This window comes from Ursus maritimus, unplaced genomic scaffold (genome assembly GCF_017311325.1).
Source record: "Ursus maritimus isolate PB19 unplaced genomic scaffold, ASM1731132v1 scaffold_6, whole genome shotgun sequence".
NCBI lineage: Eukaryota > Metazoa > Chordata > Mammalia > Carnivora > Ursidae > Ursus > Ursus maritimus.
This window is the reverse complement of record NW_024426774.1, coordinates 68,192,281-68,264,369: the sequence shown is the minus strand read 5'-3', so window position 1 is coordinate 68,264,369 and position 72,089 is coordinate 68,192,281. Positions and strand designations below refer to the sequence as shown.

General features: G+C 36.7%; 1 non-coding gene across 1 annotated transcript; it reads left to right on the top strand.

The window, feature by feature from the left end:
* Positions 1-46,503: 46,503 nt before the first annotated feature.
* Positions 46,504-46,606, top strand: LOC121101143. The gene has a single exon (XR_005833086.1). It is a non-coding gene; the product is annotated as a U6 spliceosomal RNA (small nuclear RNA).
* The last annotated feature ends 25,483 nt before the right edge of the window (positions 46,607-72,089 follow it).

Here is a 72,089-nt window from a genome sequence, read left to right as displayed (position 1 = left end):
TTATAAAAAAGAAAATAAAACTAGCATGGAATCCCACTACTAGGACTACAGTCTTTTGAAAATATAGAACATACAGAAAAACAGTATCAATTACAGGTCAATCATGTACAGGTAAGTAGTGACCAGGAACTAATGACCAGTGTATCCCTGAGTACAGAATACATGTACCTGTACTTCTGGTTTACCTGATCCAAAATATAAATAAATATAAATATACATATAGAATATGGGGTGATGAGAGAAAGTATGCTCAATAGTATCAGGTGGCTTTGCTTAAAATACCTAAATCTAGGGATGTACTGTATGGTGACTAACATAATATAATAAAAAAATATTATTAAAAAAATACCTAAATCTGAGGTACAGATTTTATGTGCTTTTGCCAATGTTTTATGAGAAAGTCATGAAAGAGGTTATATACTTATCGGTGGTACTCAGGTATGACAGTCAGTGTGGACAACCACCTCTTGAACTAACTGAAAATACGCCAGGAAGGTCTGTTCTGCCCCAAACTTTCACCTAAGAACGTTCAACCCAGTAATTCTACATAGTTATCTGGAGTATCACCAGTTTAGCTTCATTCCCTGTGATTAAAAATAATTATTTTTGCTAAAGCTCAAATAGCAATGTGTCAAGCTGTTATCTGTCATTGAGACCACAAGGTAGATTTGTTTATAAATTCTTTTCCAAAGGAGCATTGAAGAGAGGTTAATATAGACATGGAAGATTTTTGGTTCACTTTTGGTGATGGTATTTCTACTTCTAGCCATTATTACAGAAAGCATTTGATTTCTTTCTGACAAATGAATTCACTTTATTGTAATTATGACTAATCCTTATTGGCATATACTTTTTCATTTTCTCACTTTTATAAATGTTCCTTTGTCTTCAGTAAGTAGGAGAACAATGCAAATTTTATTTTAAGCCCTACACTGTACTGACAGTGAATTCATTGAGCCTGTTGCTTTGCCAAATAAAAACAATGGTTAAGAGAAATATACTGCATTAGGATTGGTGGGAGTGTAGCCAGGCCCGCCTACTGGGTAATCGTGACCGCCACCTGAAATCCAGAGAATTCTGATGAATAAAGGTAATTATGAATAATACTGCACACCTTGTCTGGTTTGGAGCATATGGCAGTGGTTCTGCATTGCCAAGAAAATAATGTTTCTGTCTGCATACATTCTGATTTTTCACTCAGAAACTTTACCTACATGTGACATAGAAACATAAGAAGGAGTTAGCTGCACCATGCTGACAGAATCCACGTCAGAGGTCGGTATTCTCAACAAAATCATCAAGAGTTGCATGGAATTAAAATGTATTCTGATGCTAGAATTGCAAAAGCAGTTCACATACATACGGGATTTCTAAAGACCAGGCTTTTGTGTTCTCATAAATAGGAAACGCCGATGACCAGCATGAAACAATTAGTTGACTTTCTTCCATAAAATGATTGGAGATTTTTTACAGAAGTGTATGTTTTTCTGATTTATTATTATTACCCATGAATAATTTTTATTTCGAAGTACAGGTTTCTCCCTGCTGTTAGGGAATACTCACTTTGGGGCAGATAAAATAACTCTTTCATTTTACCTATTTAAAACAATGACGTGAAATATACATTCACTTCCTCCCCTTGTTTTCTTTTGTTCAAACTCTTTCTCAAAGTAGCTCCTCCCTCTGTGCACCTACTGCTCTCAGACCACTCGATCCTCTACTAGCCTCAGCTAGCAACGTATCACGCTGGCTCTGCCTCATGAACCCCAACTTTTCCCATCACTTGTGCCTTATCAAAACATGACTACTTTCTTTCTCAATTCCTCAAGACTCCCCCTCATTAAAGACAAAGGGCTCATTCCATCCAGTAATGACAAAATTGTGAGTGAAAGATTTAATCTGTCATTCCGCTTTGTTGGGCTGTTATTGTTGTAGTAATGCTGCCTACACACTACTCCCTGAACCCCTTGGCTTGCAACAGTGAGCGTGCTATGGGGCTCAGACTAAAGGGATAGTAGCTCATGCACTTCTCATGACAATGGGAGGAACACAAGAGAGGAAGCCAAATTGTGCAAATGCACTTAAGGCCTCTGCTCACATCATGTCCACAAGTATTTCTTTAGCAAAAGCAAGCTGCATGACCAGTATGGATGGGGTAGTGAAATATGCCCCACCCACTAGAGTGCATTGTTAGGTCACAGGGGAAAAAACAGTGAAGAGTTGACAATCTGCATAGCTTCTAAGGAGATATATTTTTTTCTTTAGTGGGAATTTACCTGAGATAATACTGTACACCTTAAGTGAAAGTAGAACTTGTATTGGTGCAAAATGGTATTATTAAAACTTAAGAGGCAGTTGAATAAATGGAATATCCTATGAATTACATCCAAGAGATGTTCTTCTATTCTATTGATTATATACTAGAATAAAATCCAATACTTTGTGCTAGGCATTGTTTTAAGGGCTCTACATATGTTAACTCATTTAATTATTAAAATAACTGCATATATTAATAACTATTCTTATTCCATGTGGCAGGTTAAATAACTAAAGCAGAGAGAAATTTACCAGTTTGCCTAAGGTCACGTGTTAGTAAGGTATGTACTCTAGCTCCAGACTCTACACTTCCGAGAGACTGAATATGTAAATGGATGATGAGACAATATGTAAAAATACAAATCTGACCCATAACTTACAGCAAGCTGTCCACGAAACCAACCTGTTATCTACAATAACCAGACTAAGAAGCCAGCTTGCTATCAATGAGGTTTGTAGGAAGTCACACTACTATCTTTAGGAGCAATCCAGGAAGTCAAACAGTAACCCCTGCAACAATCAGCCCCGAAGGGCTAGGACTTGACAAATCTTTGTTCCAACTTCAAGTTGAGAACTATCCAGAGGAAGCCAAGTATGTACACTCACTACTCACCTAGGAAAGCCCTGCTTTTCAGTAGTGTACTTACAGCTTCCCCACTCCAGCAGCCTCCCAACAGGGCACGGTGAAGCCTTCCTGTTTGTCACTATAAAGCTTTCCCATTTCTCTGCCTGCCTCTGAGTTTCTGCCAAAACACAAGCAGTGGTGGCTGACTCCCTTGCTGTAGCAAACCCTGAACGAACAGCTTTGGCTTTTCTCATTTGTTTAGTCTTTATTTATTTCCACATAACCAGCATAGTATCTGTTATATCTAATGTAATTGTATTTGTGCATATCTAACATAGATACAAAGACTATAGTTATAACTGCTGAAAGGCCAATAATCAGCTCTTTTCAGTACTTAATTTTGGTCATATGGCCCCACTAATACTTGGTATTTAGAGAAGTTTATGGCTAGATCTACAAAAAACCCAAGTTAATGATAATCATAATGGTAATAACAAAGTACAAGTCAATGATAAGAACAATAAACACAACACGCATTACTAAAAATATTATTTTAGATGAATTTGTGGCATGCTCAAATTAATCATAGGAGCAGATTACTGGGATATTTCCATTTTACAGGGAAACTGAGACTTAAAAAGTTCGGAAACTTACTAATACCCACATTGTTTAGATATTATACAAACACAATTTAATTTTAGCAGCTTAACTCCAAAATTTAATTGCATTTATATTTAGCTCGATAGCTGCACACAGTGGAAATTCAACTTAACAGAAAATAAAAAGAGTGGGTTAATTACCAAGATTCAGTAAAACCTGCACTAACCCTAAAAACCTATTCATCAAGCTTCTCAGAGCTTACCTGTCTTCCTCAGCGGCTTTTTCTCTGCTTATATATATATATATAAATATATATACACACACACATTCATACATAATTATAATATATAATAGATTATATAATATATAAAATATATATAACTGCATATATTATCTATTATATAATTATGATAATATATTATATAATTACATAATAGATAATATATAACTGCATATATTATATAATATATATACCTGCATATATATATAACTGCATTTCCCATTTAGATAAGTACATCTTAAAAGCATACTATCATTTTGTTTTTTCTCAAGGTTTTAATTTAACTGTGTGCCTGTTATGAACACTGTCAACGCTGGGGAGAAGCAGACCCAGGATTCTGTACTACCAGCTTACCTATGTGCCTGGTGAATCAACAGCAACTCTTGGTAGCAGTAGCTCTGGTCCCTAACTTCACCAAGTCCACAGATCTACAATTCCCCTATAAGCAACCCTCAAATCTTGGCTGAGTACTACATATGTGAAAAATTATGGTTAGGAAGTGACTTCCTGACAATCGGGTCTCATGAGAATACTCTTAGCAAAGAAATGTTGGAAATAATCTGTTTTTCAATTCTGTATCAGGACAGTGAAGGGGATTATAACCTTGATGTGCATATGTCAGCAGAAAGCAATCCATTTCCCTCAAAACGCTTGAGATCCATTGTAAAACAGCAAAGAAATTACTATACAATGAAATACAATACAGTGAGTTACAACTCACAATAAATTTCACTGATAAATACCAAAGCAATGATACGAAGAATGTATTCAAGTAAACAAATGTTTAAAGATTATATATAGATATATAGATATACACCTATATATATCTATATATTTATCTGCAAGTAGATAATATTTGCAATAATGAAAAATTGGCTCTAGGTTTAGGTAAAGGCAAGGAAGAAGAGAACATTCCAGTTGTGGGGGGGATAGTGTGACAGAGTAGTAGGAAAAAGACAGACATGTAGAGGTACATTAGATTAGTCCGGTAGAAAAGAAAAGTGTTTATGCAAGGGGATGGTGGCCCTCATTTCTGGTATTCCTTCAATGTACATGAAGAATGTCTGACCTTTAGTGGAACATCAGAGAGTAACGGGAAATAACACAAGTGCTTATTTTGCAACCGTAACTTCCAAATGGCAATTCTGCAATTTACATTTTTAGAGGATGAGTTATCATGACTAAATGCCATTTTTCTTCATATGTGATGATGTCTGTTCATGTGACAACACGACATTTTATAAATAACACGTTGTACCCTCCTGCACTCTTCTGAAGGAAATTTGCCTGCTGTCCACCCCACTTCTTCCTTGGTATCTCACTGTTTTACCCTCAATAAATTTCTACTATGCTTAGGAATTGTGCTCACAACTTTTTGTCTTTTCCCCCCAAAAAGGCCATGAATAAATGAAATCTGTCCAGTAGACCACTGAACCCCAGTCCTCTTTCTAAGGACTCACAGCTAAGTTCATAGCCCATATTATCATAGAACTGGGAAGATTTTTTCCCACCTTTCTGCCATTTGTTAACACACTGAGATTATCCCTTTATTAGCCTCTTTCCCCCCCTTTTTTTCTATGTGGGTTATGATCTTTCTCACATCAAGCAGTTTTGTTATCTGGATTTATTTTCTGTTGCTGGTACTTACGCATCCCAGGCATGTGAATATCTATGAGATATTTCCACAGACCTGGCAGTGGACTCTTCAAGTGCTTCCCTCAGGGAACAAACACTGGAGAACCAAAGAGAGAAGTGGCCTCCTCCGTTCACGCAGATTGTATGGCAGAATGGCCTGAGAGATAATTTGGGGCCAAGGGTCAATTATGCTTTCCGAAAAAAAATTGCAAGGATTCATTTCTGTCCTAGCAGTTAGACAGGCATCATATTACAATAAGCCTCCACACCTAGGCACTTAGAGCTATAGAGAATTGGTCAGTATCATCTGTCACAATCAAACCTTATTTCTCCTTCCTAGAAGCAGTCCTGTTTATGTTCACTGTACCTGATTCCAAGAAGCTCAAGCAAATACATATCAGCAATATAAAATAGCCTGCGTGATTAAGTTAATTTCAAGGTTTCATTTCTGCTCATCTTGCCTACAACCATTTTATTCATTGTGATAAGTGCATAAAAATAACCTAAAAAATAGTCGAGTAAGTAATAGTGCCAAAAGTTCCTTTCCACTACCACATTCTCATTCTCTCATTTCATCATAAATCTTAAATTTGCCGTCAGACTCTAACAGCACTTTAGTGAGCATGAAATGTGATTATAATTGTGAAAGTAACTGGAAAAGAAAACATCAGCTTGCTAGATATGTTATTCTAAAATAGAAATACTTAGGGATCGGGGAATCTCCAACATGGAAATGCAAAGATTCTGAGGCTATGAAATTCATCATCTAGCTGCTGACACTTCTTTTTTCTTTTCTTTTGTTACTTCTCTGTTGCATTAAACTGTATGTCTCTATTATGAAGTAACCTGTACTTTTCCATTGCAAATTTTTTAATACACGGAAGGTAATTAACCTTATAATAGCTCTAATATTAGATGTCCAAACTGCCCTTTTTCATATTAGTTATTTTAATTTGTTCAACATGTATTGGGATACTGACAATAAGAGTTCAAATTATAATTTAAAACTGCCCTTTTTCATATTAGTTATTTTAATTTGTTCAACATGTATTGGGATACTGACAATAAGAGTTCAAATTATAATTTAAAACTGCCCTTTTTCATATTAGTTATTTTAATTTGTTCAACATGTATTGGGATACTGACAATAAGAGTTCAAATTATAATTTAAATAGACCATGATTTGCTTGGAAGAGAGAACTGTCTCTATCTGCAACAAAACACTATAATTTTTAAATATATGTATATACACACACACACACATTTAAAAAATTGCTGAGTGGTAGAATACCTGTGGTTCACCTATCATGATCATTTCATGCATTATAAAAAATATCACCTAATATACAAAATTTAATTTTTTTCTTTCTTTCTAGCATTACTGAGACATAACATTGCGTAAGTTTAAGGTTTACAGTGTGTTGATTTGTTACCCTTATACATTGCAAAATGATTACAACCATAGCGTTAGCTAACGCCTGCATCATGTTACATAATTTGCATTTCTTTTTTGCAGTGAGAACATTTAAAATCTACTTTTAGCCACTTTCAAGTATTTAATACAGTATTATTAACTATAATCAGTATGCTGTACGTTAGATCCCCAGAACTTACTCATATAACTGGAAATGCGTACTCTTTGACTACTGTGTCCTCTTCCTCCCCATCTGCCAGCTCCTGGTAACCACTATTCTAGTCTCTGTTTCTCTGAGTTTCACTTTTTTAGATTCCACATAAAAGTAATATTATATGTATTTGTCTTTTTCTGACTTATTTCACTTATTTCACTTAGTATAATAACCTCAAGATCCATCCGTGTTGTCCACAGCTTCCTCATGGCTGAATAATATTCTGTTTATATATGGGAGCTCAGATATCTCATCAAGAATCTGTTTTTATTTCTTTTGAATATATGCCTTGAAGTGGGACTGATGGATCATATGGTAATTCTATTTTTAATATTATGAGGAACCTCCATACCATTTTCCATAGTGGCTGTACCAACTTGTATTCCCACCAACGGTGCTATCTAAATGTGCTCTTTCCTCATCCAACCTTTAGTAAGTAATTTTAGCATCCATTGATGGTTCTTGCCTGAATCATCAGTTTTTTGTATTTTTACTATGATAGTGGCTCAGTGGTGAGTTTCTTCTCATCAATTGGCATTTTATATTTAAAAAAAGAGTTTTTCTTCATTCATCTATTTATAAAATTCTACCAGTATGGATTCATGGACTCATTTTAATTCAGTGAATTCTATTTTGTGGGATCATGGAAATGCACCATTCAGATATTTAACAAGAATCTGTTCTGAGGACGTGGATGTCTGACAGCCTCCTGTTGCTGCACCTTCAGATCCCCTGCACGTTATCTCCATGCTCTCCTGGGAGGGCTGCTCGTGGTCAGTGCTGAGCATGGCAGAGCTGCTAGAGTTGGGCCATTTATGCCCAATACTAGCTTCCTGTAAATATGCAGTCTTCTCTTGGGTTGGACATCAGTCTAGACAAGACTTTCTCAGAGCTGCACTGTAATCCGAGACCTTCCCTTCTCCTTCCTTCCTTCTCCCCTTCACAGGAGTCAGTTTTCCATTGCATACGAGGCTCTCCCTGCCTATTTCTGTTCTCTCTCTCCTTTATCCTTCATAGGCACTTCCCCCAGTAAACTACTGCACTTCTCATTCTGTCTTACTGTTTGTTGGAAGACATATTCTGATATTATCATGGTTTATTCTGATGTTTGAATTATCCCAGAGTTGGCCAGTAGGAGATGTGTCAAGCTGGCTCCTATGTCCTCTTCTATGTTTTTGTTTAGAAAAAATTTCAGATTCACATAGTTCAAAAAATAATATAGAGTTCCTTCTGTGGGGCCTTCACTCAGCTTCCTTCAATGATAACGTAGTCCATAACCTTAGACCAGTTATCAAGATTGGAATACTGGGAGTGCTATACTAAATATACTGCATACCTTCTTCAGATGTTATTTGTTTTCCATGCATTAACTTGTGTGTGTGTGTGGGGGGAGTTCTATGAAATATAGATTTGTTTAATCACTACCACAATAAGGATAGAGAACTGTTTGATCAGCCCAAAGAAACTCCCTTGGACTATGCCTTAGCAGTTATAATCTCTCTCCAACCACCCTGACCCCTGGAAACCAATGATATTTTCTCCATCACTGTAATGTTGCCATTTTGAGAATGTTACAAAAATTGAATCACATAGTATGCAACCTTTTGAGATTTGATTTTTTTTCATTTATATAATGCCCATGAGCTGCATCTAAGTAGCTTCATGTTTCAACAATTCTTTCCTCCTAATTGTTGAGTAGTATTCCACTGGATGGATATGCCATGTTTTGTTTATCTATTCACCCACTGGAGGGCATTCATGTTGCTTCTGGTTTGGGGCTATTTCAAATCAAGCTGCTGTGAACATTGACTTGCAGGTTTTTGGTATGCGATCTTAAGTTTTCATTTTTATTGAATTAATACCAAGGAATCATATGGTAATATGATAAGCATATGTTTAACTTTATAAGAAAAAGTAAATCTATTTTCCTCATCTTTTTTTTTTAATCCTTTTCTCATTGATCTGGAGGAACACTTCATATATACTGTATTCCAGTCATTTGGTAATTAGGTTTTGCAAATATCTTCTAACTGGTGACCTTTTCTTTTCACTTGTTAAATGGTGTATTTTGATGGACTAAGATAATTAATACACTTACACTCCCCACTTTATGTTTTATGTTTTTTGTGTCTTATTTAAGAAATTCTTCTCAACCCTCATATCACAAAGATATTTCCTTAAATTATATTCTAAGATTCACGTTTAGGTTATGGATTTACTTTAATTTTTCTAAGATTTTATGTATGTATGTATGTATGTCTTTGAGAGAGAGAGAGAGAGCGAGCACAAGAGAGAGCAAGGGGAGGAGGAAAGGGAGGGGGACAAGCAGACTCCATACCAAACACAGAGCCCAATGCAGAGCTCAATCCCATGACCCTGAGATCAAGGCCTTGAGCTGAATTCAAGAGTCGGATGCTTAACTGACTGGGCCAACCAGGCGCCCCTATGCAATCACTTTAAATTGATTCTGGGTATTACATAAAATAGGGATCAAATTTTATATTACCTCTATGTATTATTTTGTTCTACAACAATTTCCAAAATCCTTTCTCCATTCAACTAATGCCACTTATTTCATAGGTCAAGTTTCCACATATGTGAGAGCATGCTTTTGGGCCTTCTATCAATACTCCCTCTATTCATTAAAATAGGTTTATAATAAGATTTATTATAAAACAAGTCCTCTTACTCTATTCTTCTTCAGGAATGTCTTGTTATTCTTTATTTTTTCCATATTAATTTCAGAATCAGCTTGTCCAATTTCATTAAAATCCCTCTCAGGATTTCTTTGGATTCTTATTGAACATATAGATTAATGAGAATAGCTACTTCTATGATATTGAAACTATTAATGAACATGATATTTCTTTTTTATGTAGGTCATCTTTAATGTCTTTCAATAAATTTTTATAATTCTCTCCATAAAAATCATGAGCATCTTTATTTACACTTATCCTTATAATTTTTTATTTGATGCTGCTAACAATCATAGATATGCTTCTAATGTTTCATTATTATGATTTTGCTGTAGGGTTTGTAAATACCCTTTACTAGGAAAAGAAAATTTCTCTTGGTGGCTTTTTATTTTTTCTTTTTTACTCATGAATCAATGTTAAATTCTATTGGATGGGTTTTGTTTTTGGTTTTTTGGGGTTTTTTAGCAAATATTGCAATGATCATGTCAATTTTTTCTTTTAATCTGTTTATATGGTAAATTAGATTAATAGATACTTAAATCTAAATTCAAATCTTTGGGGCACCTGGGTGGCTCAGTTGGTTAAACATCTGCCTTCAGCTCCGGTCATGATCCCAGGGCCCTGGGATCGAGCCCCACGTCAGGCTCCCTGTTCAGCTTCTCCCTCTCCTGCTGCTGCTTCCCCTGCTTGTGCTCTCTCACTCTAATAAAATAAATATAATTTTTAAAAAAATAAAAACAAATTCAACTCTTCATTTCCAGTATAAAACCCACATAGTTTTAAAATGTATTCCTTGATATAGCAGCTAATATTTTGTTTGGGAGTTTTGTTTCAATAATCATGAATGATATTGGCCTGAATTTTCCTTTTTAGTAAGTTCTTTCCTGTTTTGGTTTCAATGTTATATTAGCCTCAGATAAAATTAAATTCTCCCTCTTTCTATTCTCAGTCTCATCTAACTACACTTTACAAAGGTTTATTATTGAGTATTGGCCCCTGTCCTTCCTTTTCTTAGAGCAGTTACTTTAGAAAGGTGCAATCATAAATTCTCTCCCTGACCCTTTGAGCTGTAAATTCTCTACAACCCCACAATGTCTTTTTCAAGAACCTGAGACCTATCTCTTTGAAATGAAATAAATAATAAGCTTATGTTAATATTTCTTTAGTCATCAATTTTCAACATTTAGAGATAACCTATACGAACTCCCCGTACCATATACTCATATCACCTTTCAGGTCTTCTCAAAAACGTTGTATCAATTTTGGAGAGGTAAAACTTTTGAAACTATTGTTAATATGGTCAAACATCAAGTAATTTCTAATTTCTGCTACTTCTCTTTTTTCCTTTCGGATCATAACTTCTGGAGTCTTCTATCCCACTGTTCCATCTTGTCTGGTTTCTTTATAGGTCCAGTGCCCAACTGGTATCCTGGGTCTTCTCTTTACCTTCATCCTGGGAATTCCTCTCCCCAATCCTCTGCATTGGGGACCCTGATTCTTGGAACCTGTACCTTTCTCTTCCTGGACTTGCAATATCTCTGCCAAAGGTGTAGCCACAGCAACTTCAATTGGGAAAATTTTATCTTCCGTAATTTCNNNNAGATTTCTTGAAACAAAAAAGAAACTAATTCTAATATTCCCTACTGACCTATGAAATAAGCTCAGGAGGCATCTCACTTGCACATCTTACTGAGGGGCTGCCATCATGTCTTAGCTCATTAGCCATCCGTTGTTTCCCTCTGTTCTGGAGATAGGTATGTCAGACCGGGTTTCAAAATGATCATTTCCTCCTTTAACTCACCCCAATTCACACATTAATCACAACTAGAAGATGAGATTGTGCAAATATAAAAATAAAGGTGAGGGGCGCTTGGTTGGCCCAGTTAAGCATCTGACTCTTGATTTTGGCTCAGGTTGTGACCTCAAGGTCATGGGATTGAGCCCTGCATTGGGCTCTGTGCTCAGTGCGGAGTCTGCTTGAAATTCTTTCTCTCCCTCCCGTTCTACCCCTAGCCCCCAAAATAAATCAAATATTTTAAAATATTAAAAAATCAATAAAAAATAAAAGCAGGGGCACCTGGGTGTCTCAGTTGGTTAAGCATCTGCCTTTGGCTCAGGTCATGATCCCAGGGTCTTGGGATCCAGCCCCAAGTCCAGCTCTCTGCTCAGAGGAGAGCCTGCTTCTCCCTCTCCCTCTGCCTGCTGCTCCACTTGCTTGTGCTCTCTCTCTCTCTCCCTCTCTGTCAAATAAATAAACAACATCTTAAGAAAAAAAATTCCAGTGAGTTAGAGGAGCCAAAAAAAGAAAAATCCTAAAAGTATTAGTGTTGTCCATAAACATTGTTAGGTTAATATATACTAATGCTGATTTTCTTGAGGCCTTCACTGATAAATACATTAAAATGTACATACACATATTATTTATTAGCAAAAATGACTATTTCTATAGCCTAAAAGATCTTATTGGTGAATTTACTCCTCAGTCCCTGGAAAGGCCAAGAAACACGTTATTATTAAATAAGCATTCTCTTTTCATTCGAATCTCTCCCCTAATGCCCTGTACTTCTTTGGCAATGACATTGGTAGTATTTTTGGAAGCTTGAACAGGTCTAATAAAAGACAATTTACTGGGCCCACTTCCCCCACTATACACACACACACACACACACACACACCATATATATATATATATATATATATATTGGTGGAGGAATAAGAAATACCTAAATAGCCTTTTGATCTGCCTCCCCTTCATTTAGATGATAAATTCAAACCATCTACATGATGATGTGTCACCTAAAAAATGTATATTAAGTTCTCTTTAACTATGAAGGAGAGGAAAACAAACACACACACACAAATGCACAAATGTGCAGACACAAACACACCCAGGATTTAAGTTTGTCAAAACTTGTAAAGTCAAAAATGAAGAATATAATTTAAAGAATTTTTTATCAAATGGAAGTTATAGTTACAAGAGCTGCAGGCGTTCACTCAATTTAGTAAGAACAATCATTTATAGTAATTTTTCTACTACTCTCCTAAAATTTCATAATTTTTAAACATTCTGTTAATGTCCCTGTATTTAATAATCTATTCTCAATTTTACAAAGAAAATGTTCTTTTACTCAAAAGTGAAATCAAGTTCAGAAGTAAATAGAAATATATACACCTCACATTCAATTTATCTTTATGAAAAGATAGCAATTTCCAAGATATTACTATGACTTTGGCCACTAAGAAATGTTACATTTATGTCCCGCTTTAAATCTGCAGTCAGTCTCTCCCATCTGTCAAAATTTTATAGCTACTGAAAGATAAAGGCTCTGTTGCTATGGTAATTATTCCATTACCTAGGTGATAGTGTTCAAGTGATGTCATTCTTAGTGATCTAACTCATAAAACATTTTTTTTGGTTTTAGTATAGTTGGTGGGGGGAAATTACTAGTGATACAAAATCAAGAGGCCAGAAGGATGCTGCTCTTTTTAATAAACAGGGTACTCACAAACGAGAATTAGAAGGTGAATGCGCAAATGAATTTCTCCAATTATCTCTGCTTTTAGTTGGGTCAATACCCTCATCAGCATTTTACAAAGTTGAATGAAAAAGAAGAAAGATTTCGTATGTAGAGAAACATAAAAAGAAAGCAAGGTGTTCTAGGGGAAGAATGGTGGAAATGGCATCCCACCAATATGTTTCCTTAACTCTCTTCAGTTGAGCCTCAGGCTTTATCATTCCCAAGGGGAAAAATGCTATGTGCTTTCATTTTGGTGCCATCATCTACTCCTTAACCAGAGAACTGTGTACAAAGAAATAGAGAAGGATAGAGAGGAGGAAAGGGAAATAGGAAATTGGATGGAGAAGACAGCAGAAAAGATTTGAAATTGGGTTGCAGCTCACTGTTCAGATTATGATAAAAGAGCAATTGGGGGGGGAAAGGGTGGATAAGAGCTTGAAAACTTTTCCAACTTCAGCTGGACTTATCAAGAGGTGACTTCCCTGTGTCGATGTTATTTCCATCTCATTTAAAGGACTTTCAAATGTCGGCAAAGACATATAGCATGCCGCCCTCCAAAATTGCCTAACAGGTGACAGAGAAAGTGTCATTTGATCTTAGAGGATTCTATAGCCATCCACACTCTAATGACTCCACGTGAATTATTATCCATCAAAGAAAAATCAAGCCAACATCTCCTTTATAAAGGTAGTAAAGCAATTCTTCAAAGATCCTCTCTCTTTTCTTCTTCTCATATCCTCTCCTGTATATTAGCCTACCCTCTTCTCTCATACTGTAAGAGATGAATTACGAAGCTTGAAGAGAATGAAGAAATCCTAGCAGTCAGTTTGATAGGTAAGGCAAAGGTTCAGAGAGTTTCCTTGCCTGATGCAATGATAGAAACTCAGAGTTGGAAGAAAAATGGATACCATTTAGTGGTCTCATACCAATTCAAGTCCTGAACGCTTACCAACTTCCTCTAGCCTCTTGCTTTGGCACCTCAGAGAAGAATTCACTACAGCTGGAGGCAATCAGTTCCATGTTGGCCAAGTTAACATAATTCATTGATGGCAAAAAAAAAAAAAAAAAAAACTTATATAAACCTGTGAAAACTTCCTGTGTTAATCTCCCCCAAAACTGTAATTTTTTAGCAGGATGATAAAGAGAACAAAATTGTTTCTGAAGCTCACATGGCACAATTCCAGACAGCATGGTATTTGGGCTGGTGTTTGGAGGATGGGTTTGGGGAAGAGTGAACTCAACTGGAGAACCCACGAATGACACCCCTGTGGCCGCGGCTCTCCTTATTTATATGTAAGGCTGGGTTGGATTTTTTTCCCCGCTTTTGGGAGGTGCTTACACTGTGTACATGTGCATTTTCTGGCAACAGTACGAATCAGGTAGAATAAACTAATGAGGAGCAGCAAGCTCAACCAGGGAGGCAACAGCTGCTGAGGCATCACCTCACTTTGTGAAGACTGGGAATGGACCCATTAATTGTGCTATTTTCAGCAACTCCCAGAGCAAACATAAAAGCCATCCATGATTAATAATTCGTCTTTATTCAATCAACAGTTTCATGTGTCTTGTTCTTAGTATGTATTACACAACTTGACATTGCACCTAGGAGAGAGTTTTTACAAGAAAATGTGGTATGTGAATAATATTACCCTGTTGGATTTAGATTCTAACAGGTTTCTTTCTTTCCCCTAAGGGATGGGGGAGGAAATACCAAAGGCTGGAATGTAAATGTCTAAAACCCGAAATAACTTGTCCGATTAAACCACCAACATCATAAATCAAGCTCATTAACAGCAACTGATAAAGCTTATCTGCCTCACATCACCAGGGAGGCACTTGCTAGCAGGGCCTCTGCAGATAGAATTTTCAGTAGATATCATCATTAGAACTCAGTGAAATAGCCATCCACAGGAACAGCTTGCGGCACTAGCTTCCATATCATAATTACAGAAATGATTACAGTAGCAAATATTAAAAACAGTGCAGTTATGCATAATTTCTACAACATGCAATCTAATTTACCAGCAGTAAAAACAGTAATAAAAGCATTGCCCAGTGATGGGACAAAGCAATTTTCAGTCAAGATGCCTAAAAATAACATAAGTTTTCTTACAGCTGGATTCATTGTTAACATGGTTTGCTTAGCATCCTGCTTGAGGGAGCTTAATCAAGACCAGGGCAATAACCGCGTTAGCTAATGTATGATACTAATGGACTTTTCACCCAAAATAATAGGACTTCTGGCTTCCCCTGGATAGCTACAGCTTTGGCAAAGGACAGCCATGGAGGATAATAAAATCGCAGAAGGGACCACTTCCTTTAGCTAAAGAACAAAATTATCCATTTATGTCAACATGATCTTGGTTCTTATTCCTCTGAACCCCCATTTCCTTCCCTGGTGTTCATGCTTCTTTAAGCACTCACCTGTCTGCACTTCATATCCTACTTATTAGTATCCATACCAAAGCCCCCTATTAATTTAAGCTCCTGGATGGAAGAGACTATAGCTGACTCATGTTCTTAATTTCTTGCTCCCCAGGGAATCCATCCCTGTGCTAGGCATAAAGTAAATGATACACAAGTTTGTCATATTAAATTGATGGACCTGAGATGTCAAGTTATACAATATAAATCAAATATCACTCAGATACGTCACAATAAAGAAAACATAATCTGCAATATCTGAGCCTTGGCAGGATTGAGTTTGTTCATTTAAAGCTGTAACTTTCAACCCTGGTTGTTCATTATATCATCTGTAAAGCTTCAAGAAAAACTTAGTTGCTAGGTACTACTCCAGATCATTTTGAAATAAAAATTTCTAATAGTGGGATCTAGTCATAGGGATTCTTAAATCTTCCCCAAAGGGAGTAGGGGTTGATCCTCACTGATCTAAAAGGAATAAGTAAACACATGCTGAGTTTAAGCATGGAAAATATCTGATTTACTAAGGTAAAGAACTAACTCCTTTTGCTGTGTGCGTTTGGGTATGTACTTCATATTTGGGGCTACATTTTGTTCCTCTATAAAATGAAGGGTGTTAATTATACATACAGTAAGCCCTGAGATATTTATCACAACAAAATTACATAAGTACACAGCAACGCTAATGCAACAACCAGGCCAGTGAATTGGTTTTAAGTCAACTTCCAATAGTGGAGAACAGAAGTTTGCATTCTTTACAAACTCTCTAAGACATAACTTCTCTTTGGACAAGAATGATAGGACAGGATGACCTTTGTGGTTTGTTCCTAGAATACAAGATAAGCAATGGAAAAACGGTGCTTTCAAAAAGCATGATAGTCCAGATCTTGATTGTTAAATAATCTCCAACACAAGAAACCAGAACTCTTTGGAGAAATGCTAACTCTAGGGCAAGGGAGGAGGTTATACATGTTGAGCTTGGAGCAGCCTATAGGGTCAGAAAGTAATGAATTAGTGTTCAAAAAGCAAAATGATGTGGGCATGCTAAAGGGAATAGAAGCCAACTGAAAGACTCCCCAATGGCCAAAGGTAAAATAATTTGATCAACAAAATAAAGTAGTATTGGATTATAACCCAAAGTATAAAATAAATACCCATGATTCCACACAGATATAATGTTTGAACAAATAAATAAATAGGGGTGGAGAGACAAATCTCCTTTACAGAAGAATTGCAAATAATATATGTAGGTATCTCCTCCTCCAGGAAGTGGGAGCTACACTTAATGACTCCTTCCAAAGAACAGAGTATGGAAAGGAAAAATAATCACTTGGGGCACCTGGGTGGCTCAGTCAGTTGAACATCTGACTCTTGCTTTCAGCTCAGGTCATGATCTTGGGATCCTAAGATTGGGTCCCGTGTCAGTCTCCATGCTTGGCATGGGGTATGCTTGGGATTCTTTATCCCTCCCCCTTTGCTCCTCCCCCTGCCTGTCCTCATTCTCTCTAAAGTAAATTAATTACTTAATTAACTCTTCAAAAAATAGTAATTACTTTATAGTAGAGAATCATGGCAGATGCTACCTTGACAAAAGTGATCATGGTTAACACCATCAGTGATGACTCATGTTGCTATCCGCTGATAGGATACCACCAAAAGGATACTTCACTTCTGTGGTCTCTCTTTTCCCAAACCCACAACCTCAAACTGATCATGAGAGAAACATCAGACAGACCCAAGCTGAAGGATGTTCTAGAAAATACCTGACCAATACTCCTCAAAAGGGTCAAGTTCATACAAAATAGGAATGACTGAGCAACTGTCGCAGAGTAGAGGACACATGATAATTAAATACACTAGAATCCTGAATTGTATCCGAGAACAGAAAATAGACATTTCTGGAGAAACTACTGAAATCTGAATAAAGTCTGTAGTTGAGTTAATTTCGTACTTTTCACAAATATATCATGGTTAATATAAAATATGAACCTTAGGGAAACTGGGTGATGGATACATGGAAGCTCTCTATACTATCTTTGTAACTTTTATGTAAACCTAAAAGTATTCCGAAGTTTATTAAAAATCACACACAAAGAAAGCATGCATAGGCATGAAAGAAAATATACTTATGAAAGTGACTTATCTTTTGATCAAAGGTATTTAAAATGTTTTGAGACAAAAAAACTTCACTACTGTTCCCCTGTTAGCTTTGTCAATAATGAAATATATATTATATATAATACATTAATATGTTCATATTTAATGTATTATGTATTCAACTTCAGTTACTTGCATTTCTCATTAACTCAGTCTGGACTTAAAATCTCCAGACTGAATGAGCAAAGTGTACATTGCACTTGATGTGGTACCAGAATGCCTTCCCAGCACTACTTCCCCTCTCATGGGAGGCACATTTCCTCATTTAAAAAATAAACCATGTCAGGTGTGTCTCATCAAGGGCTCAGAGGAGCATCACTTTTGAGTGAACTCACCGTATGGCTACAATGTACCGTGAACATTTCATAATGGTTCACACAGTGCATTTTTCTTGAGGCCTAAATTTTATCTGAGAGCAGAATAGTACCCATGCTTACTAGCGAATGCTTAGTACCCTTTTGCTGTTTTATTTTAGAAAGTTAAAATTTCTCCAAGCAAAAAGGCAGTCTCTTAGCTAAAGATGCAATGTTGAAATAAATTCAAATTAGAAATTCCAGTTGCTTTTTTTTTTTTTTTTTGCTGGTCTTACTTCCTAAATGTTTTGGGGGAGTGGCTTTTCCACTCCTTTTATTCGTGTTCAATCTGAAGTCTTTTAGTGGGTCTCTCTCTCCCTGTATTTTTCTGCTTCTTCCCCATCTCCAGTACATGCATTTCACTCTACCCAGAGTGGTCCATTCTAAGTTGCAAATATGACTTTGCCACTTCCCTCAGTAAAACCCTCTCGTGGCTCCCTGATTATTATACATTAAGTCCAAACTTCTCATGGCACACCAATTGTCCCACATATGGCCCCTACTATCCCTCGGGAAACTATGCAAAGAGTAGCCATTCCTATTATAAGAAGATATGCTCTAATATTCCTGAAGTAGTTATTTTCTATACACACCCTACAGCTATATGTTTTTATGTCTTCCCTCTTGTAGTTCTTCTTCTTTTTTCCCTTCTTAAACAGTAATTCTCTCATTATATTTCAAGTCATTGGAGGTGTCCTTTCCTCTATAAGGCTTTCCTTAACAATACTTTCCCCACCATCTTCCATCCCATGCAAACAAGCATTGCCTCATTGCTCTGTTTCTATGTCACTCTTGGACATACCACTATTCTAACACCCATCCTACCCACTTTGCTCTGCACCATGCAAGTGCCTTGCTTTCTGCTAGCTGCTAAGCATCCATCTTACTAATCCATCTTTGCGTCCTGGGGGAAGAGCACAGGGCCTGTATACAGAAGACACTAAAAACGCTATTGAGCAGCTATAAGCAGAAATTCCTGCTCATTTAAATTAAATATTTTATCCCTCAAGGGACTAATTACTGAGTGTCACAATTTATCTACAGGGCTAGATTTCTGCATCACCTCTCTTCACACTCACTCTCTCCGTAATCAACAACAGTTCCAATCCGTAACACCTGCCAATTTTTTCCACTTAGTGTCAATCTCATGTTCGTATTTCTACCTGAATGTCTGAGAGGCATCTTTTTAAAAAACCCATTTTTTACGATTCTTTTTCTGCTTCTTTCACCACGCTTGCTTAAATGAGATCTTCATTTGCCTACCTTCTAGGCTCTATTCTGTGAGCTGAGCATCAAAAATCAAGTAAGAACAATTCCTGACCTCAGGGAGCTTACAGTCTGATAACAAATTACATGGAGGGAGCTAAGCACCAGACGCTGCTAGGGAACAGGGGCAGAGCTCCTAAATCGTGGAAGGTTTCCCCAAGAAGATGGTGCTTGAGCCAGGATTTGAAGGATCAGTGGAAATTATAAGTGGAGTAAGGAGGTGAATAGCATCACAGGTAGGAAGAAAAACAGCTGGGAAGGGGCTCCAAGTAAAAGGAGTGGTGGCCAGAAGCAGCTCAATATGTTTGCAGATCGTAAAGCAGCTGATACACGTGGGATACAAGAGAATGCACATGAGACGGTGCAAGATTAGGGCAGAGGTAAACTTGGAAGGCCCTGTGACTAAGTTTAGGTATTTGAATTTTAGGTTTACAGCAACCAGGGGGTGCTGAGGAATTGAAATCACATTTATGTACTAGAAAGGTCTCTGCAGATCCCGAGTGGGGAGATGGAGAGGCATGGAAGAGGTAAAGAGAAGACAATTATATGGCAGCTACAGTTTTCCAGGCAAGAAGACATTAAAAGCATGAATAAAAGAAGTGGCAATGGGTGTAGAAAGTAGGGAAAACAGGCAAAGTTAGAACTTGGAGCATGTGGTCACTAGGGGTAAGCAAATGGAAGGTTTCCAAGATGATTCTCAGGTTTCACACATGGACAGTGGGTCAGTTGGTGGTGTTATTTCCAAAGACAAGGAGCAGAAAAGGAGGCGCAGATCTGAGGAAGAAGATAATGTCAGGTTTTAGATACGTTTAGACTAAGAGCAATATCCTTACCTTGATGAGCACAGAGAAATTTGTAAAATTATTGAATCACTATACTGTACACCTAAAACTAATTTAACACTGTATTTTAACTACACTGGGAGTTTTTAAAAAACAAGTTTGGATTAAGACCCATCTGGGCATTTAAGCAGAAAAAGCAGTTGGGTACTTTCTAGGTTAGCAAAGTAACTCATTGAGAAGCTATGCATTAAGTAAGACCACCCATCCCAACAGTGAAAAAAAAAAAGGTGGGGGGAGCTAAGAAAGTAGAACTGAGGAACACCACAATTTAAGGAAAGAGAAGAGAAAGAGGCTGATGAGAAGGCACAAACAGAAGGTCAGAGAAAACCAGGACAGAGGAGTAGAATAGTATCCAAAAAGTAAATATAAATAACATTTTTGAAAATGGAAGACTGATCAATAGTGTCAGAAACCACAGAGAAGTTCAATAACTTTAGGCTAAAACTACTCTCCACTGACGTAATATTTTCGACCATTGCTCGGTTTGTAGGCATTATTCAAATTTTGAGATCAGCTTTAATTTGATATGTACAATGGTTTTTATGACTAGAAATTAATGTCATTACTTTTCTCAACTCACTATAATCTGGAAGACCTAGCCATCATGAATGCTTAGAATTCCCAGTGTTGGTATGTGAGGAATCACCTAATTCCAAATGCCAATTCCTATGCATTATGTATTAAAAAGGCCTTTGCAGAGGCTGGGGGGGGGGCTTACTGCAGAAGAAATCATTCTAACACTAGGATATGTCCCCCTCTTTTTTTATAAGCACACCTCAGTCAGGAAATTTGTATTCTAGACCTAAAGCTGTTACTAACTAACTGTGTACGCTAGGGGAATCACTTACACTCTTTGGACTTTTTTATTCATGGGTAAATTTACGGGATTGGGGTCTTCTGTTATAAATAGACTGTGAGATAAATCAGTCTGGGAGAGCTAATGTGTGCTTCTTTAGTCATCTTCTATACCGAATTTTCACTAGGTATACATATCCTTTCTTAGAGTTGCCTTTACGCTTTTGGTTGGAATGGGCCTTTTGCCAACACAGTTTACAAGGTCTACCTCCTAAAGCTTGTTTCATCTTTGCTTCACTCTTCTCCCTACTGTGTTAGGCAGAGTTCCTTCTTCCTGTCTATTTCCAAAACGTATTTCACAAACCTCTATTATAGAATTTAACACATTTTACCCTAATTACAAGATAATGTAGTCTATTCTGTCTATTTCCAAAACGTATTTCACAAACCTCTATTATAGAATTTAACACATTTTACCCTAATTACAAGATAATGTAGTCCTTGGAGCACAGGGTTTAATTATATTTAAGTGAGTATCCCAAGCATATAGCCTGTATCTGACACCAAATATTGTTTAGCAAATGCATAGGATTTATGTGAACAAAGGAGCCCGATATATCATGATGCCTTCAGCTGGAAGAGAAGTGGCTAGCTCAGTTCCCCCCGAACTCTGAATGAAACTACTGAAAGTCTATAGATGTGTCATTGTGTACAGAGTGGCACGAGCTCGTGTGGCTCAGGACTCTATAAAAGGTTTCCAGAGAAGCTTCATCGCGAAGTTCTATTTAATTAAATGACGAGGCAGGATCACCAACAAAGAGATCCTAGAGGGCAGCCAGTCTATCCACTTTGAAGCAATACATATTGAAGCATAACTCTTTTGGGTAGGATAGATGGGGAGATGGATGATAACAGAATACCTAAACAACTGCTGGCTGAGAGACTCAAAGGCAGCAGGAGGGACACTTTATTAAGTGCCTGCCACCACACCATTACAAACAGGGCAGAACCACTGTGCGTACAGAGAGCAATGATAGCAGGCTGGCTTACCTAGGGAAGGGCTGAAAGGCATGAAGAAAAAGCTTAAAACGAGATCTACCAGGCTAAACAAAGCCAGCCTTGATAGGCACATGCCATTTTGAGACCATTCTTTTCTTGGTCCATGCTACGGGACTCTAGCTGGTGGATGGACAGCTCTTTGTAGCATAGTTTTGTGCATTGTTGTGTCTGTATCAAGCCTATAGTAAATGTTTATGGATGATGATATATTGATCTGTTTTATAACCCCCCCATATAAATGGATAATAAACCTTATCTACAGTGTTATTTTCAAATAAACAATGGTATACTGAACAGATACGCCATCTGAGATGTAAACTGTGAAAGAGATTTAAAAAATATACCACTAGCTTCAAATTCTTGATTATTTCATCAATTAGAATTTTATTTACCAATAAACGGAAATAATTTGACTTCACTTCTCATAAATATTCTCATGTATGTCAGGTATGTTTTGGCTTTAATTGGAAATCTGGTTACAAGAATCTAGCTCTTCAGATATTTGTAATTAAATGTGGTAGGCTTAACTCCCGCTATCAGATGCATTCTGGTTAATCAAAATATTAGTCTTACTTCTAGAGAGAATTTGTGATGATATAATGGAAGTGTCTATAAACATCTTTAAAATATGAATTATCATTAGAACAATAAAATCAACCAGAAATAAACACAGTCAAATCATTTAATACATCTTGAGCATCTACCATATGAAAAAGACTGTTTAAGTGCAGGGAAAATGTAAAAATATCAAGAGAATATATGACCTCAATATTTAGTAGGGGAGAAAAAGCTGGAGACATAACTAACTGTGATACAAGGTAGAATGGGATAAATGTGATAAGAGCTATGACAGTTTGCTAAATTAATAAAATGTAGTCAAAGTTACAGTGACTATTTGATGTAGTGTAATTAGGAATTAGGTAACCATTGCTAGTTAAACACTTTTTCCTAAGCAATGCACAAGATTCTATGGGCTGAGACTTGAAAATATGAGACTTATTCTCATCCTTCAGAGACGAATTTATCTTAAAGGCCTGTTTTAATAACTAGAATCCCCAGAAAGTAGACTTGATGCTCTAAAACTTCAGAAAATGGTAGACACTCTGTTTAGAATCTAAACAAAATTTATTGAATATTACTTAAGCCAGGAATTATACTAATTTCCAGAGTATTAACTCCTGAAACCCTGTCCCATATAAAGTAGCTTAGGGGGAAAAATGAATAAAATAACATTTAACACAGGAAGCAACAAATATGTAAAACTTGGTATGCTGACTAGCTATGAATTGAAAATATTAATAAATACAAAAAGGGACTTAACCTAATTTATGAGACCAGCATACTGTACTAGCATATGGCAATAGAATGAGATTTCGTTCAGGGATCATTGCTTATCATTATCTCCCCTTTCTCTGTATCTCAAACCACACTTTGTGAAGGAAAGTACCACCCAGCGCTAATACCCCTGCTCTTTGATTCTAAGGATCCAGGGAAGTTCAGCACTAAAAATCAAATGGGGAACATTTTCTTTTTGCTATTTTCAAAAAAAAAAAAAAAAAGGTGACATTCTACCTCTTCCTAAGAGCTACTCAGCTGCAGATAAAGACCATCTCAGACCAGGGGAATAATAATTACCACTTCTAATCTTTTGACAGCCCAGCCTGCAGCTAAAATGACTGGCAGACCTCACTTTTTGGCTGCAAGGTAGGAGGTTCTCATACCAGTCTATACTCAAGCTGTGCTACATGACAACCCAAGCTCTTGAAGCAACCTGGAAAATATATTCAATAAAGCAGATGTTTTTCTATGTGATATGAAACACTCAGAAGCTTCAAAATATTATGAAATTAAGACAGTTTGCTCGCTGTCCTCCCATCTCAGGATCATTTTGGAGACTTGCTATAAATACTGGTTTCTAGGTTCCATCTGGTTTCTACTCAATCAGACATTCTAAAGGTGGAGACCAGGAACTGAAATTAATCTACTTCAAATGTAAAAATTTGGGAATCACACATCTAAGTTGGGGTATGTCCCATGGAAACATAAAAAACACAGAGAAAATAATTGGAAAATTCATAGAGTGTTGGCAACTAAGAATGTCAAAAATCATGTGCCAATAGCAGGCAGCTAACATTTCTTATCTACTGTATGAACATTGTTCATATAGAAACGACCCCCTAATTACAATGCACATAAACTAAATTGGAAAGGGCTCCCTAGGAGACTCATGCGTATGAAAAAGAAACACTGTCAGACTGAAGGAACATAATAGATGGTTTCCACACATAAATATGGTTAATAACTACATCAGAGCCTTGGAGCCTGTGAGGATGAAAAGAAAATCTAGCAATAATCCAACATTTCACACAAGCTGCCTTCTGTCACAGCCTGAGCTCACCTGCCAGGCCCTATCTCTGTAACTTCAATATCTTACTTTTTATATCTATTCTGGAGTCATCAATTTCTACAAGTGGCATCTGACTATTGCCTGCTGGGATTTTGTGGTTGATTCATAAAGAGTATATGGGGAATTGTATTGTAAAACTTACAGGGTTTATAAGCTACTTTTGAAAAGTAAGAATTCTAAACTATTTCAAACTATCCAGGAATAAATTTCCCTCATGATACTCTGAGAACCAGGAAATGGAAACAAGTGAACATCTCATCACATTTCAGCAAAGCTCCATTAGGCAAATGCTTTCTGGACAATGCAACCGTGATAAGACCCTGTGCACATGAACTTGTCCTTGAATTTAGGATCTGAAAATGAGGTTAGTGATATTCTCCGGTAGGACTAGTTATAAAAATCAGAGAGAATACATTCACCCTGGTTTCAAATGGAAACTGTATACAAATATTTTTGTTCTTCAATATCAATAAGGAATCAAGAGAAAAAGAAAAGCAGCAACATGGAAAATGTAAAAGATTTTATAATAAAAAAATGAGAGAAATTGTATAGGATAAGCACGCTGGAGAGCCTGATCTACAAGAAACAAAAGACAATTTTAGACTGCATATACTTTGTGTTCTCAATGAAATAAAGGAAAAAATTCAGTCTAGTAAATAAGACACAAAATCTTACAGTAAGAAGAAAATCATATAGGAAAGCCAAAAGTACAAAAGGAGAATTAAAACATTGTATTAGGTATATTGAGAAGAAACTTATTAGAGAAACTTAAATCAGTAAAGAAAAATTTAATCTTTTAATAGTGAAAGAAAACCAGAGAAATGTACTTGTTGTGGGTCCTTTAAGAGATCAGTTATACTAAGGATAAATAAGGAAAAAGAAAAGTGCAAGGTATAATGAGAGGTCTTTACTGTGCAGAGTTATCCTGATGTGTTTACTGTCTAGTTCTTCATAAAAAATGCTCGCTGATCCCTCCCCTATGCCACTGGATATATAGAAATGTCACTCTTTGTCATAAACATGTCCTACAAAGGTACATAAGGTGTTTATTACTAGCTCTTTCTTACCAGATCTAATCAGCTTATGACCAGCGTCCTGGTAGGAGTAATGTCTTTCTAGATGGTAACAAAGATCCTTTGAAATTGACGATCACAGAGAGTGGGAGAATTGACACAGTTCTGAAGTAAAACAATGAAGATAAACTGCTATTTCTGCCAGTTAAAAGCAGACTGTTTCAGGTAGGTTTTTTTCTAATTGGTATAAAGGAAAAAGTGCATTTGCCAGATGAAAAAAGCAGCTTTGATGGGTGACCTTTTAAATTAAGTTTATGATAATCTATTGTGACTTTTCTATTCTGGACAAATGGTCATTTTCCTGATGAAGATGTTTGAGGAATCACCACCATCTGCATTGTTTTTGATGAAAATTCTTCCTGGGATATAAATAGTTCTGATGTAAAAAGAGATTATTGTGATGGGTTGCTTCCAGGGAATGATATCAACAAAATGGTGAAAAAGAAAGCCCCAAACCCTCCTTCTGCCCACAGAAACACAGACTTACCAATACATGGACTAATTCCCTCTGTGAGTAATCGAGAAAACATGTTAAGAAGCTCCTGTACCCCAAGCGAGCATGAAACCAGAGACATCAAAACATGGTGATCTGCAAAAACAAAAAACAAACCGAAAAACCCTACCAGTACCTGGCTTCTCCCTGGGGACAGAAAGAGAAGACTATAACATGTACCCAATACATGTACCCCCCCACCATGTACCCCCGTGTGGGGGCCGGGAGGGAACTGCCCAAGGGACTGGCTTCTTAAGTGCCTGAATCTAAGCGATGACCGGAAAGGGTGCCAATTTGGGGGCAAAGAAAAATAAAGTTGATGGTTTGGACTAACATTCATTCACTAGCCATAGTCTCCCCCCCAGCCCTTTACCCAGTGTGGAATGAAAAGAAGAAAACCCCAGCTTCTCCCTGAGGAAGGAAGGAGTTGGAACATGAGTCTCACATTCTGTCTTTTCAGGGGGCTTGCCTAGGGACTGGTTTCTGTCACGACTGTCTTAGAGCACTAAGGGGACCCTATGTGCCCTAGATGCCTGGGGGCCCCTGAGAACAAAGGAGAGCTGGGCAGGTTGGTGCCGCTCAAGCATTCCTAAATTGACAAACTTGAAAACACTAACAAAGAACAGTCTAAAAAGGTAATTGACAAAGCAATCCCATTTACAATGGCATAAAAAATAATGAACTACTTAGGAGTAAACTTAATGAAGGAGATGAGAGACTTGTACACTGAAAACTACAAAATGTTGCTGAAAGATATTAAAGAAGACACAAATAAATGGAAATACATCCTGTGTCTGTGGTTTGGAAGACGTAATATTGTTAAAAATGTCCATAGTACTCAACCTGATCTACAGGCTCAGTGTAAGGTCTATTAAATCCCAATGGCATTTTTGCAGAAATAGAAAAAAGGATCCTAAAATTCAAATAGAAACACAAATGATCTTGACTAGCCAAAACAATCTTGGAAAACAACAACAACAACAACAAAGCTGGAAGCCTCCTACTCTTGACTGAAAAACGTGTTATAAAGTTATAGTAATCAAAACAGTTACGGTACTGGTCTAAAATGGACACATAAACCAATGGGAAAAAATAGAGATCCCAGAAACAAACCCACTCATAATACTGTCAAATGCTCTTTGACAGGACAGCACAATGGGGAAAGAACAGTCTCTTCAATAAATGAGGCTGGAAAACTTGAGTGTCTACATGCAAAAGAAAAAAATTAGGGCCTAATCTTAGAACATACAAAAAAATCAACTCAATGTAGATTAGGAAGTTAGCATAAGACCTCAAACTATAAAATTCCTACAAGAAAACATAGAAGAAAAGCTTCATAACATTGGTTTGGCAAGATATCCTAGAAAGGACACCAAAAGTACAGGCAATGGAAGTAAAAATAGACAAGTGTGACTACATCGAACTAAAAAGCTTTTGCATAGCAAAGGAAATAACAGAGTGAAATGCAACCTGTGGAATGGGAGAAAATATCTGATAATGGGTTAATATCTGAAATATATAAAGAACTCCAAGCTCAATAGCAAAATAACAAATTTGATTTAAAAATGGGCAGAGGACTTTAATAGACATATCCTTAAAGAAAACAAACAGAAGTCCAACAGTTATATGAAAGGATGATATAACTAATCATCAGGGAAGTGCAAATGAAAACTACAAAGAGATACTATCTCAATGAGATATTATCAAAAAAACAGAAAACAACAAATATTAGCAAGGATGCGGAGAAATCAGAACTCTTAAGTACTGTTGGTAGGAATTTAAAATGGTGGAGCCACTATGGAAAAAAGAATTCAGAACAGAACTACCCTATGATCCAGCAATTGCATTTGTTGGCATTTCTCCAAATGAACTGAAATCAAGATCTTGAAGAGGTCTTTGCACTCCCATATTAACTGCAGCATTATTCACAAAAGCAAAGAGATGGAAACAACCTAAATGTCCATCAAAGAATAAACAGATAAAGAAAATATATACATACATGGGTTGTTATTCTGTCTCATAAAAGAAAGAAATTCTGTCATAAGCTACAACAAGGAGAATCCCTGAGGACATTATGCTAAGTGAAGTCAGTCACAGGAGGACACACAATCCATAATTGTACTTATACGAGGTGTCCACGGAATCAAATTCATAGGAGCAGCAAGTAGAATGGTGGTGCCAGGGACTGGAGGGAGGGGGAAACAGAGCTGCTGTTCAGTGGACATAGAGCCTTAGTCATGAAAATGGAAAAGTTCTGGAGATCTGCTTTACAATAATGTGCATATACTTAGCAATGCCGTACTGTGCACTTAAAATTTTGTTGAGAACAGTAGTCATGTTATGTGTTGTTTTACCATAATTTTTTAAGTGGATCCCATAGTTCCCAGTTCTGCTGAATATCATCAATGGTTACCTATGGGGAGCAACATGGTATGATATGAGGGGGAAATCAAGGACAGCAGTAAAGAGTATTTTTATTTTTAGTCTCTATACAATGATGTCTTCTTAAATTCTTAAAAAGACAAGCATCTTTTCATGTATTATTTTGTAATAAATAAAAGAACATGGCCTCAGTTTTAAAAACGAGAGAGAGAGAGAGAGATGTATTACTTCCAGAGAATTTTACTTGCCCTTTGTAGCACAGTAGCCTTTACTCCTTGGGTGAGTGAGACAATGTGGGGATTCTCCTCATTGATGGGTGTGTTTTGGATGCATGCAGGAATTGAGGAAATGACAATTAGGTGCTTTTGCAGACTCACTGGGTCCACAGTGCCAGACAATGAATTTAGGTCAACATTTTGCTTATTTCACTTCCATAAATGTCCTTTCTGTGAGTAGGCCACAGAAATATTTCAGTTTTCCAAGGTTTATCTCAGTTCAGAATTGACATCCATCCTGGAAAAGTCTATTTCCCTCTTCCTTGGATACAGGCAGTGTGATGAATAATGGCAGATTCCTTAGTGGAAAGATGAAAGAGCGTTACTGGATAGAACTATTGCAACAAGATCAGGCGTCCTCTTTGTGCACAACATTCCAGGTCTACGGATTGGCTCAGGTCTTAGAAGTGAATGAGAGGCTATGATCCTCTCTTATAGAGCAAAACTGTTCCCTTTCCACCAGATACTGATTTTTTGTTTATACAAATCATGCAGGATCACCTCTGTTAATTTTCTAAGGTTAAACCAATTTTAATTCCTGGAATAAGCTCAACTTGGTCATACATTATTAGACTTCTCATATCTTGCTAGTATCTTTAGAGCTATGTTCACAAGTGAAATTGGTCTTTCATTTTTACTCACAAAATGTTCTTGTCAGGTTTGGTACCAAGGTAATGCCAGTTTTGTTACGTGAGTCGAGTACTTTCCTCTTTTTCTCTATGAGATATTGCATAGATTGTTTTTTTCTTAAATATTTTGACAGAACTCTCTGTGGAATTTACCTCTGGCTTAACTTTTCTGTGCACAAATAGGTTTGGATAATTCAATTTTTCTAACGGCTATAGGTCTATGAGTTTTTCCAGTTTTTGAATTAGTATCAGTGATGTTAATTTTTCTAAGAATTTGGCCCACTGCATTTGAGTCTGAAATTTACTGGAATGATATTTTTCGTAACATGCTCTTATTATCTCTTCATATGTGCAATATCTGTTATGTCTAAATATTAACTTCTGATATTTGGTCATGTCTTTCTTCTCTGTTTTAATCAATTTTACCAGAGGTTTGTCATTGTTAGAAGTCATTTATAAGAAACAACTTTTGACTTCTGTATTTAACATGTCTCTTCTTGTTTTTATTACTTCCTTTCTTCTACTTTCTTTGTATTTATTTCGGATGTCTGGACAGTTATTGAGAAAGATAAAAATATCTCTATTTTTAATTACCCTTATTGCTAACATTTACAAATTTGTATAATACAGATGGTACCCAGAAGAGCCATGCTAAAAGGAAAAAATACTACCAAGTAACCTAAAATGCGTGGCTCTCTTTCTGTGGTTGCTGGACGTCAGCAAGGGACTGCAAGCTGCGGAGTAGCAGACCTTTGTTACACAGACAGATGTTTCGTTACGCTGTTGCTTGAGATACCTAAAGCAGACTTGCAAAATTATAGACCTGCAAGTTATTGAGCTTATAACTATAGTAGAATTGATTTGAAAACCTCAGAATATAGGTCTGTTAGCTTCTTTTTGTTGATTTTTTTGGTAAGTTCTACCACTGATGGTACAATGTAGCCTAGTTAGCACAGGTTGCTCTGAAGAGGTAGAGTTTACAGCACTTAAGACTGTAGCCTGGAGTTTCCCCAAGCAGTTCCTACAAAGAGTTTTCAGTCAATGAAACCAAGCCCAGAGGCAAAACTCAGAATAAGGTGTGGCGCTTTTAGTCCATTCAAGGTTAGTTAAAAACAAAACAAAACAAAAAACAGTAAATTAAAGACCAGTATATTTAAGTATAAAAATATCTTTTGATGAGATTTTTACTTATGATTACTTGCAGAGAGAATTGACTAGAAGCTACTGAATTTTTTAAGGAACAGTATTTCCAAAGAAACAACCCACCTATGAAAGTTTGTCATTTGCCTAACCTTGAAGCAAAACTCGCCCTCACACCTGCGATCATGACGTGGACTAAACTATCAAGCTTCTAAAAAGAAAGATATTTTCCAGTGTTTTCATTATGAAGGGTAAGGACAAGGACAGTCTCACAAAGGACAAAACCACACTATAGTCACAATATCCAGAAGGCATTATAATGAGCTACCACTTGGGTTAACCAAGGAACTTAAGTCTGTGACAAAACCGATTTTTCACCACTCTTGCCCAGTGGATTTAATGGTTGTGATAGTTCAGTGACTGCTGTGAATTTCCCATGCTTTCTTCTAAAAAATAATTTTAAATGTGTTTATGCTGTTCTTATTTCACCATTTTGTATTGGTGTAGCAGAGAGAAAAAGTTCCTCTATGTTAAAAAATCCTAACCATGAAGAGCCACATCAAGAAGAATGGTCTCCCTTGGGATATTCATTCCCACTACCAGGGAGACAATTCCAAAGTTGCATCCAGTTCAAAGTCCATGTCTGGGTCGGTAATGTTTTGTCCTCTCCATCAAGTCTTGATGGGGCTCATGTTGTCGTCTGATGAGTAGGAAGAAGATATTTGAACCTTTTAGGAAGAGACAAGCGGTGAACTATGGCAAAGACTGAGAGCTGCCCCTCACATATCCATGTTACCCTTCTACAGAACTTGAGTGAGGCATATGCTGCACAGCTATGAAGACAATTTCTAGTCTCCCTTGCATTCACTGTGCCTGTGCCCTGGCCACTGGATTAAGTCAAGGTAATCATAACTTCTTTCAAAAGAAGCATCATGCCTGTCCCTTTCCCTTTTCCATTAGCTTTTCCCTCTGGTTGGCTGAATGTAAATGGCTTAGCTGGAGCTGAAGAGAAGTTATCTAAGATTGGTGGATATGTAATGAGGACCCTAAATAAAGGGTCTTAGTCTTTGATACGTGAAACCATTTAGGATAAGCCCTAGGCCATTTATTTCTGGATTACTATGTAAGAGATAAACAAACTTTTATTTGGGCCTTCATTACAAGAAATACATCTACCCCTAACTAGTGTAATATTAATGGAAGTAATGATGATGTCTGTATTTATGTGGCTAACAAGATTTCCATTCTTCCTTGCACACATTCAGAATCTTTCTATTAAACTAAGAATGGCTTTTGAAGCTACTGAATATGAGCCTTGCTCCCTTTTGTGTGAAACAGATACAATGTCAAAAAACAAAAACAAAAACAAACAAACACCACCCAAAAGAAACCCAAAAACCAAAGTTACTCCTTAGAGAAACTTCTCTGCCCACTACATTTCTGCATTTCTTTCCTGGCATTAGCAGTTCCCCAATACTATCTGAGGCTATGTTTCCGTGGTTATTGTAGTCATTGTTTTCTGCCTTATCTCCCTGAATTTAGTAAAATCTCTGTGCTCTTCATGGTACTGAATATGATAAATCACATCATACTCAAGCTATCTGGAAATGAAACCACTTGCCTTTAAGATAATAAATTCCCCAGCAAAGCCCTTCCCTCATCTACCACTAACCTTTTTGCTTTCTTCCGTCTATGACTAGTTGGAAATAATATTTCTCTGGTATTGAGAAAATCCTGCAAAGGATACAGAAATTCAAACTGCACGATGGTTGATAAAATGGAATTTTACCAGATAAGAGAGAAAGTGTCTTCATATAATGAACTTCAGATAGCTACAGAAAGATAATCTGGGTATTTAGCTGAGAGATGAATACTTAGATTACTACACTAGACCAGCAGAAGAGAATTCATTTTTTTCTTTTTGGATGTTGTATTACATGTAGAATTTCAAAACCCTTGACCTTCAAAGAACTTCCCAATTCATCTTAATACCTGATGATTTTATGTGGCTTATTTTCTACTTCCAAGAACATTTGTTCTCCTTAGGTAGATGAAAAACTGAACTGCAAGACATGTACAAGGTCATATTTTGAGCCACTCGTGGAACTGAATTTTTGAACCCTTCCTCTAACCAGTTTAATTCAATTTTCACTGCATGGTACAGGCCAGAGAATGTTCAGTACCGTATATGAAGAACTAGTTTATATAACTCTCCGATTCTCATATTTTTCTTATCTTGTTCTTATTTGGCTTTATTTGACCCCATCTAACCTTTGGGCACACTGTTTCTTGCCCTTAGGTTGTATGTGTGCACCGCACAGCTTGTCACGTTTAAGGGGCATGCGCATGGCGAGTTCGAATCACTGACACTCACTGAGCGCGTCAACATGCAGTGCTGCAAAAGACGGAAGACATCAAGAGATTACTCCTGCTGCTGGGAGCCCAGATGTGTCCTCTACACATGTGTTCTTTGTAGATGTTACCTAATAATTTCAAGGGGCTATTTCTGGGTGATAAGGGTGTGATAAATTAAAGGTGATTAAAATAAGGTATTCAATTCTATTCAAATCAAATGAGAACTCACTCTCTAGCCAAGCATCTTGGTGTACACTAGAGCGTATTAAGGCACCAATTCTCTTTTTTGAGCATGTAGCCACATACCTTCCATTTCCTTGCTATCACTTTTCCAGGATTTGGCTACTCTTAACAAAAAGCATGATAAGAGGTTTCTTTATTCTTTCTCCAAATTAAACCTTCCTTTTCCATATTTTCTTTTTCCAGAACTTTTCAATCAAGGCTTGAGGAAGGATGTATGTTCTCATAAGCACCAATTAAACCAGAAAGAGAGGAGTTTGCCAATGGCTCAGTGGATCGATCAATCAATGCTATACACCTTCATGATACGTTAAAATATTTATAACTATTACTATTATAGAAATGTCCAAACAAATCAATATGATGAGGGCTGAGACCAAATTTTTGCTTTATTCGTTTTCTATCTATCCTTGCCTCTCCCACAACCATTCACCCACTATTTACAAGATCTGTTTCTATGTTCCTTTGCTCTATTTGTAAATAATAATTAATTATATAATATTTTGCCACTGATCAGCTAAATGAAACTCATCACTTCCCCTTTTCTGAATCTAGCCTGCTTCCATTTAAATTGCTATCTCCCTGTCTTTTAAATCACTTGAGGCTGGAAAACTTTTCAATGTTCTATATTCATTTGTAATAATATATCTGTACATATGACATTAATAAATGTAATACATATATGTAATACATACATAATATATGTGTGTGTATATATATAATACATGTAATACATATAGGTATTGCTTCTATCTCCCCATCTCCCACTCCCCAACTCTTTGTTCTGGTAGTATGCTGATTTTACGAAATTCTTTTTCATCCTTATTTGTTGATGTCTTTTTTTTTTTTTTGCTTTTTTATGCTGACACTTTATTAATTGTGCAGAGCTCTAGGTAAATACATGTGCACATCCTGTATGATAGAAATACACAAGATTCAACCCCTTTTCTTTCCTCCTCTTACAAAGATAACTGATAGGTCCTGTAATCCCTTACCTCCCTTCCCCATTAGAACTTGCATACCCTTAGTTCCAGCTCCTGTTGGACTTCCTTTTGCTGGGTCGGTGGGGGAGGGACTTCTAAATTATTCTTCTCACCTTTGATATCTCCCCTACTCTAGTCCATCATCCAAAACATTAAAAGTGATTTCTGGGTGCCTGGGTGGCTTAGTCGGTTAAGCATCCAACTCTTGGTTTTGGCTCAGGTCATGATCTCAGGGTCATGAGATCGAGCCCCCTGGTGTGCTCTGCATTGAGCGGGGCGTCTGCTTGAGATTCTCTCTCTCCCTCTGTTCCTTCCCCCCCACTCTCTCTCTCTCTAAAACAAAGCAAATAAATATTTTTTAAAGTGATTTCTAATGAAGAATGGAATAATCAAAGAGGGCTCCATAGAAGAGAGAAGACTGCCAGATCTTTTGAGACACTAAGGGGTCACCTATAAGCTTGACAAATGGTCAACCAGAAATGGTCGCTGTAGTGATTTTTCTCTGCCCCCAATTTTTAAGTGACAACAAATGATGTGTATAACTATAGACTCTTTAGAATGCTAAGACTGTCCCATAAAATTCTGAGAAACACTTAAAGAAATAACCATTTTCTATGAAGGAAACTAGTTTGATAGCCATGGTCTTATTGCTAGCTGCTTCCAGCAAGACTCTTCTTTAAACCGTTACCTACACTTAAAAAAGAAAAATTAAAAAGAAAAAAATTATTTTTAAAAATATATTTTTTATTTGTCAGAGATTGAGAGAGAGAGCAAGCACGGGGAGGGGCAGGCAGGGGAGAAGCAGGCTCCCCACTGAGCAAGGAGCCCGATGTGGGACTTGACCCTGGGATCATGACCTGAGCAGATGCTTAACTGACTGAGCCACCCAGGTGTCCCAAAATTTTTAATTTTTAAAAAGTGATTTCTGAACACAGATTTGATCATGTTACTACTCTACTCAAACCCAGCCTTACCGCATTATTCAAAGTCCTTCATGCTGTGACTGCAGCCTACCTTACCAGCCTCGACCGGCTACTCCCATTTGTTAGGTTTGCATTGTGTACCTTCTCCACTTGTAGAGCACTTTTCTTCAACAAAATCATTTGGGAGTCTATTGGACTAATGAGGAACCAATAGGACTGCTATTTTGATTCTAAAGCTAATAAATTGACCCTCTCCTCCTCTTATCAATGCCCATTTAACAAATAAAATAAAAAATGAGGAATGTGCTGAATTTTAGAATATCTCCAGTACTACAAACTTGACTGTGACAGAATTTTCTAGATCAACTATTTAAAATGCCATAAATATACATAAAAATAATTGTTTCCATCTTGAAAATTGTGCTCAATGATGTTTTTTTAATTCCATTTTCAAAATCAAATAACCCATGTTAGATGCTATTATTCAAGGAACCACACACATGCACACACACCTTATGAATGCTTTGTTTCCCCAATTACTTCCAAAGTTATTCAACCATGACTACATTAGATTAGATAATTAACTTGCAAATACCTCATTTGGCATAAATGCTTCAAGTATATTATTATTCAGAGCTATTTTCCCTTCTCTACTTCTCTAGAGTTTGGCTTTACTTGTAGCTTTAAAAATACTAGGTTTTGGGGGGCGCCTGGGTGGTGCAGTCACTGTAGCATCTGACTCTTGGTTTCAGCTCAGGTCTTAATCTCAGGGTTGTGAGGTCGAGCCCCTGCGTTGGGGCTCTGTGCTCACTGTGGAGTTTGCTTGAGACTTTCTCTACTTCTCCCTCTGCCCCCCCCCAAATAAATAAATAAATAATTCTTTTTTTTTAATACTGGGTTTGTGGATACATTTTGAATTAAAAAGCCACCTATAATATTGCATTATTCACTTTTGTTTCTCCAGTGCCTATCCCAGTATCACACAGAAAAAGGTGTTCAAATGACATTTCTGGAAGGCAAGTGAATCCATTGTAATGCAGAGACATGTGCCAACACATCAGCTTTAAATCAAATGATTGTTTACTGTGTTTAAGGCAATTAAGAAGGGAAGAAAGAAAAATGTTGCCAACCAGGTACCAAATCCATGGTGTCTAGAGAAAAATAAACTTACACATGTGGAAAGTATAGATAGCAAGTGCCCATGTAAATGACAAAATTACTTACATATGAACAATATAATAATAATGGTAATAAAAATGATAACGCTTAATATTTATTGAGCACTTACAATATGTAGGATCTGTGCTAAACTCTTCCAGACATTATATCATTGAATCCTCACAGAAATTCTATTAAGGCATGAACTACTATTCTACATTTTACAGAATGAAAAGGATCCAAGAAGTTTTATATACACTTAATTTTATCCAACTGGTAAGGAATAGAACTAGAACAGGTTTTTCTGAGTTTATAATTTCATAATACTCTCAAATGGACAGGTTACTCTCTTTGGGGCATCACTTAGATGGTAGAATTAAATGATGAATAGAATCCAATATATTCACTACAAAACAATTTTTTTTAAAAAAATTGTATGTTAGAACACATTTAAGACAAAATTCTGTAATTGAGCTCATAGGAAGAAGGAGATTTCCCCAGGAATTAGAGTTCACCTTTGGAGAGAATTGGCACTCAGCCAAGCATATTTTCACAATGTTTTGAAGTCTTAATGTATTGAACTATATACCGCATAAACATTGATAAATCTAGTGTGGCATATGCTGGAGATTTCAAGTTTTAAAATTCCATCTTAGATCATTTAACAGGATTTAAAAAAAAATCACTGTTCCTTAATATTGCAGAAGTTATCATGGTATATTTCAAGTCACAATTTCAAAACAGCATCCGTATACATGATCATATTACTAATTGAGTCCATAGCAAATATGGAAACAGGTGCATACATAAAGACCCACTTTGATAATTGAAATTTATTTTGAATAAGCAGTAAACAATATATCTTAAGTTGTCATTACTGAGGTATTCAAATGAAAGGAGATTCATGAATGATTATGCAAATTTCAAAAACATTCAAAATGCAGTTTAAAAGCAGTGTGCAAAAAATGAAAAGATTCTATTTCTTGTTTTCTTCACTGAGTTAATCTACTTGTATTTCAGAAATCTAATATTTAAAGAGGAAGAAACTGGCAATTTAGTTGTCACTGGCACAGACATAACTATGGGAAATTCCTATAAATATTTTTAGTCAGTTAGGGTTGGCCAGGAAGTTTGAAAATTCATGATACAACCAGAGCAATTCATACAGGGGAAGACAAAGAAGATGGATTTTCAAACCATGAAACAGCATATAAAGGGATAAAACAAAGGAAGATGAGATTCATTCATTCATTAATCATTCATTCAATAGGTTTTTATGAAGAATTTATTGTGCGAGATACAGCAATGGACAATGGCCTCTGCCCTCATGGCACTTTCTAGTGAGAGGTATAGAAATTATAAGACTAATAGTCCAATTCATTTCTAACTACAGTTATGATAAATGCTCAAAGGGACATTAGAATGAACTGTTAAGTCTAATAAGAGAGCTTGAATTAGTGAGGGACAGAAGGAAGGGGGGGGCAGGACAAGCACACCAAAGATAAATTCATTAATAAAGCAGCATCTGGGGCTAATAACTAGGTCAATCAACTAGCGAAGGAGACAAAAAGTCAGATAATCACGCCATGCGATTGTTCAGTGATGTGAATTTCTCCATTAAAATTTTTCATAGTATAGTAAGGTAGTTGTCACAGAGTTGAGTGCAATTTATGTTAGGGTGATATTCAATAAAGAAGCGTTATTTGGAAGCAAAACTACATGATGGTTAAGTTTACTCTAGAATCACACAGCCATGATTTGACTCCCTGCTCCATTCTTCCTTCCACTCTCTGTGAAGTTGGACAAGTTTCTTCAGCTTTCTAAGTAATGAATAGCTATAAAATTGGGATAATAACATTGCCTTTATTACAGTCTTGATATGAGGTTTACCTGAGATAATAAACATCCACTATATCCTTGGCACAAAGTAATTATTCAATATATCTTAGCTATTATTAGGAGGAGGAAAAAGATTGAAAATAAATGTCAAAGAGGACTTTGAATGCCCTGCATTAGAGTGTATATGTTATTCCTTAAGTAACAGGAAGTCACAGAAGTTTTCTGAAAAATTACTTAAGCACACAAAATAAATTATTAGTGAAAACCTATAGCTTACAAAGTGTTTCCAATGCATTACTTAATTTAATCCCCATTAATCTTGAAGTGATGATAATTTGATTGACATTTTACACATAAAGAAACTAAAACTTAGAGCACTTAAGATGACTTGCCCAAACAGCTATGATTTAGATTCAGGACTTCAAATCAAGGACAGTATGATTTTTGCCATGATACAGCTGGCAGATGATTTTGAAAGACACTCGAAAGAGGCTGCATAGAAAAACTAAGAAACAGGGGCGCCTGGGTGGCACAGCGGTTAAGCGTCTGCCTTTGGCTCAGGGCGTGATCCTGGCGTTATGGGATCGAGCCCCACATCAGGCTCCTCCGCTGTGAGCCTGCTTCTTCCTCTCCCACTCCCCCTGCTTGTGTTCCCACTCGCTGGCTGTCTCTATCTCTGTCGAATAAATAAATAAAATCTTTAAAAAAAAAAAAAAGAAAAACTAAGAAACACCGCTATTTTGGTTATTCTGAACTTGAAATGGAGAATTTTTATTTTTTAATTTCTAGAATGTTGATGATAGGAACAAGATACCTGGTGAAGGTTTAAGAAACTGGAAACTTTGATGTTGCTTCTACCTAGGCCACTTCACTTTGTGACAAGTCATGGAGAAGTTATTTAACCTCTGCTGTTGTAGGATCCCTCATTTGAGAAAAGGAAAATATTATCCCATTTCTTGGGATTTTCTAGTGATTCAAATCAGATACTCTCCTCCCCCCAAAAGCCACAACAAACAGAAAATTCAAAAGAAAAACACACAAAAATATATTGTCTTCTTAAAAACAAAAGTCCCCATTTCCCCCTTGAACTTTAAGTCTTAGAGGAAAAGTCAGAGTCACTGAAGTGGAAAGAGAATCTATCAATTGTTTTTTATTAAAATCAAATCAAATATACAGAAAACTAGACAGCTTTTCAATGGTATTTTGTATGTGTTAACCTATTAATAGCGGCAAACCTGGTTGTTTTCCATTTACTAACACTGCTTCCCGGAAATCTCTGGGTGCTCTCTCTCTTCCAATTTGAGCTGTGAACATGCAGACCTGTCATGTTTTGCTGTGTATGTCATATGTACTGAGGGACATTTTCCCAAGTCTACTTCTCTATCCAGTCTTAATGAATTATTGCCTTTATGGCTCTGCTTTCTGTGTTCTATCGTGGTTCCAGACATGTGATCTCCTTTTTTAGAGAAGAGAAAGTAAAAGTCAAAGGTCCTGATATATTCTTCTCAGATTCCTTTATTGTTCTCAAGACCCCTTGAGTAGTTTTATTGTTTTTTTTTTTAAGATTCATTTATTTTATTTTAGAAGAGGGGGGGGGGGAAGAGGGAGAGAACCTTTCAAGCAGACTCCTGCCGAGCAAGGAGCCCAGCACCAGGCTCAATCCCAGGACTCATGAGATCATGACCTGAGCTGAAACCAAGAGTCAGACGCTTAACTGACTGAGACATCCAGGTGCTGTCCCCCCCACCTCGAGGTAGTTTTTTGGGGAGGCGAAGGGGTTGGAACTTCCTACTCATGTCCTTCTTTTTTCTATTCTGACCTTATGGTTTCTTCCTCTTCTAATTATGAATTTTATAATTAGAACTGAATTTTATACCTAATTATATTTGATAGAAAATTTGGAGATTTCTGAAATTGTCGTTAGATATAATGCCATGCATACTAGAAATTTCCATAGTGTAACTCATTTTTTTTTTTTGGAGAGTTTACTATGATAACATATTGTAAGTCTTCATAAAAGTACTGCTTGAAAAAAAAATGGGACTCTGACCTACAGAACTTTTGTAAAAGCTAATATCTGAAGTAATTTAACTGTTTGAAAGAATAATTTGCATTAAGAATCCCCTTTTGCCTCAATTAGATAATCTGATATTTTCCTACATATGATCAGAAGAAACCAACATGGAAAATCTTTACATGACAAGAGAATATGCAGAGTGGTGAGGTGACAGAGCTTGGTTTTGTTGGGTGTTAGTGACAGCATTGTGTTTTATATACTTCAGAGACAATTTGGGCCATAGCATAATATTAATATTGTAGAAAAGCAGTCACCATATAAGATAATTTTACTGTCCTACAAAGATAGTTTTGATTTATAACAATGTTTTTTTGCCACAGCAGCCCTAACAATACTTAGAAACTTAGACAACTAGAATGAGAATTCAAATTTGGAACTACAATGTCCAATATCCTTATTTTACACATGAGAATGCTGAGTCCAGAAGAGAGGTGAAATTGTTAACTAAGGTCATACTGCTAGTTAGGCCCTCCAACTAGGACACTGACATATTGATTCTGGTGCGGTATTCTTGTGTTAGGTTCATTTTTAATTCTGTGTACTCCATGTTTTGTTCACCTCAAAGGGGAAAGACCCTGTCTGAGATTGAGTTGTCAGGCCTGGGTAAGAACAAAGCAAGAATTTAGCCTACTTTCCAACACAGGAGTCAATCTCAAGAAAATTGATATATGCTGACAAACAATACTATTAAGGAAGAGGTGTTTGGTGGACCAAAGAAATGACCTTCACACAGGTAGAAATAGAAGCAGTGTTGAATGCCCTGTGTGATGGAGAAGCAAATGAATTATATAGAGAGATAGTTCAAATTGATTATGGCAGCAAGAGACTAGTCAAGGACATTCACAGGTAACTTTACAAAAATGTTTTCCATCCTTCCTCAAGAACATATTCCAAATCCTTGGCCTGAAAGAAAAAGGTATCTGGATAGAGAACTCCTAAACCATCACACTTTGTCAGAGAGCAATGCCATTGCTACTAAAACCCACCCAAATTTAAAAACTTAAAAATGAGGGTAAATCTGCTAAATAGGGTGCATGTGACATTATTGTGAAATACAGAGAGCGCAGAGGATGAATGCAGGGCTAGATTACAGTTTGCAAATCTGAATAATGAATGATTTTTCACATTCACCACCAAAGCAAAAGGGAGAGGAAGCACTGCCAAACTGAGGATGGCTTTCCAGAAGAATGTAGGGGAGAAATACTCCGGGTGTAATTGCCAGGTTTTATCTCAGGGGCTGAAGGGCACCAGGCAGTCACTGTGAATAAAGAGTGAGATGCTATTTTAGAATTCGCTCTCAGGAAAGAACACAGGCTATGACGTGGAGGACTGTCTTCACAAACACAAAATCATAGAATGTGTTGTTATATTGATGTGAAAAACCTTAGAATCAACCCCAAAGATGACCTGGATGGAATGACTACCCTCAGAGCTTATATTTTCTTCCACTGTAGACAGACTTCTCCTCATCCTAAAGCAAATGAAAAGCAACCACCAGAAGGCTTAGGAAGTAGTGGGGTGTGATCAAAAGTCACTCTACTGCCTCACTGTCCTCCCATAAATATACTCACTGAAGTGAAATTTCTTAGACGAGTTTTTCATCCCCCTCATCCAAATGGTCATCCATGACCTCCGAAGTCTGTCTTTTGCTTATATCATCACAAGTAAAGCCACTTGGTAAATAGTGGAGGGAGAAGAAACAGGTGAAGAATAAGGACCACCTGTGATGACAGATGAGCAAAGAAATCACCAAGGCAACTGAGGGAAGACACATTTGGAAGTCCTAAAAGGAGCCAAGAATGCAAGGACTTTACTTTTCCCCAAGGAAGCACACAGACAGTTTCTATCTACCACCAAATGTTCAGTGGAGTTTTCACTGTTTGGGAAATGGCAGTAACTCCAGTCTGGTAGAACCACCTTTCTGATCATAGTGTTTCCATGAGCAAATAAGACAAGAGGAGCTGCATTTAAAAATGAATTTATGAAGCTAGCAATCAAGAAATCATCATGTAGATACAAGGAGGTGAATTTTATGAGACTGAGATGAACATGTTAGCTGATTTGGTGAAACATTAAGGTCTCTTCCATAAAAGAAAAGCAGGTTATACTTTAAGGACGATTTAAGGCACTCAATGGCCATGGGTGGGAGGCTAACATTACTTAGCTTAGACTAGTCATTCTATGAAAATTTACTCAAATGTCTGACTCTAACCTTAGGAAATGGTTTTGCATGACTGGCATATGCTTACGAATGTTTTTATTTGGTCTAGGGGGCCCAAATGTGGAGAGGAAGATAGACAATAACTGCCTTCTCTCTAAGGTACTCATAATATTTATGCCCTGTCAATTGTTGTTTCATAATCATTAATAATGGTCTCTTTATCACACAAAGAAGTTAATCTCTTACTTCCTTCAATTAAACATGTTGAAATATACAGAATATTTCTAAGAATTTTGACAGATTCTGTTTATTGTTATTATTATTATATTTGTAAGAGAACCAGATTAATGTTGGGCAGCTAACCAGAGGATTCAGGCAGACTTAGTCTTGTAGAAAACTTACAAGTAAAATTTTCAATGGTACATTTACAAATGACCAAGTATCTCTTGTGTGGAGAGGGAATCCAGATGACAAAGTTTGTCTTAAGGCCAATGGGCCAGATTAAATAGAAAGAAACAGCACAGAGTCTATTCTCTTGTGACATGGATTTAGAGAGAGTGAGTAGAAACCAAAGAAAACTACTTTACTACGAACTCTATGAAGTAATCATTTAGGTTTCAGAAAGAAAAGTCAGTGAATTACATCTTTTTCCCCTTTCCATAGTGCAAGGCCAATTGAAATATAGACACAAGAGTCAGACAGAGATTTGAAAAAATTAAAACCAAACCAACCTTTTTTGTGGCTTTCCTCTGCAAAACTCAGTTGTCAGATCATTTACTTCTCTTCCCCAAAGGAGAGGAAATGTGTTGGGAGCAGGGAGAGTGGAGCTGGGAGTGCTATGTTTTCAGTCCCAAGGAAAAGTGATGAGTTGGGAATACATGGTTTTCCCAGTAATACAGAGAATGTAAGGAGTCACCAGCCAAGGGGCTAGAAAGCTCTTAGCTGACTTTATCCTCACTGCATTTGATATAAATAACCGTGGTGCAGGCCTCAGCCAACTGTGGCAGTATTTGTTTTTATCCCCAGACATGCCTGGAAAATATAGTGTTCACTCAAGACTCACAGCATCCTGGAGTGCATGCTTGATATTAATAAAATTAAAAGTTATTTTTCAAGTATTTTTAATACTGTATTTTTCAAGTATTTTTTAATCCTGCATATAGATAATTATATGCAGTTGGGCAAACATTATAATCAATTTTATGGTATGTAGATTACTAGGTTAATTAGAGTATCAATTATCCTGAATGTATGCCCATCCTATTTCAACCATTTTGAATCAATGAGAGGTATTTGACCAAATGAGTATTCCTTTGTAAAGATCCATTGCGTTCAAGGCATGTCTTGATAAGAGACATAGAGAAATGAATTAGACACATTCCCTGACCTGAAAAGTCCTTATCACATGGAATTTACAGACATGTAGCTAATTAGATGCAACACAAAACAATGCATTGATAGAAGCCGTATAGAAGGAAATAAAAAGAGAGCATGTGCAGATATGCCTAGACCTTAGTGAAGGCTGGAATTTGAATAAGTCTCCTGAAAAATAAGTGAGATGTCACCAGGATTTGGAATTAAAGAGCAAGTTCTAGGTAGTCATAGGAGCAATTCTAATAATAAGAGGACCCTTTGTGGAATGACAGACAATGCCATTATTGAAGAGTAGAATTCAACATAGGGTTGATCAAAGCTAAAGGTCAAGATATATGTTGAGGCAAGCTCTTAAAAGTAATTTTTGTGTCATGTTTGTGTTGCTGTGATGCTTTCATTGTTTCGGTTTGGTTTTGTTCTCTTCTTTAGCAACAGATACTGCCCTCTTTTGCTAAAGAATAAGTAGGGACTAGATATCTTAGAATCACTGATGTTTGCCAGGCTTCAAAGGGTGAATGAATGGGAAAATAGTCTGAGAGGGGTTTATCACTGGGCTTGATGGTTGTTCTTCTGTGCTGTGGTGGACAATGGACTCAGTCCTCCCAGCATTCATAAGGTTGATTTGCATGCCAAGCATTAATGTACGTGATAAATAAATATATTTATAGATCTACAGTACTTTCTTGAGGGCCCCTAATTGACCCCATTGTTGGAAAGTAATTGTTCCCCCCATTACTGTTACAAAGGAGCTTGACTCCATCACTGATGATAGATACCTCAGGAGACAACGAGCCTGCCTCCACTACTGAATTTTGGTCCAAAATCATAAGGCCAGCCTTACCTACTGGGAGTGTCTTGCTTTCATATAGTCCAAATCTTTTGCAAAAGTAACTTGTTTCCCTCCCTTTTCTACCAGAAAAACTCACCATTCCTGATCAATTTTGGTGCAGGGGCACTTGTCTACAATAACTGATTATCTATGCCATGTCATCTCCATGAGGCCAAGGAGATCAAAGGAGTTTAAATCAAATGGCTCCAGCTAGGTTGGCTGGCAACTGTCCATGAAGCAAATTACTGGAGAGTATGTATCCCTCCCCATAATATTTGTTATTATAGATGATCCCACTGTTTCAGTACAGGTAGCTGCTATGCAAAATGGGATTCAGTCCATTTCTTTGCTTGGGGTACAAATTGTCAAGCTAGTGAAAGGTAGCAGAATATGCCATCCCAAAATATGGTCCTTTAGGATATTGTTTATTTTCAGGTGTAGTCACTTTAAAAACAGCTAATACAGGAAGAGACTTTCTGGAAAATCCTCCTATCTGCCTCAAGACAGATCTTCCAAAACAAACTCAACTGTCCTAAATCTCTTCCCAGAGGGATTTCATCAACCAGGGAGGACTGACTTCCCACAAGAGGCGCATACACTCAGACAAACATTGTCACAAACTGTCATACTTCCCCTCTATCCTTCTATGAGCCTATTTCATTTTTCCCTAAGAATCATTTACTCTCCCCTAAGAATCCTACACCCCTACCCTACCCTTCCCCTATTAAAATGGTATTTAAGCCTGAATTCTAAGCCACTTCAGGAAGTTACTCAGTTTTCCCTGGGTATCTCCCATATATACATACATGAGATGTACATGTTAATAACCTCCTGCTTTTCTCTCCTTCGTGTGTCTTTTATTACGGAAGTCTCCTCTAAGAACTCAGAAGGGTAGAGAGAAAATTGCTTTTCCTCCTCTACATGTTTGTATCAAGCCTCTGTCATTCATTTACCACATTCTGTGTAGTGACATTGGACTGATCCCGTGGTGCTGTCCTCTATCACTTTACATATGTTTAAGAACCCCCAACCTTAAGGGAAAGGGAAAAGGATCTCTTGGAAGAAGGTAAAGTGGACTTTGGATATCCTGTATTACCTGTCTGGGAGAGCAGTCAAGGATTTTGCACTTTAGGGACAGACAGACTAGGATAGGTTTCTGAACTCCTCTGATGTCTAGGACCTCACCCCGATTTCTTGAAAGTGCTAGAGGAAGAAACACTCTGGGCTTATAATCAAGGGAGACAGACATGATCAAATATGCTTTGTAGCACTGCACACTGGCAATGGTACGGCTAATGACTGGCAGGGATCTTAGAGCTACCTGACCAGCAAGGAAGCTGCAGCGAATATTCCTGCCCAGACTGATACACTCAAGGGCAGCACGGGTGGAAAGAAAAGAAGATACCAAGACTTCCTCACAGAGGAGGATGTGTCTATATCCTAATATATCTTTCATTTTCAGGGCATGATTTCTCAGGAAACATTCATTGCAATAGAAGTACCACAGGTTGGCTCAAAGTCAATGTATCATTTATGTGAAAGAAATGGACTAGGTCATGTCCAACCATTAATGACTTGGTTCGAGGCCTTGCTCTTTGGGGGATGTCAGCTACTATCCTCTCCCTGACTTTATTACTTCTGTGTAAAAATGAATCCTCCACCTGTGTGAAGTTGTCCTCCTCCTACCATCCTCTTCCTGTGTGAACAGTCTGTGTTTCCACCTTACAAGAAATATCAGGTGCTGCCAAGATAAAGAAGCTGACTAGAAGCTGCAATAATTGAAGGGGCAGACAAAAATGGCGGTAACCGTCCAAACGGTGTTCTTATGAAATGCCCAGGAGTAACTGGTATTTAGGAAAACTTAGGGTTGAAGGCAAATACCAAAGCGTGGTCTTGAATTTCATGTACTAATGAAATATATATTTCCCTGATCCTTCAGTAGCCAATATATTTCATGGCAAAATGTTTTTCTGAGGTAAAGGATAGACCTGTAAAACAAACACATGTAAATATTTAAAAGTATGATGCTTGTGCCCTCTTTGGCAGCAGATATACTAAAGTTGGGACAGTACAGTGAAGATTAGCGTGGCCCCGGTGTGGGTATGACACGCAAATTCATGAAGCGTTCCTATTTTCAAAATAAAAGTATAAAGATGAAGCACTTTATGTCATTCATTGGAGTGAGGACAGAATGAACAAATGGCTAAGGAATTATAGGTTTAAGTTACCCTGTAACCACATCATAGCATTTTCACTGTTTCGGAAGTTACGCATTTTAGGAAGGAGCACCACTGTAATCCACTACTGTCATAGACACAAAACAAACAGAAAAAACAAACAAAAAGCCTAAAAAAATGGTCAAATGTATCTCATTTTCAAAGGGATGAATAAAGGCCCAATAACCCCACAAAAACTCCCAGATCAAGTTTCAAGTAGATATTAGGCTGACATTTCCTTAGCAGAGACTTCAATTAGAACTCTTCTGTAGGCGAAAGGTGGGAAGAGATGAGCAGATGAAATTTAACTTACTTCTCCAGCACGTGCTGTGAGCCCCACATTCTCACCTCCACAAACTAGCAAATCAAAGGTATTGAGGATTCAAGCATTTTTCTTCCAGCAGCGGGTGGCCCAAGTGCCTCAACCCAGCTGTCTTTTCATATTAGAAAGAAAGCTGAGATCATTGTCACTCATATAACATCCCATTTGTTCTGCTGCTCTCACTAAATTTCCGGAATTTTATGTGGGGTCTCTCTCCCACTAAGAAGATGAACCTGTGCGGCAATTTCCCTGTTTAAACTGTGGGATAATTCCTTCTTTCAGAAAAAGAAAGTGTAGAAACATTCATTTTTACAAAGAAGTTGGACATTAAAAGAGTCTTTTCATTAGCGAAATAAACTGCAGATCATTCAATTGTCATATTTCAGAGATTTGCTCTGCAAACTTTCAAACAGTTTCTCTTGTTTTTTTTTAAAAAATGATTTATCAGCAGTGATTACTAGATCATATAATTGCAAAGGACTTTCCCCAGAATGGCCAACTGTTCAGCAATAAATTCCAATGACATATTCCTTATGAGGGCAGGCATTCCTTCTTCATGGGAAATGTGCCCTCTATGTAGTGGTTTTTTCAGTCCCCCAACTCCCTATTTGGAGGGTATAAAGCAGTGGAGGAAATGGAGGAAAGAAGAATGGAAATCGCCTCACTTGGAATTATGGGAAATTATTTTGAAAAGTATTTTTAAAACCAATAATAGTAGGGAACTGGTGAATTGTTATATTGCACACCTGAAACTAATGTAATACTGTATGTTCACTAACCGAAAGTAAATAAAAACTTAAAATAGATAAAAATTAAAAAATAAAATAAAATCAATAATAAATACAAGTTGTCCTCCTAGGAATGCCAGGACTGTGCTGGGTGCGGCTGGAAAAAGGCACAAAAATAAACTTAAGGAGTTATTTTTCCACCATGAAACTGTTTGAAGAAAAGGGATTTTAGATGAAATTAGAAAGCAGTATACAATAAGCTAGGAAGAAAAAAAAAAAAAAGGAAAAGACAGTCCATGAAGGCTTCTAACTTTACACTACTCTCCCCTCCATCTTGGTATTTGTAATTCATGCTTTTATAGGATCTCATGACACTATGTGTATTCATCAAAAGTCCTCCATTCAGAAAAAAGACTAGTTTAAGCAAAAAGAGAAAGGGACTCTAACAGTAAAGTAGTACATGACTGAGTATAAAGGCCAACTAGGGTTGGGTCTTATGAAAAACCAGGACAACTACAAGTCTCTCTGTGTCTCTCTCTCTCCTTTGTTCTTACAGAGATCTAGACGACCCCGTGCATCCCAAGTTTGCATACTCAGTGCCAGTAACACTTAGAAATGAAGGAACACTTAGAATTGTTCTTGCTCAATCCCAGTTCTCAATTTCTGGGAGAGAGAATTAGATTGTCTCAGCTTGGGTCATTGGCTATGGCCAGGGGATTCAAAATCAGTTTAAATTTAATCATGGTTGGTGGAGAACCAAACCATGGCTCACAGTTCAGTTACTGGAGTAAATCAGATAGCTTTTTAGTTAAAAAAGTTACCCCAATGTTTACCGTACTCATTATACTCATATATAATATACTAGAAGAAAGTTTCAAAAATGCCATATTTTATCAGGAGCCATATATGCTTCATATTTCTCTCTGACATTTCCAAGAGAAATAAGGATGTCACTCTGCAGCTCAACAGATAAACTGTTTTTATTTTTCAGTTAGTGTGTGCATGTTTAAGACCAAATAATTTCTTGACTTCCTTTTATAATAGAAAAGCGGAAAGGCAGCAAGGCCAAAATCATCTTCTCATTCTTGACTATACCACTTTGTCTACAAAATTATTTTGCCATATGCTCTCTGCAATGTTTAGGCAGATCTCTATCATGGAGGAGCCATATGTTGACTTTGCAATAGCATATTTTCTATTTTTTAGAATTGAGCCCACCATATTGTGGACACAGGCCATGGGAACCTCATTTTCATTTGAAAGCCAAGATGGCATTAAACATGTCTAAATGGTACAGCTAGAGGTATGATCGCTTGATTTGAATAAATGAATGGAGATCCCTGACAGGTCATCTCTACCACGTTTAGAATCCCATAAAGACATTTTAAGATCTTTTTTTGTTTTGTTTTTACTTGACAGAGAGAGACACAGCGAGAGAGGGAACACAAGCAGGGGGAGTGGGAGAGGGAGAAGCAGGCTTCCTGCTGAGCAGGGAGCCTGATGCAGGGCTCAATCCCAGGACCCTGGGATCATGACCTGAGCCAAAGGCAGATGCCTAATGACTGAGCCACCCAGGCTACCCCTGAATCCCATAAAGACAGTTTAGAATCCAAACCCAAAGCAGAGGTTTTGCTTTGTTTTGGGTTCTTCACTGTACTTTGATCTCCGGTTAAAAGTTCTTGCTGTTGTCCTCACGGTTTACAACTTGAAGATGTTTTGGAATTGACTTTCAACATGACAATTTCCCAGTATTAGAAGAAAAGTAAAGGACAGCTGAAAAGTTACATTTGAAAAAATTAAAGATGTTATTTTTGAAATTATGATGGCTTTTCCTCTAAAATTATTTACATAGGTAAAGCTTTATTTAAAATAAAGCTAGTAATTGTTGTCCTTGTGTTAACGTGTCTAATGTATATGTTCCATGTATTCTCATACATTTAACGTTAGTAGTAGAAGTTTCTTTTTAAAGAAAGAAATTATTCTGTTTTGGTTGGGTGCCTAAAATGAGATCATTCTTTTCTACCCTAAAGGGTGTATATCATGAACTAGTGTGGAACACTGAACATTCTATATTTTTAAAGCAAAAGAAGGTAATTCACAGTTTTTTTTAAAAGGTCTTTTTTAAGGTTTTTAGAGAACTTGTTAAAAAACACCCACAACCATATTTCAAGTCACATTCCCTCTCCTGTCTCTTCTCCCCACAAAATGCTCACAGACTGCCAATTTAAAGGAAAAACATAGTCAAGCCAGATAAAAAGCATCCAAATGAAGAGAAGGTTAATCGTGGAAGGCAATGGAGGTGGTCGGGACAATCTGTTGATTTCTTTGCAATGACTGCATTTAGCCATTTCTTCCACAGCCCCCTGAGAATGAAGGTTGGCATTCACTAGCTCCCAGACTCCAGTTTATAACAGTGTTCATCCCCAGTCTCGCATCTTCATCATCGTCAACCTTCTGACCTAAGAGTGTTGGGAGACTCTGGGAAGGAGGTCTTGAGAATTCACAGATGGGAAAATAAACAGCAATGTGAATAAGAATGTGAACAGCTGGATGCCCTGGCTTAGCAATGCTAAGCAGTAAGCTAGGTCTCCTGTCTCTTCATCTAACTCAGATAAAACCAGGAAAAGACATGATCGCCAAAGGCATTTTTCAGCCTCATTTTTGGCTCATGGCATGACAGCCCAGTGAGTTGTAGTGACAAACATATATGAGAATATAAATTTCAAACTTGTATAACTGTTGCCTTTTAGTCCTCCTTTCCTCCTTTATGATAACAGAAACTAGGCTTTCATTCTAAGTTATGACCATCTATTACTTAGATTTTAATCTGGGTTGCTACTCAAATTACTGCAATGCATGAACTGCCAGGGTCCTTATCTGTGAAATGGGAATGATAATATGTACGTACTTCATGGAATTATCCTAAGGACTGAATGAGACACTGGAGAGGTAATAGTACAGGCTGTGGTCTATAGTGAGAGGACAAAGAATATTAGCTATCTTCATGCTTATAACTTTTGTTAGGAATATTAATTATATACCCATAATACAAATTTATAAACAAAATTATGTTCTGTTATGAATTAGAACACTTGTGTCTAGTACTGGCTCTGTCGCTAAGAAGCTGAGAATCCTTAAGTGAGATTCTTAGCACATATGGTCTCAGTTTAAAAAATGAGAAATTTGGATTAGGTGATTATTAAGGTCCCTTTGGGCTCTAATATTATTCTATATTTGACTTCTTCATAGCAACTGATTCTGCAATGAGATTGGCTGGCTACAAATCTGCTCTCTACAAAATAGTTCTCTTTTTAGAAACGTATAGATCAAAATTAAGCTCTTCTTCTAGGAATCAGTTTGTTGGTCAGTACTTGAGTGTTACTTTCTTGGGAATTCCTGAACCCAAACCCAGGAGAAATTTTTCAGTTCCTTACCTTGTATATTTTTAGAAAAATATCTGTACAATAAAAATAAGTCCTGGATAAACAGTGGGATCTGATGTAAGTATTTATATATCAGATACCAGGGCTTAGGAATCAGCACAATGGTGGCTGAAAGAGAAGGAGGGCTGAATGAGAGATCTGAATGGTAATCCAATGACAACATTCCTTCCATGCTCTCCAGGCACCAAATCCAAGTTGATACATGGTTGTGGCAATAGAAATGTCCAGGATCTCCAAAAGATACTGACAAGGGATGGCAATGGGAATAGGTTAGAGAAAAGTGTTGGCTGGAAACTAGATGGGCAGTGGCTTTCATTCAAGAGGTTTACCTGCACGAAGCTGACAAGCAGACACAAATGTGTTTCAGGGTCAAGGTAACTTGAAGTAAAAGCCCAGTCCTAGAAACTGAAGCAACATGTGCAGGAAGGATGATAAGTTACAGGGGCAAATTCCTGAACTCCACTGATCATCACTGTGGAACTGAATGTGTAATTGCAGAAGGAGAAAACAGTGTGGAGTCACCCCTTATTTCAAGAGGTCAATAAGAGTCCTCAGGAAAAGTTCCATATACCAGATAATTGTTTAGAGTCATTTAAACATGGGGTATGGAGAAAATAAATGGACAGGAAGATCGTATGCCATCTTGCTCTGGATTGGTCAAACGATGAACACTATAAAGCATTGAAAACATTATCTATATCTGACCTGTGCCACAAGCTTGTTGTTTTGCTCTGAGGACAGCAGGAAGAAGACCAAATAACCTAACAGGTTCTTTCTATTCTGAATCAAGATTTCACACAGTACTAGACTTAAAACAGTCATGGTGGCCCCATCACCATTACCTTCATATGGCGGTATCAGTAGGATGTTTGGTGTCCAGGTTAAAATCAATTAAGTTCCAGGAAAGGCAAAATCCCTAGGTATGGCTGATGACCATGAGAGAAAAACAAAGCAGAATTGGAATCAACTCTAGGCAGGAATGTGGTAGGATGAAAGAGGAAAAGGAAAGGCAGAGGGTTCAAGTAGGAAATATGCTAATGCTCCATTTCCAAAATAGATTTTTTTTTCCTGTAGTAGTATGCCTCTCTGTACACCTCTATTATAACCTCCAAAGAGAAACCTGTCCCTCAGTAGAGGTAGCTTCTTACATGGAGCTCATAGTAAATCCCCTATTTAGAGGAAAGGAATGTAGGAGGAAAGGACTCACCAAATGGAGAGCAAACCAGAGCCATTTACCCGTATCAATCAACATAGTTCATAATCCATGTATATTAACAGGCAACCAATGAACAGCTTTGATAAAAATAAAACCAAAACAAATGGGACAATGAGCCAAGATGAACAAGTGGAACAGCTAACCATAAGGGTAAATACATTTTAATTCTAGGAGGAGAAAAGAATGTTTATTTTAAAAATTGTGATAAGATACCTAGGAATAAACCTAACAAAAGACGTAAAGGATCTATACTCTAGAAACTACAGAACACTTATGAAAGAAATTGAGGAAGACACAAAGAAATGGAAAAACATTCCATGCTCATGGATTGGAAGAATAAACATTGTGAAAATGTATATGCTGCCTAGAGCAATCTACACTTTCAATGCAATCCGTATCAAAATACCATTGACATTTTTCACAGAGCTGGAACAAACAATCTTAAAATTTGTATGGAACCAGAAAAGATCCCGAATCATCAAGGGAATATTGAACAAGAAAACCAAAGCTGGGGGCATCACAATGCCTGACTTCAAGGTCTATTACAAAGCTGTGATCATCAAGACAGCATGATATTGGCACAAAAACAGACACATAGATCAATGGAACAGAAAAGAGACCCCAGAAATGGACCCTCAACTCCATGGTCAACTAATCTTCAACAAATCAGGAAAGAATATCCAATGGAAAAAAAGACAGTCTTTTCAATACATGTTGCTGGAAAAATTGGACAGCCACATGCAGAGGAATGAAACTGGACCATCTTACACCATACACAAAGATAAACTCAAAATGGATGAAAGTCCTAAATGTAAGACGGGAATCCATCAAAATCCTAGAGGAGAACATAGGCAGTAACCTCTTCAACACTGGCCACAGCAACCTTTTTTAAGATACATCTCTAAAGGCAAGGGAAATAAAAGTGAAAATGAACTTTTGGGACTTCATCAAGATAACAAGCTTTTGCACAGTAAAGAAAACAGTCAACAAAACTAAGAGGCAACTGACAGAATGGGAGAAGATATTTAAAATGACATTACAGATAAAGGGCTGGTATCCAAGATCTATAAAGAACTTCTCAAACTCAACATCCAAAACACAAATAATCCAGTCAAGAAATGGGAAGAAGACATGAACAGACACTTCTCCAAAGAAGATGTACAAATGGCTAACAGGCACATGAAAAAATGTTCAGCATCACTAGCCATCAGGAAAATACAAATCAAAACCACAATGAGATACCACCTTACACCAGTTAGAATGGCAAAAATTAACAAGACAGGAAACAAGTGTTGGTGAGGATGTGGAGAAAGAGGAACACTCTAACACTGTTGGTGGGAATGCAAGCTGGTACAACCACTCTGGAAAACAATATGGAGGTTCCTCAAGATGTTAAAAATAGAGCTACCCTACAACCCAGCAATAGCACTACTAGGTATTTACCCCAGAGATACAGACATATTGAAAAGAAGGGGCACACACACCCCAATGTTCATAGCAGCAACGTCCACGACAGCCAAACTGTGGAAGGAGCTGAGATGCCCCTTAACAGATGAATGGATAAAGAAGATACGGTTCATATATACGATGGAATATTACTCAGCCATCAGAAAGGATGAATACCTACCATTTGCTTCGACATGGATGGAACTGGAGGGGATTATGCTAAGTGGAATAAATCGAGCAGAAAAAAACAATTATCATAGGATTTCACTCATATGTGGAACATAAGGAATAGCACGAAGGACCACAGGGGAAAGGAGGGAAAACTGAATATGATTAGTATCTATAGAGAAATTTTAAGTTGTATCCAACTAAACAAGAACAAGCCCCATCTTATATCTTATCAAATAACAAGAAAAGGTTCTTAAAAATGAAAAATATACTTGCCTACAGACAAAACAAACAAGCATAATAAGTGTTCTAGTAATGATGAAGGAAATATTCCAAGGTAAATTAAAAAACACAGAGCCTGAAAAAAAAAATAAATAAAAGGTATGGGACAATCGATCCTGAAAGAACAGTATCAATTTGGAGGCCCAAGAATGAAAAGCTATGGAAATGACTAGGAAGAAATTATCAAAAAAGAAAGAGCTTAGGAAAGACACAGAAAATGTTTAGATTGAAAGGATTTGCTGAATGCTGAACAAAATGAAATAATATCTAATATTTACTATGTTCTTCAAGTGCGTTGCTTTAATCTTTGCAACAATTTTATGATGTATTTGATTGTTTAGTCTTCACTTAATGCTACGGGTTAAACATTCTTATTTTATGATTGAGTAAAATATGATTTAATCTTTAACTTATACAAGTTCCACAATTAGTGGCACATCCAACTTTAGAGTTGAAGGGAAGGGAGGGAAAACTGAATGTGATTAGTATCCATAGAGAAATCTTAAGTTGCATCCGTTAAGTGTCTGCCATCAGCTCAGGTCATGATCCCAGGGTCCTGGGATCGAGTCTCACATCAGGCTCCCTGCTCAGCGGAGAGTGTGCTCTTCCCTCTCCTCCCCACTTGGTGCGTGCTTGTCTCACTTGTGCTCTCTGTTGCTATCTTTGTCTCTCTCTCTCAAATATATAAATGAAATCTTTTTTAAAAAGTGCAGAAAGAGGGAAGAATGGCAGTCAAAATGAGAAATCTGACTTTTCTTTTGATCCATTTCTGTGAGTTTATGTTTTACTGTTTTTCTGTGAATACATATATTACAATTTCAATAAAAAATTTAAAAGGCATGTTGCAATGGGGTGCAAGAATCAGTGATTTCACAGAGGACAACTTGATCACTCTACTCATTCCTCTTGGCATAGAAATGTTGCTCATCACTTCTTGTGGTATTTAACTCTTGAGATTTGCTATTGTCTTTGAGTGGCAGGTATTTTAACTAACCTTTTAATACTTGTGCCCTGGAGAAAATACAGTGATTGTAAATTTAAAGAGAAAAAAAAAAAAAAAGCTGGACTATCATGAATCAATGATAACATTTTATATCAAATCCAGACTGCTCCCCCTACCATTTCCACTTTTTCTCTCTCAATCTAGAATGAATTTGCTCCAGTGGCTTTCAGTCAAAACCACTCTAGAAAATTGAGAAGGTTCTGACTCATGACCATTGTATAGGTTTTGATCAGTCTCCATAGAACTTAATCATGTACCACAAATATTTTTTTAAATCTTGCAAAGAGTTTATTATTGTTCAAGTGGATTTTTTCTATTTGTTTTCAAAACAATCCAATGTCTAAGATATTATTTGCATGAGGTCTATACAATTGAAGATAAATATTCAATTTTGTATTTGAAAAATATTCCTAAGATTAAGGTTTATTTTTGGTAGTCTTGAAAAGAACATGAAATATATGCCACACTAAATGCAGTGAAAACTATGGATGAATGTTTTCTCAATAGAGGCTGATTTCTATGTTTTTAAAGAAATGGTTCAGTAGTTATCTTTTATCACTTATTTGTCACCCATGTTTACATGATGATATTATGCCATTAATTGTTCTAACAAACAAAAAATTAGGTAGGCACTAGTTTTAATTCTTTGTTCTTCAATAAAATAAAGTATTTTCCAGGGACAAAAAGCTTTAATATTTAGTTGTGAAATTAAGAAAATATCATATGGTATTTGTCGTTCTCTGACTGACTTTTTTCACTGAGCATAATGCACTCTAGCTCCATCCACATTGTTACAAATGGCAAAATTCCATTCTTTTTGATGGCTGATTAATATTCTATTGTATACAGGGGAGGGGAAAAAAGAGAGAGAGAGAGGTAAGCAAACCACAAGAGACCCTTGACTACAGAGAACAAACTGAGGGAAGTAGGTGGGGGATGGGCTAAACGGGTGACAGGTATTAAGGAAGACACTTGTGATGAGCACTGGGTGTTACATGTAAGTGATGACTCACTCAATTCTACACCTGAAACCATATTACCATATATGTTAACTAAGTAGAATTTAAATAAAAATTTGAAATCAAAAAGAAAGAAAGAAACAAAAGATCATGTTTTTGATGATTGCTATAGAGTGATGCAGAGGGAAATAATACAGAAAAAAGATAAGATGTATGTATTACTAATCTTAACAAAAATTATTCTGGTTCTTACCAACTCAATGACTATTTCACTCCACATAGAGGGAGGCTAAAGAGCCACTGAGAAAGGATCTGTAAGCTTTGCGGTGTCGGGACCATGACAGAAGCAAAGAAGCCTACTGCAAGAAAGGGTTTCTAACAGATTTCCATCCCCTGGTGGAAATTTTCTGCCAAACCTACTGGAAAGTTATGGCCCTTCTCTAAAGATTGTAAAGCATGGAAATAAATATTTCAAGGCCCAAGTTCTATAGTATTTGCATCCTACCGAGGCTTCCTCCTAAATGTCATACCCTTTGTCTGATATTTCTGCCATGTGACCTATTCTGACAATTTCTCTTCTACTTCTTCCTCAACAAGTGGGATAAATGGAAAAGTAATAGGGGTAGAGAAGAAGAAATAGAATCAGTCAACCAGTTGTTCATGGCAGCTCAGCATAGAGCTGTCAATGTCACAGAAAAAATATATTTTAAAATATATATTAAAAAACATTACTAGCAGATTTTCAGATACATAAAGAGATAGACTAGGTTCTAAAGATGGGGAATTCTCATATCCTCCCAATTAATAGGGTTAGAAAGATACTGAGGTTTTTTTTTTTTTTAAGGCACGGTACAGGGGGAATTTTAATTTTTTAAATTCAATTTTAATTTTGAGAGAATTTTAATGCATTTGCATGCAGTGAGTTAATGTAACAGAAAATCTAGTGTCACTTGGGTCAATAGCTCAGGCACTCTTGTTTGAAAATGACATTATTAGAGCATTAGACCAGAGTCCTTTAAAAATGTTGAATGTTATAAATGCAGTGATGAATCCTGTGTTTGCTTATCATTAGTCAAGTGGAAATATGTTAAAAATGCTTTTATCCTTAATTTATGATCAGGTATATCTTTATTTCCAATAAATACTAGATGGTGGCCTAAAGGAAAGATCTGGGAATCTCCACTAATTCTCTCATCATCCTACTTCACAATTCAAAAATAGCTCATCAGGTAGCCTCTGGATTATAGAAAATAAATACAAATGCTCCCGGGAGACGTGGCACATATAGTCTGTGAATATCGCTGTTGGCTGAGGCAGCAGCACGTTGGAAGAGATCAAACTGGCAACTGTTGGAAAGAGCAGCTGCTCTGGGTATGAAGTATGAACCCAGAGAAGAAACCCCATCACTGGTAGGGGGAGGGGAAGGCCTCAGAGGGCACTGAGAACTTGGAGTAAAAGATCCAAAGTACAGGGCTAGGGTAAAAGGAACTGCAAAGAAAAGCAGGTAAAAAGATAGCTGACAAATTCCCCTGCATTTTATATTCAGTAAGTGTAATAAATACGCTTAAGTAAACTAAACATATGTAGGAACATATATTCAGAAGCAATGATTTTTAATTTTTACAGTACAGGTCTATGCCTCAAAACATGCCTTGTTGAAATGAATGCATACCAGCTTCTGAGATCCCTATGGCCTTTGTTAATGTCTTTTTTTCTGAAGATGAAAATTTTAATATTAATGTATTATTTATATTCTCAGTCTTTTGACCTATGGACAAAACCTGAGCTTTGTTTCCACCCCCCGCTGCTACTGTAGCACCAAGCCCCAAATCAAAGCTATCCATCATAGTCCAGAGTGGATCCCAATCAATGCCAATAAATTTTAAAAGGCAGGAGCTATGGTACAAGATTATTAATTTTTAAACAGAAAAATAATACAGTACCAAACTGCAGCCCCTCGGGCCACCGTTAACCATATTCACATTATGGTGCTTTGTTTAAGAAGAAATCATTACATTCCCTTAAACATGAGTTTGTTTAGATTAGAAATAAATAATACTAACTGTATTTTCCATCAATCAACAAATATTTATTGAATACCAGCTGTGCATCAGATGAAGAACTAAGCATATAGTGGATACCAGAAGGTATAAAAGACAGAACACAAATGAATGCAACCTTTTTGCAAAGAGGAAACCAGGGGATAAAAAAAAGTTATCTGCATAAAAGAAATGATACCATTACTGAATGACATGTACAGACAATGAACACTACAGTATCTGCAAGAGGGAAAGATTGATAATGGGTCAGGATAGGATCAAGTGATCTACAACCTGAACTTGTCTCAGAAGATGGTCAGATTTGGATCAATGAAGATGCCAAAGGATGGCATTACAAATAAAGGTACTGGCATAAATAAAAACATAAAGGCAGGCATATACAAGGAATGATCAATAGACAGTGAGTGATAAGAAGACCCATGATTGGAATGGAAGGATCATGACTGGGAGAAAATGGAGATAACCATATCAATGTAATTTTAGAAGGGATGGTGAAATGTCTCCCACTTCAGACTACCTAGCAGGAGATCCTGCCTGGATTTGTGTTCAGTCTCATGAGGAATCATGGTTATGAATATTTTACTCTCCTCATTTCACCTGGCTTTTACCATCTGTCTATCCTTTTCAGTCAAGTGATAGAATAGCCACCTCCAGTATATACACTTTTTAAAATCAGGTAAATAAATCATTAGTTCTGGATAAACCCTCAAGCATATGGTCCAAGTACCTTGGTTTTAGGAGTATACGTATTTGATTAAGTGTTTAAGAATGACATCTGGACAAAGTAGCAGAAATTCACAGAAGAGTGGCAGGGGACACTGGCAGTGGGGAAGCCTGAGGCCAGCTGTTTTGAGCATTAAATAGGTGGTTATTATATGTGACCTGCCAACAACTTATTTCTTTTAAATTTACTCTGATTATTCCGAAGTTCTGGGCTATTATGCATTGTGCCCAGAGTCCAGCCTATTTTGCTTTTATAAAATCCATGGAATATTTAGAATTTAATCCTGAAAACATCTTCTCTCTTCATCTTAATTATAGTACAACCTTAACTCAGTAACCACAAACTCCAACACCTAGATTTTTTTTTCTACTACACCTTTGAGGAAAAAAAAAGTAAATCATATAAAAATGAACATATGCTATTTATTTTATCACAACAACCTGCTGTATCTTGGGCTAAATACATACTAAACTCATTTTCCTGTTCTGCTTTATCCGGAGCATCTAAGATTGAAATTGATATTCAGAATGGTAACTTTAAGAACTTTTATACAATTTATCATCAAAGGACTATTCAAATCCTCATTATATTTACCATGGAATAAATGAATTTTCAGAGAATTGGAATGGCTTCCACAATATATACTTCTTTCAGAAAACTGACTTTTCATAGTTTTGCCCCTTTCCCCTGTGCGAATAACTACTTTACTTATGTTCTGGACCTGGTTTCCTTCCCAAGTCCACATTTCTACAGGCCTACTACCATCTCCAAGCTTCCCTTTCATTACAGTGAATAAAGCAGACCAATTGTCTGCTCTCATACAGTTCTTGTGGTGGTTCAGAAACAGATATTGTATATCTAAACAAACAGGCATATGTTATAACACCATATGGTTATTAATGCTATGGGTGGTACTAATTTAGATAGCACTGTCTACTTTAGATAGCACTTGATACTTTAGATAAAGTATCAAGATGTAAGTATAATAAGGGAGAAAGGCATGGAAGTATCTAGGAGAAAAATTTTCCAAGGAAATAACATGCCCAGAGGCCCTGAGGTGAGATATAATTTTGACATCTTATTGTTTTCATTAAACTACTCTGTCCCTGTACTTTTATGTATCCAATCTTAACTCCAACACATTCTTCATGAAGATTTCTCCAGTTATTGTCAACCATGTTGAATGATTCCTTTTCTGAACTTCTGCAGATATATTGGCCTTCAGCACACATATTTTAATACAATGAACATTTTTCACATACACCCATTACCTCTACTCACACTGTGACTTCTTTAATACAAAAATACATTTATTTTATTTATTTAAAGATTTTATTTATTTGAGAGAGAGAGAGAGAGTGAGCGGGAGGGAGAGAGAATCTGAAGCAGACTCTACCCTGAGCACAGAGCCTAAGTGGGGCTCGATCCCATGACCACGTAATCATGACCTGAGCCAAAACCAAGAGTTGGACACTTAACCGACTGAGCCATGCAGGTGCCCTTCTACTAATTTAGAGAAAGAAAAGAAAGTTCAGAGAACATTATTATCACTGATAACACCTAGCATACTGCTGGGTACTTCATAATATAATAATAATGTAGAGGAATTCCTGGCTAACCTTTTTTTAAAAAGATTTTATTTATTTATTTTAGGTGGGGCAGGAGGGAGAGAGAGAGGGAGGGGTGGGAGGGAGAGGGTGAGAGAGAGAGAGAGAGGGAGAAACATGCTTGAGCAGGGGGAGGGGCAGAGGGTCTCTCAAACAGACTCCCTGCTGAGCACGAAGCCAGACATGGGACTGGATCTTACCACCATGAGATCATGATCTGAGCCAAAATCAAGAGTTGGTTGCTTCACTGAGGCACCCAGGGATGCCCCCTTCCATTAACCCTCAATTAAAAAGAAATGTTATCCATTACATTACACTACATTTAAAAGTTCAAATTGGTAGGAATGTAAGAATGCTTACGGGGTGCCTGGGTGGCTCAGTCAGTTGACTGTCTCTTAGTTTCAGCTCAGGTCATGATCTCAGGGTTGTGAGATCAAGCCCCAAGTTGTGCTCTGTGCTCATCTGGGAGTCTGCATCAGATTCTCTCTCCCTCTTCCTCTGCCTCTCCCCTCACTCACAGGTTTTCTCTCTAAAATAAATAGATCTTAAAAAAAAAAAAAAAGAATGTTAAAATCTCTTTGAAAAAAATAAATTTAGAAGTGTTAGATTTCCATTATATGTATACATGTGTTGGGAAACATCATCAAAAAGATGTGACCACCAGGTGACCAGTGAACTGGACTTGAGGATTTGGAGTCTCCTCACCTCCTCCCCATCCTTGGAATGTTGTTCTACTTGCCTTTCCTGCTCCCAGAATCTGCTCCAAGAACATAGCCTTGAGATGGTGATATGATATTGAAAACACCTGCATAGTATAGTTGACTGAGCCCAGTTAGGGCCTCTTTACAAACTTTTAAGGTCTGGTGGACAGGTTCAGGGATCCATTAATCTTGCTGCTGCTCAAGGCAAGGTATGTAAGTTCCTTTTGCTATTATAAAAATTGCCACCTATAAACACAGTGACCTGTCTCTCTCTCTCTTTTTTTTTTTTTTTTTTTTTTTTTTGGTCTCTCCCTGCCCTAGGAGTACAGGGGCCAGTTTCAGATTACACCTGTTAGAAACCAACAATATGCTATATATACTTACTTATAATCATATATGATGAATATACACAAACACATCTATATAAGTTTGATATTTATTTTAATATTTTCCAAATAAGGTAATATCTAACATTTATTAAGCATTTGATAGCTTTCAAAGAACACTGGCATGTTATCATGTAAGAATCTCAAAGCAACCAGTGAATTATTAAACAGGGTATTGTTTTGTCATCATCAGATGAGTTAAGTGACTTGTTAAAGATCATGCACCTAGTAAATGATGGAACACATGGTCCCTAAGCCATTGCTCTTTCCGCTACAAACCAGAAATTACCTAATGTTGTATGTTTCTTCTGATTACTGTATCATTCTGCCTCTTCTATTGAGACAGAAAGAGAAGGGGAGAGGAGGAATAGTTAAAATTCGAGGTTTATTTTGATAATATTTACGAATAGGGTCTGTAGTGGGTCAGGTATGCAATTCTTATAGATTGAACTGAATAATGGAAAGCCCAGTTGCTGGCATACATAGGTTCTCAATAAATATTTGCTGATGTATGAAAGCACTGTCACATTTTTCTAACTTGAGTGCTTTTTTAAGACACTCATTTTAATGACTGAGATTTTACCTATCTTTTCACTTTCGGTAGACTAAGAACTAAAGGTTTCACAAAAATCTATTAGAATTAAGTGAATTCAGTAAAGTTATAGGATATAAAATTAATATACAGAAATCTGTCACATTTCTATACACTAATGACAAAGTACCAGAAAGCTAAATTAAGAAAACAATCCCGTTTACAAATGCATCAGGAAGAATAAAATACCTAGGAATGAATTTAACCAAGGAGGTGAAAAGCTTGTAGTAGGAAAATCCTAAGACATTGATGAAAAAAACTGAAAATGTCACAAATGGAAAGATATAACATGCTCATGAATTAGAAGAATTAATACTGTTATAAGGTCCATAGTGCCCAAAGCAATCTACACGTTCAGTGCAATCCCTAAGAAAACACAAACAGCATTTATTTTTTCAAAACTAGAATAAATAATCCTAAAATTTGTGTGGAACCAGAAAAGACCCAGAATAGACAAAGCAATATTGAGAAAGAAGAACAAAGCTGGAGGTATCACAATCCCAAATTTCAAGACACACTGCAAAGCTATAGTAATCAAAACAATATGGTACAGGCCCAAAAATAAACACATAGATTAACAGAACAGCAAAGGGATCCCAGAAATAAACCCATGATTATACGGACAATTAATCCATAGTAAAGGAGGCAAGGACATATAGCAGGGGAAAGACAGTCCCTTCAATACATGGTGCTGGGAAAATTGGACATATACACGCTAAGAATAAAACTAGACCACTTTCTTATATCACACATGAAAATAGACTCAAAGTGAGTTAAAGACCTGAGTATGAGACCTGAAACCATAAAATGGTTTAAAGTCTTAAAGAAAACACAGACAGTAATCTCTTGGGACATCAGCCTTAGCAACATATTATGGATATGTCTCCTCAGGCAAGGGAAGCAAAAGCGAAACTATTGGGACCATACCAAAATAGAAAACTTTTGCACAATGAAGGAAACCATCAACAAAATGAAAAGATAACCTACTGAAGGAATGATTTGCAAATGAGATACCCAATAAGGGGTTAATATCCAAAATATATAAAGCACTTATACAACTTAATACCAACGAAATAATAAAGTGAAACAATAGGCAGAGGACCTCAACAGACATTTTTCCAAAGAAGACATACAGGTAGCCAAAAGATACATGAGAAGATATCCAACATCACTGATCATCAAGGAAATGCAAATCAAAACCAAATGAGATATCATATCACACCAGTCAGAATGGCTAGTATCAAAAAGACAAAAAAATAACAGCATTGCCAAGAATATGGAGAAAAGGAACCCTTATGCACTTTTGGTGGGAATGTAAACTGCTACATCCCCTGTAGAAAACAGTATGGAGGTTACTCAAAAAATTAAAAACAGAAATAGCATATGAGCCAGCAATCACACTACCATTTACCCAAAGAAAATGAAAACACTAATTCAAAAAGATATATGTACCCCTATGTTTATTGTAGCATTATTTATAATATCCAAGATATGGAAGCAACCCAAGTACCCACTGATTGATGAAAAAATAAGAAAATGTGTTAATATATAACATATATATAATATATACACACACAATGGATTATTACTCAGCCATAAAAAATAACTAGATCTTGCCATTTGTGACAACATGGACGAACAGGGAGGGTATTATGCTCAGTGAAATAAGTCAGAGACTGAGAAAGATAAATAACATTTAATTTCACTTATATTTGAAATCTGAATATACAAAGCAAATGAACAAAGAAAAACAGATTCATAAATATAGGGAACAAACAGTAGTTGTGGGGAGTGGGTTGTGAAATAGATGAAGGGGATTAAGAGGTACAAATTCCCACTTACAAAATAAATAAATCACAGAGATGAAAAATACAGCATAGGGAATATAGACATTAATATTTTAATAACATTGTATGATAACGGATGGTGACTACATTGTCACTACAGAATTGTGGAATCACTATGCTGTACACCTGAAGCTAATATACCATTGTATGTCAACTATACCTTAAAAATAGAAATAAAAAATATATTTTAAAAATAGCCACGTATAAGTTAAAAAAAAAACAACAACAACAACAAACCCTCATATCCACTGAGGTTTTATGAGAAAGCTTAGAAAATAAGCTTTTGATTACTGCCTGACTGCATCATGTCAAACATTGCGGTTACATTCTAGAAATTAGCAATGTCAATGTGGAATTGCAAGATGCAGCAAAATGCGGCCAATGTCAAATTAAAATAGCTAAGCATGATGGATGATAATAAAGGGGAGACTTGGGGGGAAGCTGTTTATGGGCTGTTCTCAGAACTGACTGCCTAAATAGAAAAGAATACTCTCACATTGTCATATATTATATACCAAATGCAGAGTCACCAATATTTGATAATTACATGAATATATCAACACATTTAAAGTTGTAAAAATCTCTCCCCTTCTTGGGGATACTGGACTCTGATAGAACATTTAAGCAGCTTTTCACTGAAATCATTTAATACAGACCGATGGTAAATAAGTTGAGGTACAAGACCAGTCTTTATTAATTTTCCCCTGGTCCCAAATATATAATTTCATCATTAGAATCCAGAATAATGTTGATATAACATAACATTTTTTTATAGCTAGCTGAGAAGTTGATTACAAAGAACCTCTTATCTGCTACTTACTTGACTTATTTTCTGCAATACTGTCAGTCCTGCACAGCCACATCCATTATTTTGTGTGGCTTTTTACCCTTTCACTCTGTAGCACAAAAACAGGTAATTACTTTTTTACTTTACTTTTTCATGCCTACAAATATTAAAAACAATAATGACTTTCAGGTTAGGCACTGCTAGCAGTTAATAACCCCTTTTAAAAGGTCTGAGGTTGTACTTCAGGGCCTCTGCCAATCAGGCAGGTCATTAAATTCCTGAAAATAGTATTTCCATTGGTCATGATGGCTTCTATGGAGAATGTGAACTATTGGTACACCTTCCATCAAATACTTAAGAGTCACTTCTGAGCTTGTATCATCTTGGTCAATAACTTGTGATAGATCCACATTTGGTATCATAACATTCAAAATTTTCAAAGTCACTGAAGTTCTCATCTGATTCCTTAATGAAATACACATCTACTGACAGATCCATCTGTCTACTGACTGATCCATTGATCTATTTATCTATCAATTTATTCATCTCTCTATTGTCTGATTTCTTCTTCAGCTGAAACCAAACTGGACTGCCGTTTGTGTAAAGAATTATTGGAAATAGAGAATATGCTTTTACAGTCCTTGTCTTATTCTGCTCAGGATGCCATAACGAAACACCATAAACTGGTGGCTTAAACAACAGATTTATTTCTTCATAGTTCTGAAAGCTGGAAGTCTTGAGACCAGGGTACCAGTGTAATCAGACTCTGGTCAGAATTCTTTCCCTTTCTGAAGAGTTCTTTTGTAGTTTCTTCTCATGAATAGTATTTCTGTTGGACCAGGGTCCTGCCCTTATTTCATTTAACCTTAATTAGTTCCTTATAGGCCCTGTCTCCAAATTCAATCACATTTGGGATTAGGATTTCAATGTAGAGATGGGGTAGGCTGTGGGGGGACACAAATCAGTCCATAACAGTCCTGTATAGTTTTCATATTTTAATGTGTTAGTTCATAAGTATGAGAAAAATTATCCACAACAGCATTCTGAAGAAAATTACATTTTCTTCTTACAACTGAGATGAGGATAAGACAGCTCACTTTATGTCACAAATTTTATAAATTTTAAAAGCACAAATGGATTTCAGGGAGACTCTGAAGATGCATATTACATATAAAGTTACATTAAATGTATACAGGAAGGGATAAATATATTACTTTAATTTAATGTGCACAGCTATCTACCTACTTAACTATATCCAGAGCACATGTATGCAGATAACATATGTCAAAATGTGCCCAGAAGCTCTTCAATTATACCATGGTGCAGAATTTAGTATAAATATATCAAAATTTAGGCAAAATTATTTTTATAAATTCCAAGTTTTAAAAAAAGCTTTATTATAGAATTAACACTTATGTTGAAAAAACATGGTACAATTTTTCAAGCTGTGTTCTCTACCGTGCCTTAAAAATGACACTTGAATTAGGAAAAAAAAAAAAAGGCTAATCAATTTACAAAAGCAGTTAGGAGACATATCTATAAATGAGAGTTATGGGTGCCTTGCACTCTTTCCTGGCATTTATTAGACATCATCTAAAAAATAGTGACAGTTTCATGGCATCAAAAGAATTACATAGACTTAGATATGAATTCTGGATCTACCAGGTGATTTGCTTTGTGATCCTAGGCTTCTTTAAGCCTCAATCTCTTTATACATGAAACAGTAGTTAAAAAAAAAAAAAAAAAGGTCATGGAGCTACTGGGTGGGTCAATCTTTTTTTTTTTATTTAAGATTTATTTATTATATTTATTTTAGAGAGCATGCATGCTCTTAGGGGAGAGACAGATGATAAGAATATTCAAGCAGACTCCCCACTAACCGCAGAGCCAGATGCGGGGCTCAATCACACGACCCATGAGATCACAACTGGAGCCAAAACCAAGAGTTGGACACTCAAGCCAGGCGTACCTGGGTGGCTCTATCTTTTTAAAATCTGTTTACAGTTCCTAACATTGTACCTTGCAATAGCACTTCTTTCCCTCTCTCTGTTACTATAGCACTGGCTTTAATAATAAGCCATGAGGAACTTCAAAGCTTTTTGATCATCAAAAGTGCTCACATACACAAGCTGAGGCCACTTGGGTCTGTGGCCATAAAAATAGGTACAGTTATCCAGAAGGTGTGGGTGCCTTTTATATTCCTCCCATCACAGCTGTTCTAGCCTGCATAGGATGAGCTCACTATCAACCTTAACCCTTCCCAAATAGCCATCCTGTCTAAATGTGAGCTTCTGTTGCTCTAGGTAACTGGTCTTATAGGAGTAAAAGAAGTGAAATCAAAAGGGTAAAGGAAAGTCAAAAAGATTCTCAAAGTTTAAATCTTCTCATCCTGGTCTGAAGTAAGCTCATTATGTATCCTCTAAATAAACAGTTAAGAGTCCCTGTGATACACACACACACACACACACACACACACACACACACGTGGGTCCTTAAAATCACCATAGGGTCTTCAGCCGTGGCAATATTTAGTCTGAGAGGAAATAATGTTGTAGTTGTTTCAAGAAAATGAAACTATTCCCAAATCTTACCTTATCTAATCTATCAAGATTTGGGAAGAGAAGGAAACTAAGCTGAATTTTGCATTATGGAGAGAGAGGGATGAGGTTAAACATTTGAAAATATGTATTTTGTATCTTTACTGACTGTTACACAATAAACACTGGCTAGGCCCTGGAAATGAAATGGTGAATCAAATGGCCATGGTCTTCAGCCCTCACACAACTTATAGTCTATAAAGATGACGTATTTTTAAATGTTTCCTGATGCTAATACAAAGCTCACTTGACTATTAAAAAATGTTTCCTGCTGTTTCCCCAAATGTCAGACTCATGTCTTCTCATATCCTTCCATATGGCGCTCAGCCTAGCTCACTTCAAACCTGCTATGCCCTTCTCACACTTTTTCTTTCTCTTTCCCTGTTTCTTTCTTCCTTTTTTCTTTTTTCTTTTTCTTTTTTTCTGTTGGGGGAAAGTATTTCTAAATCATTTTTATTTGGGCTCAAATCAAAGCGAATCACCACTTTTTTTGGAAATGGTATTCCTTAAAGTCTTGCTTTCACAAACCATCCACTGACCAATTTGGAATCTTCTTCTGAGAAAAAGGATCAATCAGTAGATGTTCTGGGAGTTTCTCTTTTAATCTTATTATGACAAAAGTTAGGACTTGTACTTATGCACCTTTCCCCAACTTTCAATGACATACTATCGTTTTAGAGGTCCTCAAGTTAAACTAAATTTAGTGTCAGGATCAGTGGGGAAGCAAACTGATGAATTTAAATAAACTGTCTTGATAGGAGGTAAACCACAAAAATGTGCTGTTCTTCCTTGTCCATGCCCAAACACCCTGATCCCGATCAGCAGCTTCTCTTGGTGCCATCTGGCCAGAGATTTCTCTCAATTCGTATGGTTTCTTTGAAACTCCAATCTTGGGAGCATAAATTTCCTTCTGACTGCCTGTGGCCTCTGAAGCGTACTCCTCCTAGGGAAAGAGGTCCTCCTGAGAGGGTGGCCAGGCTAAATGAGGTCTTTTTTTTTTTTTTTAAAGATTTTATTTATTTATTTGACAGAGAAAGACAGCCAGCGAGAGAGGAAACACAAGCAGGGGGAGTGGGAGAGGAAGAAGCAGGCTCCTAGCGGAGAAGCCTGATGAGGGGCTCGATCCCAGAACGCCAGGATCACGCCCTGAGCCGAAGGCAGACACTTAATGATGCGCCACCCAAGCGCCCCTAAATGAGGTCTCTGATAGGATTTAGGGAGAATGGCTGGGTGAATAATAATAATGGATTTATTAAACAATAGTGCGTATGTGTTGAGCAGAAGTCACTGTATGCGTTATGTGCCTAAACAGGTTTAAAATTCTTTTTGTCCTTTATTACTTGCAAGAGAGATCAGTCTTTGGTAAAATTTTTCAGCTGTTAAGTTTGTATTAGGGACCCTCAGCCAAATACATTTCACACACACAGATTTAATAACATTTGAAAAACATAGCTGATAAAGGACTTTAATGCAGAATATAAAAAATATCAAAACCAATAATAAGAAAACAACCAACCCAATTAAAAAATGGGCAAACTATTTGAACAGATTGCTCACCAGAGAAGATGTACAGATGGCCAATAAGCACAGAAAAAGATTCTCAACATCATATGTCTTAGGGAAATATAAATTAAAGCCACAACGCTGTATCACTACATGCCTGAATAGTTAAAAGTAAATAGACTGATCATACCAAGTGTTGGTGAGAGTATGGAAGAAATGAAACCTTCATGAATATTGGTATTTAGTAAAATGGTACAACCATTTTGGAGAACAGCTTGGCAGTTTCTTAAAAAGTAAAGTGTGCACTTAATATATGAAAGAGCCATTCTACTCCTTGCTATTTACCTGAAAGAAAGCATATGTCCATATGAAGACTTGAATACAATGTTCACATCCGATTATGTGGAATAGCCAAACTTGGAAACAAACAAATTGGTCAACATGTGTAGTAGCCAAACAAATTGTGATGGATCTGTACAATGGAATACTATTAAGCAATAAAAGGGATGAAATAGTGATGGACCATACAGATGAATCTCTCAAAATAATCATATTGAGCAAAAGAAGCCAGACACAAAAGACCACCTAATTTATTATTCTAATTATATAATACTTTGCAATGCAAACCGATGTACATTAACATAAGGCAGAATTGGTTGCCTGGGAAAGAGGCGGTAAGGACGGATAGAGGACAGAGGAATTACAGAGGCATGAGAAACTTTGGGGAGCAATGGATCTGTTCACTATCTTGATTATAGCTATGGTTTTTTAAAACAATAAATTCCACACTTTAAAATGTGAAGTTTATTGTATGCAAGGTATACCACAGTAAAGCTGTCGGAAAAAATGGCAACAGCATGCATTGACAAATACAGAAATTCCTCTAAAATTTTCACTGATGGTGGTGGTTTGTGGCGTTAACATTTCTGGGGATATTTTTATGTATATTACTGTGGGACTCCAAGGTACTCAAAATATTCTACTTCTGATGTATAATTCCAAAAACTTCAATAGGTCTAGAAAAACGTTTTGTTTGCAGTCTTCTTTTTGTTCTTCACATCTTTTTCCTGACACAGATTTGAAAAGGCCTGACTGCAAATGTGGGAGTGATCTTCCTGAGAAGTGATCTTATGTATGGAATCACTTGATCAAACTGTTTTCCAGGAGATGAACACCGGGATCATTTCAGTACGCCAGAAAAATCTGTTTTTCAAGGATATAACAAAAGGAGACTTCTACAGACTTATGTCTGTAAAATCTCTTGCTTGGTTCAGCTTGATTCTCAACCCCTGCTTGCAAATGTACATTTCAATTCCCCTTAGTGTCTATGATTAATTCTTAAGGGTTCTGTAATTGACAAGAAAAAAAAAAGGTAAATATATTGGAGATGTGATGAATGCCCAGTTACCAAATTATTTTTACCAGGGACTATTCAAGACTCAGTAAATACATTCATTATTTAAGGATGTTACCACTTTTAGGTTTTCAACTACAGCATTTCAGTATTTGTCTGGGGGATTCATATAGATCAAGAGTGAACCTAAGCTTTCACATCCATTTTTTCTCCACATTATAGGACTATAAATGGAAGGATTTCTATGATGGATTTCCTACATTTTTGAAGGTCCATCGGTCTCTGTAATATTCTATGGGAAAAAAACTTTGCAAATAAAATCAAATTATGAGCATGTATTACAGATATGTTCATATCAAAGTCTATCTTCTCAATTCTACTCTTGGGAAGTATTTGAATTCCTCAAAAATAGAGGTGATTTTCAGGCAATTTTATTGTACATTTCTTACAGTATAATACATTTACTTTGATATGCTATTATAAATGAACATGTTCATATGCATACACACACACACACACACACACACACACACTTATATACAATTAAAGGCTATTAAATATGGTCTGTTTCTATTTTTTACCATGCTCAGAACTTATAATTCAGCATGCTTACTTTTATAAGTGTATTAGTAATCAAGCAAATTTTTATTTTTTACAATTCATAGGTATGATTCAATTTCACATTGTATTATATTTCACATCATGGATTCAGCCCTAGGCAGCATTTAATTGATACTTGTAATAAACTCAGAGGTTTTTATGAGCTAACAAATCCTAATCCTTCAAGACACAAGTGTAAACAGGACCAACATTTATGAGTCACCTAATTGTTTTTCCTCTGCTGAAAGTAATATTATTTATTTGATCTACGGCCATATGTGTATCTGTATTTATTTACATACACATTCAAATCCACTCACATACTCCTACACACGATAAAATACAGAAGTTCCATTAACTATAGGATTCATTTGTAAAGAAAGAAGGATTCAAATAGAGTTGCATTATCAATCAAGAAAATAAATTTTCTTAATTGTTGATTTTTCTGGCAAAAAAAAAGTATAATTAATTTTATTTTGTGAACTTAGATGCCACAGATTTTTTAAAAATATTGCACTTGGGAAAATGTTTTATAATAGTCAAAATACTATGGAGTTTTAAAAACTCTATTTTACATAATTTACATGCTATTAGAGATTTCATCTGCACAAGAGCTACTACCCTTGTACTGCTTTTTATGGATAAGCCATTAAATAATACCGTGATTTTACTCCTATGCATTATCTCCCAGCAAATGATCTATCCCTGTAGCCTGCTGTTCAATTTCCAAAATAGCATAAAAGAAACCAACTACTTTTAGGATAGTACAACATCTGGGGCAAATTAATAGGCAATCCGAGAGAGAAAGAAAAAGGCAATCGGGTTTGCCCCCAACCTCTTGGTGCCACGGTTCCACTAAAAGTGGATAATGTTTCCCACCCTTAGAGTTTTGGTTCTTACAGGCTTCCATTGCTAACTACTCTCAGTGCCACTGCCATCTGCACCATGGAATTTTCTGATGACTGGAGTGTGAATTAACAGAAAGGGGAGAAAGAAAGTCAAGGGATTTCCTCAACTGTCTCAGCAGTTCGGATTCCCTTCACTCTCCTCCATCCAAGCTTCTCCCAGATCTCTCACTA